Genomic DNA, 71,716 nt, shown 5'->3' with positions numbered 1-71,716 from the left:
ATGTGTTGCATTTATCACTGACTTTTCTGTATTAAGTCTTGTCTCAGTCATAGCTGGGCAAGAGAAACATTGTAGTGCTACAGCCACCTAGGGTAAGGTAAGCGGGAGAGTCACAAAACCACAGCCCAACAAAAGAGTTCTGTTGCATTCCAGAAATTACTAACTCCATTTGATTTAAGCTATTGGTTTAACAAACTGACAGATAATATCCTTTGGCTGTTATTTCCCAGGACTTATCTAATATCTGAAAGACTTCCGTTGTCATAAACTGGTAAAAATCAGCTAACATTTTAATGCCAAAATATGGGATAATTATTTACCCACACAGCTGCTCTTATCTAGTCCATTTTTTAAACTGTGAGGGGACCAGATTTTCTCTTGGCATTTCACAGTCTATATCATATGAGTTAACAGACTTTTTCAGTTGGACATTGGATCTTTTCCTTAATACTGTGTATTTCTTGGCTTGTCAGCACTTCAACTTTTTTTTCCCCTGCTGCAGATTTGGATTTGGTTCAGAATGCCATAGAGCTATGCAAAAACTGGTACTGAGATCTCATATATCTCTGTTCTGATTATTTTCAATACAAAGTGCTAATATAATTTGCTTCTTGGATCAACTTAAGTAATTCAAGAATCCTAATGCCAAAACATCCTGCTGTGGCTTTGGTCTATCTTCCTCCCTCCATGACTTTAATCCAGACCAATTAAGAAATAGTATCTGTATCTAATTATTGTCCAGGAATTTTGTGCAATACCAGTTCTACACCATCACAGAAAAGGAATCCCTTCTTCTGTCATATGCAATATAAAATTCCCAGCCTTATTCAGAAATGGGAATGTATCATTCCAGCATACCTCCCAAAATTACCTCATCTGGAATTTTGACTGTAGCAAGTACTTATATCTTGTTTCTTTGAAGAAATTAAGATACAAATGATGCCTTAAGTTTTAGCTTTCATATTTTTCATATTCTGTGCTGCCTAGATGTGTAGTTTTGAGCTTCATATTAAGTGTCAGTGAGCTCTCTTCACAGAGTAGGTAGACAAAACAATTCCTTTTCCAGCTTGATACCAAGAACAACCATAACAAGTTTCAGGCCCAAAAGCATAAACAATGGTGGACTGAACAGAGAAAACAAGAAGGATGGGACTTCATAACCTGAAGCTGTAATTGGACAATTAACCTTGATATGCAGATGGACCAAAACTTAAAAAAATTTGAGACCTTGTGACAAGTTGTCCATTTTGTGACCATTTTTAGATCTATCTTGGGTGTAGCCCTGGCCAGGCTCTTGTACTACCCAAGGTGTATCCTTTAAGGCCTTTCAATAAATACCTACTTTATTCTTAACTCTGTCTAGCCTCTGTTCTAGGTCAGCCTTCTCAAGGCATCAGTTCTGGGACAGAAGACATCACAGAGAAGATACTATTGATTTCCCTGCTTAGTTTCACAATATACACTCACCTGTATTAACCAAAGCACATAACTACTGTTTTAGAAATTATAGCTTTACAAATGTTCCCATGAACACAGTGTCCTGTCCAAATCTCCTTGCTTGTACTACTGAACTGTGATGTTTGGCATCTAGGAGTTTACAGTCTGCCTTTACATCTCAGACATTTTCAACACAGCTGTGATCAAATCCTTATTTTGATTTACAGATAATTTCTTTCTAGGCAGTGGGTGACAGACTTGTTTATCGATGGATCATATACTGAGGGGGGATCTCCAGTTTAAACCCAATGTCCAAATTTGTAATATGTTCCTCCATGCCTGTGCCAATGGGAAAATAAATCCTGCCTTCTCCTGCATTCTCCCTTCTTATGTCCAGCCAGAGTTGTGCACTTTGGACAAATGATAGAAGACACAACAGGCACAGTGGATGGATACAGACAATATTTTCAGGAAATGTAATAAGAATTTAAAGCCATAGAGGAAACTTTAAGAGCTCAAGAAAATGAATTGATAGCTCTCTGACATTAGAAACTTGTATTTATTCCTGTTAAAAAGATGTGACACCAGAGCCAGAAATAAACCCAAGAAAATGTGTTGAAGTATTTCAGTAGAGGCTAATATCAAGATGAAATGCAAAACACTGTAAAAATAGCTGTAAGAAATATATGTTCCAGAACCAATGCAGGAAACACGACCAATTTTAGTTTGCTAATTTACAATAATATTCAAGCAAATCTAGGCTTGTTATCTTTGACAGACCACACAGGAGCTTCTGCAGCCCCTTAATGCCATCTCTGGGGCACTACAAAAATAATGAGATGTCACCTGAGATATTGTCTTGTAAAAAATGGTTCCTGGAGGGCTGCTGCGGACTTCTGGTCCCAGAGAACTGGCTTGCCCATGCTAGGAATTCAGAAGGACCCTGAAATTCTTTAGAGAATGAAGCCATCCATGAAACAAAGACAATTATGATGTACAGAAAGGCTCTTAGAAGAAAAGGACCATTTTCTATGGACAGAAACTGTCAAAGGCAACCTTTCTTCTCTAGAAATGGTAATCTACTTGGCTGACTGGCAAGTCAAAAGCTGCAGGGTTTTAGTACTTTTGTATGCACACACAAGAAGCTCAGAGGCATATTTCATCAAATCATGTTGTTTTCATGCTATATGTCTAGAAAGACCTTTTTGAATTCTTTTAGTGAGTTTCAAACCAGTAAGTGTTTGTGATGTGTTTGAATCTTACCGTGAGTAGTGAAATTCTCTCTGAACAAATTCTGTTCTGCCAAGTGTTCAAGATCTTCTATAGCAGCTCTGAGTAGATTAGTGCTGGGAGCCTGAGAGAATTACAGCTCCCAGGGGAATTCTCAAGTGAGGCATGCAGCCATCAACCACTAAGATTAGTGGTTCTCAGGGTTCTCATAACTCCTTGGCTAATTAAGGTGCAGCCACACAGCGTTTGAAAGTGTACATGCAAACTAACTGGGACTGCTGCAGCTCGATGAGTGATGAGCTCCCTAACAGCTGACACAAGGACGGCTGAAAGCCCCACCAGCATCTCTGCTTGGCCACAGTACCAGAAACTTGTGTTGTGGCTGCCAGTGTCCCCAGTGTGCCACCAAGCTGGCAGAGCCAGCTCTTTCCCAGTTGTTCAGCTGACTTGCCCAAGTATTTGCATGGGAAATGTCCTTACCTCTGCACCTGCAGAGGTCAACAGCATTTGGTCAGAGTTGCAGTAACAAGTTAGATCTGAAGGTGCCCCCACCACAAGCCCAACAAAGACCAGAAAGGTGAATATGTATTTTCATGACTGGGCTTGTATTCTCAAGGCCTTTCCTGTGAGATGTATAATTGAATCAAACAGAATAGGCAGCAACAGAAGGCAGCTAAAGTTGTGCAGTCTCACTTACCTGAAGCTGCACTGTAGAAAACATGTCCTCAACTAAGCCCATTTTGTGAAAATATAATTCTTTGTCAGCTGCTTCCCGAGATGAGAGTTTTGCCAGGAAATTCAACCTGTCTACAGAATGCCATAGCAAAACAGTAGAACCTGAGCATTTTAGTGTAGCTGACTTGATTAAAGAGTCAAAACAGTGAAATCATAGTAATCCATGGTGCTGAGTCTCTAGAGATAACCCTAAACCATTCACATCTAACCTAGAATGTGAATACCTAACTATCTGGCACTATTAATCTACTAAAAAATGACCTCTTTTCCTTACTAATATCATTACCAGTTTCTGCATACATTTATAATCTAAAGCAGTGTGATCTTCAAATTTGATAGAATTCAACTCCTTTTTGTGCTTCATTACCTTTTCTTTTCTTGCCATACTGTCTTTCTGTATGAATTAGGATGAAAGGAACAAAGGAACAAACTTTGAAATGTTTTGAAACATGATTTTTTTTGCCTTGCTAATGAATGTGTTTTTTCTCCAAATGCAGCATTTTTCAACAACTTCTACAGTTGATAAACACAAACCACCTTAAAAATTTTTCAAATTAACATAATCTCTCTTATTCAAATTGCTCACTAAGTGAGAAAAGAAGGGTATCAACGTAAGGCTTCATGAAGAATCAACCTAAGACTGACATCTTGCCCTTCTTCCACTCACGTACTCCCACTACCTTCCTTTCTGTTGGCAGAAGAGCTTGTGACCAGGAGGCAGACCAGATTAGCCACCTGGGCTGAAAACTAAATAAGCAGAAAAGACAAATAGCAAAAGGAGCAGTAAGACATGATTTCATCTCCTGGTGGCAGACTATATTTACATCTGCTTAAGCCCATAAAAAAATCATATGCTGAAGCCTCTTGAATAGTAGGTCACAAAGGGTCTACAGTAACATAAGATAGATCCAGGACCTGTTTTAGGAAACAACTTATTTTTTGACGTAACTTCTAGTATTTATTAAAACGCCAATGTAAACTTGTAAATGATCTTACACATTTACTTAAAAATATCCTGTGGCTTTGACAAGAGAACTAGCACAGTATCAATGGTTACAGACCCTCTGACTGGTGGAAGAGCTGTAATATGGAGTGATAAGACCAGAAAGACTGATAGCAGCAAGCTTTGGTGCTGAAATGTCAGCCTTGGCAGCGATGGCTGCACTGCAGGCAAGGCATATAGCTAGGAAATGCTACTGAGCACTTGGGTCAATGTCTGTGGTCCCCAAGGACACATACTGCCTGGGCAGTACTTGCATGCTGTGTTTTCCAAGTTTGCTTATATTCCTCTGGGAGTCCTGGATGTCAAGTGGAGTCTATTCAAATACTTAGAACTTTCATTACATATTTTTCTCTTTGTTAGAACAGAAACTAGGACAACAACCCTGCCTTGGAAGTTCAGCTGTCTCTCCTCAAAACAGTCAATAACTTATACCCTACAGCTCACCACAATTTCTGCTGTCCTGTTCTCAGCCTTTACATCTTGCAGCTGCCGCACCCAGAAGACAAGGCTCAATACTGCCCAGCCTAGTACCTGAGTAACCAAAGTGACTCTTTGGAACATAGACAAGAAGCAGTTTTGAAAACAGCAAGAACTTCTTATCCTCCAATGACGCCTCTGTATGTCCGTCTTGATGAGTAACGATGCAGCAGTGGAACAAGAAGCTTACAGGAAAGCACATGCTGCTTCTGAGGTGCACTACAGCTCAGTAGGTACATGAAGGGATAAGTAACATTACACACCTTATGAACCACACATGTGAACCCAAGTCCTGTGAAATAAAACAAGGGAAAACACTGCCAAGATATTTGCTTCCAGTGAGCATAAATAGGTGGGGTAGTTTTTTTAAAAAAATAATATGAAAAAAATGAGTCATTCCCACATTTTGGGAGAAACTGAGTTCTCTGCATCCCACTATTTATGCCAACATCCAACCAGCCCCTAGCTTTCTGCCAGCTCATAGAGAGAGGAGGCCTGTCTGAAAGTGACAGCAAAGAAGGAAATTAAGGAAATTGCTGAAGCAGAGAATATAAAATCATTTTTCCACCCCCTCAAATGAGTTGTGGTACCGACAAATTCTTTTTACTGTGCCTACTCTACAAGAACAGTTCTCATACAAACTATTTCCCAAAACAGAATCTCCTAGAATGCCAGCAGAGAAGACTAGAAATCCTGAGGAATTACTAGCAAGTCTCACTCTATTCTGCAAAATAATTCAGGTTTTGTGAACTTGAACTATGGTACCAGCATTTTAACACTCAAAGGGTTTTTGTGTTTCGCCTCTTAACAATGGGGAAAGGCTCAGTACTGAGTCACCATAACGCTGCTGAGCTGTAGTAGCCAGCAGACAAGAACACAGAAGTGAAGCACCAAGAACCACGACCATCCTTCTGGACTGCCACAAGTCCCTGGGATGCCCAAATGACTTTCACAGGTCAGGAGGCAGCATATTCTCCAGCTGACAGCACATCCAGCACACCAGATGGAAGGGCAGGAGTTTGGCTTATCCCCCCTTTTCAGAAGGGTTAGTTTGGGGTTTTGTGATGCTTTCAAAAATTATTTTGTTTTGCTCAAAGCAGGAGTCCTATAAAATTAGGCAACTAAAATGCAGTATACGCATTTTAAACGTGTTAAGGCATCTGAAAGTCTGGTGATCAATATCAAAAGGTAAAGTCTTTCATAATCTAGTAGCTACTGTTTTCAACACAATTAATCAAAATAAACTGCATCTGTATGAGACTCTTTTATTAAAAATACATATCTTCTGTTTCACATAAAAAGAACCAACACTTAACACAATTTAAAGAAGTTGGACAGGAACTACTTGAAAAAATACAGGTTCTTGTAATCCCAGAGCACCCAACCTTTAGTGCACAAGCTACAAATTAAAATCTTTCTGTTCAAGACCCAAAGTGCTTGTCCTGCACACAGCAGTGCCCGAGAAGGTGCAGCTGGTCATAGGTAGGGCTGCAAAGTGCTCCCCAGAGGCTGCTCCCTGGCAGACATACCTGCAGGATACCTGTGTTCTCTCCCAGTCCAGGGAGCCCTGTCACTCCCCAGCCCTGGTGCTGGGCACAATGGCAACCTTAGCAAAAAAAAATGTTAAGAGTGGCACTTGGCTCAAGTGTCACAGGTTGGCCATCTCTTTCTGTAACAAAGGAAATACAGCACAGCACTTCCAGGTAATTTCACTTAGGATGCAGCAGAAACATATTAACAGCATTGACAAAAGAAAACCAGCCGTGCTTCGGTGATAGAACATGATGCAACAGTCTTTTTGCTAACTAAAATCTATGCTGGAATCCATTATTTTCTGGAGCCCCACTTTTCATAACTCATTCATGTCTGACTTTTGCAAAGAATTTTCAAAGCAATGAGTTATCAGCTTAGGCAGCAGCAAATACTAATTAAAAGTTCTGTGCATAAAAATCAAAATCAGAATACAAAAGAGCTGTCAGAGTCATCTGCTATTAAAGTGCACAGAAAACAACACTGGCTAAACTTATATTCTTGTAGAAAGCAAGAACAGTTTGCCAGGCTGTCATTCTTGTTCTGGAGATGCTGAAAATTCAGCTCCTTTTAAAGTCACTAAGAGACATATTCATCAGCTCTTAAAAATGATCGAAATTCTCTGCAAATTCCGGCTCAAAGAGTGTATCAGACACTGACTGTAACATTTACTGGCCAGCTCATAACTGGAGCAAGGCACAAAGAAGAAAAGACTGAAGTGATGCAGAAGCAAGATGATGTTACATCACAAACCAGTGGCCCCTTTGCTTTGACCTTACAAGGCATTAAAGGATACAGGCAGCTAAACCAGCAAGTGTTGGACAATCAGATTAACAGCAAAACAAAGTTCAGTTTTGAAGAAAAAAAAAACTGGCTTGCATGTCATTACACGTGTTCTAATCCCACACAACTCATGATCTGTTTAAAAAAGATACTTCATACTCTCATACCTTCTAAACCTAAGAGAGTATTAAGCTCATCTTTAGGCCTCTAGAGGCATATCTCCTTATGTATTCTTTATTGTCTACAGTGTTAATTCCTTAAGACTGTTGTTTAATCAAGCACTGTCTTAAAGGCCTGTCACTTTACTGACTATGCTAGGAACTATGATAGAGATCAGCTTCCTCCCTCAGTCCACTGAAGTCTGAGATCTAAAACACAATCTTCGTTTACATACTGTTATTTCACAGATTTTAACAGAACAAGATTTGCTCAGTAGAGTATTTGTTTCTATTTCTAACACCTAGAGCAGAAAACTAAATGGTTTTCAGGACCTTGGATGAATTTTCAGAACTGGAATTAAAGAACTTGATTGGATTTTTTTTAGAAAAACAAATTTATTCTGGGATTAATGAAATGCAAATACCCACTAAGCTCCAGAATGCCACCAATCAAAACAACTTTCCTTACTGGGATGACATTTTAAACATTAAGATCTCAATTTACCAAAACCTGAGAGAATCAAATGCTTCCCTTATTATAGCACTCTTCAACTCACTGTCATCAAATTTTCAAGTAATGTCAAAGCCCATATTGAAGAGCTTTGATCCTGAGGGCTCACCTGCTGTTCTGCATTTTAGAAGGCAAAAAGTGATTTAAAAACATCCCAGGTTGGGAATTTACAATCCCTCCTCATCCTTGTAGAGCTACCAGGTGAAGCTCACAAGTTACTCAAAATCTCATTTTACGGAAAATAGGAACTGGAAACTTTCTGCATTTATGAGGTGGCAGCAGGGAAAATAACTGGATTTTAAAACAGCTGAATTTGAAAGGTGCTAAAGAACAAGGCTGAAAAGGCTGAGTTTTAATCAGTAATGAAATAAGCTGCAGCATGAAAAGTCCATCAACCATAAAGAACAACTCTGAAAAAAACATGAGCTCATTGTTCCTTGTATATTCACTTTTAAAAAATATGTAGATAAAAAAAAATCTCTCCCCAGGGTTATAATTCCCTTTTCAGAAAGAAAGATGCTTGTATACAGTGTTTCAGAAGAATCTTTCATAGTCTTCAGAATTCTTTATGATTTTCCTAAACCTTTTTGCTGTGACATTTCTCTCCAGAACTGAACACTTTATATCCTACTTGAAAATCCATTCTTAAGACGGCTTTCAAATAAAACATTCAAGGTTCTAATTACAACTTTAAAATACTACTGTTTTTTTGTTTTAATCACAAAATAGATCTAGTGAGTTTGCTAACTTAGTAAAAAACAGACTAGAAATAAAATTCACAAAAGATTTCTAGCCTCCAGTAATTCACAAAATGCTATTACAGCACAGAACAACACTCTTAGTTAAATCAGTTTTATTCCTTCTGATAACTACTTTGAAAATAAAGGGTAATTCGGCACTAATTCTGTTACAGATGTTCCCAAGGAGGCATCTGTTTGTGTGTACAGCAAAAACCAAAGAACCGTGCACAGAACTGAATTAGTCTCCCAAACACCCTTTTCAGACATCACATATTACAATATGTAGTCTGGATGAACAAGAAACTCAGTGAATCCCCTACACCCAGTTCCATTGCCTGCATCTGGACAATACACAGGTGCAGGGGCCTTAAAATGAGATCGGAATCTAGGAATAGCTTATCAAATTTCAAAGAGGTTCAAACCTGCTTTGAGATCAGTAAGTAAAAGGATGGATACATACAATTGTTAGTGTACTGTTCCAGCATTAGCAGCAGCTTTGACTGTAGTGAGCTCAGAGTAAAAAAAAAGAAAAAAAAACAAAAGGAAAGGTGGTCAGGAAATAACAGACCAGAACAGCAACAGACTTGCTGAACTCAGGTCTCCATGGCTTTGAGCCTTGGGAAACTTAACCTTGCCAAGGATTATGCTCAGTGCGGGGCAGGCAGCACAGAGAATCAAGCCTGCAACTTTCATGGCTTGAACGAGCACAAGAACTTGGCTTCCAAGGCTTTGTCTCTTTAAGATGAATGTGTCACAACAGGAATGTCAATTTCTACACCAGAGAGGCGAGAACGTGCGGAGTAGGGCTGAGAGGCATAGCTGTGCATGCTGGGGGCGTGGGAATACAGAGGCTGCCAGAAAGGAGAAGGGAGGCTTTTGCATGCACAGTACCACAGGAACAGCAAAATGGAAGTGAAAAACAGACCGCCAGCACTGGCAATGGCAATAAATACAGAGATGTCAAAGCTGAAGATAGGCTCATATTTTCTGTTCAGGTAATTGTTGTAAAAAATTACCCAGATGGACGGAGTGAGACAAATGGCACAGGCAAGCAGGAACAGGAGGCCAGCCACGAGATGGCAGCCCGCACTGTTTACCAGGCACTTGGCCAGTTTGACGTTTGGCACGCTGGACACAAAGGCTGTGTTACACATGCCAATCATGCAGAGGAACAGAGCTGAGACAGCAGTAAACATACTCAGAGGAAGGGCAAACTGAAGAACACGCAAATCCAGCTGATCGACAGCCGTGTACCACTGTGGGTCATAGATCACACAGTCTCTGCTCCCATCAAAGCGCGCACACTTAATCCAGAGTCCAGTGTAAACCGTCACATTCCTCTCATTCTTGTTGTATGTGTACAGTCTCATTTGCCTCCAGTTTGGAAGCAGAACTGCTGCAAGGAGCCCAGCTACTGAGGCTGTTCCACTGAGGAAGGCCAGTACGGTCGCTGCGTGAACATCCCGGCAGCCCATATTTGCCCACAGAGGTTGTTTCCTGCAATTAAAAAGAGAAATATAAAAGAAAACCACGGACACAAGACTGACTTTAGTTGATTTGTGCCAGGTTAGTAAACTCAGATGACAGCTGGTAGGCACAAACTCTGTGGCACCTTCTTTGTCTGACACACTTAAGACAGCGGTAACACCACCATATTCACGCTTTAATGAAACATCAGGTTATTTCACAGACTGTTATGACGTCTCAGCTGACAGACTGCTAAAGTCACTGTGTTCAAGATGAGAAAGAAGCACATTTGAATGTGTTAGTCAACACAGCCATGATTTAAGCATGATTTAAGTTCACCTGCCTTAAATTGGCAGCTCCCTGTCTTTAGTCCAGATACAGTATCAGAATGCATGCTCAGTCCTACCATACTGCTGCATGAGTAAAAGGGAGTTCCTTAAAATCTACATCATTAAGCTGGCAAGGAATGCATATGGAGGCAGTTATATAGGCCAAACTGTTGACAAGAGCTGTGAGATAGCAGTGGAGGCTCTGCTGAGTAATTCACTATGAGATTTTCAACAGCAACTAACAGTTCTTCCATACTACTCTTGCCTTTCAGAATCAACTGTCCGAGCGCACAATTACTGAAAACAGATGGATTTTCAGCTTTCTACTACACCTTCGACTTCAGAGCAAGTGTTAATACTGCTTCCTTTTTAATATAACCACTGTCTGCATACCTACTATAGTCTCTTGCCTGCAGAGATGATGAGAAAGTCTTAATGATGCATCTAAAACAAACAAAAACAAAAAAAACAAAACCAAAACAAAACAAAAAAAGACTCAATTCAAGTTATCCCTTCTCTGCATGGCCAAGTTGTTTTAAAGAAGCCTAATACATAACAGGCACTGAGCATTTACCCCAGAGTATACTTGAAGCTGGACACTAAGAATTACAGTATCTAAAAATGAACAGATACTTTACAAATTCTCACTGCCATTCAGTTATAAACTCCTCCTGAAATTTCTTCCTAATTATACTGCATGTGCATATCTGTCAAATGCCCAAAGTCATAAACCAATTCCTTAAGTACCAGAAGTTCTGCTTAAGGCATATACAAGTAACTGAGTATCTGTATCACAGAAAAGTTATAGACATGGTTGCAAACAAAAAGGCAACTGGATCTGATTCCTCACTCTCCTTTTATACCTCCATACATCCAATAAACAGGGAGCTCCAGTTTTCAGATAAGGAATGCCCATGCATACTGGGAATACACTAAAAGCATTATCAAGCCATATAGCTAGCCAGCATCCTATTGATTTATAGACAAATAAATGAAGTTCAATTTGTTTCCTAAGAAGTCATTAGGCAATTATTTTATGCCATCTAACCCTGAGGACTTGCACTGGAATGTGGGCACTATTTAAGTGCTGATCACAGTTTTGTAAATAAGCACTCTGGAAAGAAATAATGACAACCACATTTATGGTAGAAACTATCTTATTTGTCAAAAAGACAGCATTATATTGTTGCTAAGGACAGCTGAGCGTGGGCAAGCTTCTCTTCCCAAGGCAGTAAACTTTTCAGATGTCAGGTCATTAACAGGATAACCCCTGGGTAGGGGGACCAGAAATATTCCACCATGATTATTTTAATATGATGCTTAACCCTAACTTCAGTAAGGTCAAAACAATCAACTTACAAGAAAATGGAACTATAGCAAATGAAAATGACAGGTAAATCTAATATAGCATCAAATTTTGTTCTCCTCAAGCTTGATGGTTTTGCTCTTCCATAAACAGCTTGCCTTTACCTGGATAAAATTTCCATGCAGACAGGGCAGACTCCAAGATAGAGCTATATGTGAAACAGCTGGAATAAACACGACTGACCATTTTCAGAAACCTGCTGCTTCTGAAAATTCATTTGCAGTAGGAGATTACTGCAAATAGGCAAGTTACCCACCATCCCTTCCACCAGGGGAGACCTATCCCATCTTGCAAATACTGATGGCTTTATGACTGTAATTATAGCTCAGATGAAGACATTAACAAAACAAGTTTTGTCTTAATTAGATGGCTTCAATGTACTTACCAGCAGTGTCCTCAAATCAAGAGAAACCTTAGCAACTTCTACAAGTAGGAAAAAAGGTGTTACTGGAGCTAAGAAACAGAACAAAGAAAGAGTCAACATCACATTTGTTCCATGCAATTTCAGCAACAGCATTTACACTGTAATTCAGGAATTAGGAATATCAACTATGTTTCCATTAGGCCAACTCCATCACCTACAATTTACTCTTATTTAAAAAACAAAACTCAAACTACTCTTTTTTTTTTTTCTTTCTTAATTTTTTTTCTCGAGAGCTTATTCTCGGTCTATTCATCTCAAAAGATTAGGGTACAAAAAACTGCTTTCCTTATGGGCGTTCCAAGACAAAGCGTTTGCATTCAGAATTTTATGTTTTAAGCAAAAAATCTATAAGAAGCCATACAGAATGATTACTGTAGATGTTAGGTTCAAGGCTGCACTTAAACAGCAGTGAGGAAAGGCTGCAATGACTATTTAATGTCAGAAAACAAAGCACAAGTTCTAAATTGTTTATACATCTTGTGGGTCTCTATTCCTTCCTGCCTTCTACACGACGGTTTCAAGGAAATTGGAGAAAAACAGGAAACACTAGTAATGGCTTTCCAATGGCTGTCAAGCTTTTCCAGAGGAAAAGCTCCTCTTGTGGATTTTCTACACCCACATCTAGGTCCCAATATCAAATCTGCAGGTCACAATAGGTAATTCACTTTACTACTGGACAGCATGGACCTCCAAGTATGTCAGTAAGTGACTGTTAAAAGTTACAACCTAAAGGCAAGTTTTTTGGGCTAACATATACAGAGTTTATTCTAAACTACCCATATCAAACACTGAAATATTATAAAATTCATATATGAATTGGCTCCATCACCTACAAAAACATCAAAGACATTCTTCTATCAAACTATCTAGGCAAGAAAGAGACTTTACAACACAGTCATGAACCCTGATTTTTTCACTAAATGAGAAAGAGGGCTTCAGATTTGGAAACTCATTAATATGAATGCTACTGCATACAAGACACAGAAAAGCAGACACACAGCTTGGAGCAGCAGCTTTTGTTCACTAACATTACTGACAAATTTTCAAGCTTTCTGTGCACTTTGCAGCTAAAGCCAAGATAAACACACAGATCTCCCTCTGCAGGTTCACACCCATGAACAACCACAACAACATAATTAAGTAGAAAATTATTACAGGCAAACAAAGCTGTCAGAGGGAGCTGTGCCCAGCCCAGGAGTCTCTCCCATTAAATGATGAAACCTGTGTTGTAATAAACAGATACAGAGGAGCTACGGAATATTCCCCAATACCCAACTCATTTCTGCAGACACAGAGTTTCTTTTGGTTTTCTCTTCCTCTCTTTAGTCTGTCTGATTTTACTGTCTATCCCTGGTGGTGCTGAACAACTAGGGACCTCAGCCTCTTCTCAACTAGTTGCCCAAGGGAAGAAAGCATACTTTGGCCAGATAAAACCCTGCCTTGCCTTAGATTCTTGGCTTCAGCTTCTTCCATCACAAGGATTTCAAAGCTGTACTGTGCAAGGCTCTTATATCTGATCCTCAGAAGTTACCAGTTCTAACAGCACCCCTTAATAGGGACAGATTTTACCCCCTATTCTAAAGATGCATGTTGCTGTAGCAAGAGATGTTGGCTGAAGCTGACAAATCATTAAAGACCCACAAGATAAAATTAAACAAAAAAGACATAAAGGACATTTACTACAGACATAATTCAGAAATGAGTAAAAGCAGCTCTGTTCCCTTGCATGGCCTTGAGAAGACCACGGTGTGGGAAGCATCACTGTTTTGTAAAGATCTCTAGGAGAGAAGTCGCAATTTATAAATAAATGGTTTTCCAAGTATCCACAACAGCATAAGCAGTTTAAAAATTTTTATGAGTTTCGGGAAACTGGCTATCAGAAACTGGAGGCCTAAAGCTCTCCAGTTTTAAGGGACTGGTTCAGAACCAGTACCACCACTCTTTTTTTTTTTTTTTTTTTTTTTTTTTTTTTTTTTAATTCTGAGAATTAATCATGCAGTTCCACGTTCTACAAAACTCCTTTTAAAATTAAATATAGAAGTACCGGGTTAGAATTAACGATCCTAGCTACACAGATTAGGACTTCCAAGGAAAACGTGCAGCACGAGTAATAATTTTACCGACTGAATCGGAAAGAGCAGCTGACGCACGGAGAGAACACACAGAGTCCCCCCGGGGAGCACCGACCCCCGCCCGCGACAGCGCTCCGAGCCTGCCAGGTTCGCGGGGGAGCCGGGCAGCGCCGCGGGGCCCGGGCCGGCCGTGCCCGCTCACCTTGCCGCCGCGCAGAGGAGGCGCCATGGCCGCCGCTCCGGCCGCGGAGCCGCCGCGCTGAGGGGAGGCCGCGGCCGCGCGGGGCCTTGTGGGGCGGCGCCGGCGCAGTGCGGGCCCGGCCCGGCACAGAGCGACTGCCGGTGGCCCCGCCCGCCCGCCCGCGGCTCTCCGCTTACCGCGGAGAACTCCGCTGCCCCCGGCCCAAAACGCCGGTGCTCTAAAACACGTCCCTCCGATAAGCCGGCTATAACCGATAACCGCAGGGCGGAGGAACCTGACTACTACAGGCAGCTACGGCCCACGGCGGACAGCTCCGGTCAAGCCATGCTGGCTCTCCGTCCGAACACCCCCCACTCCCTCCTTTACGAGTTAGGTTAAGACCGGTGTTCACAAAGTCTGGAAAAAACAAAATCCTATTTTCGGCTATGAAATAGCCTGCAGAAAAGGAGGCTCGGGGGTGATTGTATCACTGTACAACCCCCTGAAAGGAGGCTGTAGCCAGGTGGGTCTCCCAGGCAACCAGCGACAGGGTAAGAGGACGTGGCCTCAATCTGTGCCTGGGCAAATTCGTATTGGACATTATGAGGAATTTCTTCACAGAAAGGGTAATGGGCTGCCCAGGATGGTGGGGGGTAGAGGTGTTTAAGGAAAGAGTGGATGTGGCACTGAATGCCACGGTCTAGTTGATAAGGTGGTGTTTGATCTTTGGTTGGACTCAATCTCACAGGTCCTCCCTAACCTAATTGATTCTGCAATTCTGTAAAATGGAGTAGCAAAAATTATGACAGCTTATTCTTAGCCTTAGTGAAAGCATATTAGCCCCAAACACAGTAAAATCAGAGGGAAATCACAGTAAGAACCAGTATCAATGATAAAATAAATGCATTATGAGATACCATACCTTTCTTCCCAGTGACTGCTTTAACAAAATTTAAAGCAGGGTATGATACATAAATTACAAAACAAAACTAGACCAAACTAGAAGTCTTTGATGTACTCAATCTTATTCTGCTTTACAATCAGTTTAATACCTTTAAAGTAAAAAACACACTGACAATAAAGGACTTCTAATTTTTTTTTCAGAGTAAACTCTAAGTGTGCCTTCTTGTAATACAAAATCTAAAATACTAAAAATTTCCAAAAATGTATAGCTCTGTCGAGAAGAAGCCATTTTTTTCACCAAAACGTAACATAAACCCAACAATTCCATAAAAGGAGGGAATCACAAATTGAGCATGGGAATTTGGAGTCAGGATTTATGCAACTAAGATGACTACAGCAGGCACCAGCAGGTGTCAATAAAACCTCCAACATTACAAATCAGTCTTGCTTTTTGTGCTCCTACAAGTCACTTCCTTGCAGTCATTTATATGTGTTTTCCTTTAAATCCTTAAAACAAACAAAACCCCTACAATCCAATGCCTGTCACAATAGGAGAACTGGTTCACCTTCGAAGCCCCAGACCGTGGAAAATTCCTCCATCAGAAACTTCCCTTAGTTCTTCTAATGCCCACAGGACATGAAGAGTTGCTGAACTTGCTCTTTTGTGCAAGTTACATTCCCTCCATTCCTCTCACTTGGCAAAAAATATTCCAGGGATCATCAGTTGTTAAGCAGTGCTCTTGAGTTACACATACTTTGGTTTTTACATTGTTGAGCTTTTTAACCAACATAAATAAAGAAAACTTGCCCCTTTCCCCACTGTGCCCTACCCCAGTGCCCAAACAAATGGAGGGAAGCAGGCAATGATGGAAGAGGGAACAATTAAATGGCAGGTCTGCACAACAAAGGCTTCATGTGCATAGTAAAAATATTAAAATGTGCTGGATCCATTCAGGAATGCCAGCTTCTATTCATTTGTTCTTCTTTGGAAGTTTGTAAAAGCAGGAGTTTCTTTTTCCGATACTCTTCATTCACCTCCTCTGCTTGCTCATCTATGGATTTTCTTAGACATGTTTTAAGTTCCTCAATTCCTTCTCCAGTGTATGTAGATATAGGAATCACCTCTCTGAATTCAAGAGTATTTGCTGGAATCATATCTTCCTCTAGTAAGTGTAAGAAGTCTGAAAAATAGTAGTGAAAGAGTTAGTACAATCCCCAAATTCTTTATCACTACAAAGCCCATAAAATCCCATTAATCCCATAGAAAATAAACTTCAATAAATTACAGTTATAAATATAACTACAATTAATATACATATTATCTGCTCAATTAGTCTTTTAAAATATAGCTAAAAAATCTCAGAAGACAAGTGCTAACCTAGCAGTTATACCATTCTTAATACTGCCATGAGAAGACTCTATACACTTCCAATGAGTACAAAGGAATCCCAAGTTGCAGAATATGGGAGAGTACAGTCTTAAGCCTTTCTGGTTTCTACACACTCCAGGGAAAAGAAAGCAATTCACCCCAATGTAACTGCAAGATTGAAGTAAACCTACAAAGACCTGTCCAGATTTTTCATGTGTTTAGGCCAAAGTCACATGACAAGTGGTTTATATGTCAGCATCTGTATGGGGACTTCTATGCACGTTATTCTTCCTCCAGACACCGAGACTGGAAACTCTCCCATATCATGGCTGGGAAACATCATCTGGATGTCTCTATTTTATTACAATCCTTTCCCAACAGTGAAGCCATTAAAAATGTATATAAACAGAGCTCTAAATGCAGGAAGTGATTTTAAACATGTTCAAATAATAAACAGCTGACTTCAGTTTCAAACACCTCTCTGCCAGTGCAGAGTTATCCATATGAAATCTTACTACTACTTTTGATGAAAGTTACTGTTGGAATTCCATTTACCCTGAGGATTCTCTAGTTGTGTCATAAGTTCATCCAAGTTATCCTTTGCACAAGGCAAATCCATTTTATTAATGGCAAGAAGTGCAGGCTTTGTTACAAGTTCCTCTTTGTACAGCTCCAGTTCCTTGAAAGGAAAGCAAATTTCCTTTAGTAAGTATTTGTCATTTAACAAGCACTACTTCAATTTTACATCTTGTCTTGCTTTTGTTTAATTAGCCTTTCTTGCCCAAGCGGCTGTGAGTTTGACTCAGGTGCTCAAGGCTGATATATTGAAGAACAGAAAAAAAACAATATTCCAGTGATTCAGTAATTTTTTGCTCAAAGACAAATTTCAGGTAAACAAGCCAGCTCATTCTGAAATGCCCTTTACAAAAAGAATGAGAGTTCTGTTTTTTGTTTATTCTGACATCCATGAACACAAAATCAATTTCAGAAAAACTTCAGATCTATAAAACATGTAGGAAAATAATTTGGAGAATGTTATAATTCTTAAACATTTTAATATTAGAAAATCACAACCTGAATAAACTAAACAGCAATACCTGAAATTTAGAAGATTTATCAACTTAAGTCACACAGTTAGAAATAAATTTTAAATTACATAATATGAATTATTTTAATCAGAAACATAGTTAAGAGATGAAAACAGTGAATGTCTGCAAAGCTGGGGCCTGATGTCTTACCTATGTTAGTCTATGTAGTAAGGGCATCAAGGCAGGGCTTTAAGTGTAACCACATATTTCTATTTCTTAAAATGCTACTGGATTGGGGAAGTGAGAATGATGTGTCCTTTTACCTTTACTGTAGGAAATATCCCACATGCTGCAGAGATTAATCAATTCTATTAATAATTATGTGATACCCAACATAAACTAGAGTGGTTTAACCTGGACAAGTAAAAATAAAGACTTCATAATTTTGGAGAATCTCTTTGTTAACAGGCCTTGCATTGTCAATCCAGAAGACACCCTGACATTTGAATGTTTCTCAACCAAAGCTTTCTTGACTCAACATGTAACTACAACTGTCACATAGGAAGATGAGAACTTACCTTTGTTAGAAGCAGTATCGTTTCAAAGGCTGTTCTGAACTGAGTCTTGACAGACAACTGAAACCCAGAAATATCAACCTGAAAAAGTTACACAAAAAGCAGTTTTGTGGTGTAAAATTATGTTACAGTATCAAGGTACTTTCTATCAACTACTTTGCCCTGGAATGCCCATGTGTTCACTCCTGGGCAAACAACACACTGCAACTATGCAGCAAAGAAACATCAGAGGCTGGAGGTACAAACTGGTTATTTCTTATACAGCGTTTCTCAAAGGTCTGGTTTTTAAACTTATTATGGGAATCTTACAGAAAACAAACAAACAAACACATTTTTGTTATGCTTAGAACACATCACTGTTCTAAATTAACTGGAAATTTTCAATGATGAATTCTATTTAAGAATTTATCATTAGTCATTTGAGTGCTCCATTCTGTAAACAGAATTACAGCTATATTTACGATAATCATGCAAATTACAAATTATTTGAGAAATTCCAACAACGTTGCAATTAAGATGTATTTTATTTATTGCACATTGATTTCAATAAACTGTAAATTTTATTTAACTTACAACTAAGAGAAGCTGTTTAGTTCTTTCCACATGTTTGAGAAATCTGTGGCCCATTCCTTTGTTTGCATGCGCACCTTCAATCAGTCCTGGGAGATCAGCTACTGAAATCTAGGAAAACAAAAGTTTCAAACAAAATACTTCTAGTAAGCAAACCCAGGGACTTTAAACTATAAAGTGACTATCATTTCACATAAACAAAAGAACCCAGACAAAATAATATGCATTGGCTGTTTCAATACAATTACAATCTATCATTAGACACATTAAACAAAATTCTGCTATTACACAGAGCTGGTGCTCCTCACATTCCTCCTATTTTTTATAGCTGTCTGCAAAGTATAAAATACAGGATAATAATACCGCAGCCTCAGCAGAGATCTTAGAAAAATTAGCTATTACCAGACAATAAAACAGACTGTGAAAGGTGAGCAGGTTAGGCTACCACATTTGTATAGAATTCAAACTGTCACTAGAAAATAAAATAATGCCTGTTCCTTGTGGCTACAGAGTATTATTATTCCAAATACAAACCCACTTAACACTGCTCCCCTGAGAAAGAGAAGATACAAGAATTTGACTTCAGTTCTTCAGCTCAAATGAGACTTTTACTAATCAATCAGCCAAAGCCCAGCAAAGACTACCACAATGGACAGGGACCTTGTCATTTTCTCTGCTGTTGAGAGGGCTGCTGGACAGCTGAGGCCAACCAAAAAAGAGCAGGATGATAATGAAACCATCAAAATAGCTACTCAGTAAGTCACAGAAAACTAAGACAGAGAAGTAAAGAAGAGCAAAGGTAGGGTCTTCAAATCTATCTAATGCCCATTTAGACAGCAACTGGATTAAACTGAACAGTGCCCAAAGCCAGTATACCATAAAATTTCCAGCGTGCTACTTATTGCAGAAGGGGGCTCAGATACTCTGGTAGAAAATATAAATGCTTCTAGTGCTAGGTTTCATGATCTGGTACTGAGACTTGAAACCCAACTCTGCTCAGATCCTCTACTTTTATATCTTTTTTTTCAAGCAGTAATGACAGACAGCACCAAGAAACTTGCACCTATTTTCTTTTTTATATTGTACTACGATAAAATGAGTAAATTGTTACATATCTCTTCAAAAATGTCAATGTTCTGTAGGAGAAAATGAGTCATTGTCCCTTGAGTGATACAAGAAAGACACCTCAATTATTGCTCTTAATTACATTGCTTATGTTGTTTTGGCTCCAGCAGCTGCAATATGGAGAGTACTTTTGTTGGAGTCTGAAATACAGACTGTGTGCCCTTGCTTTTAGTGTTTAGTTCTGAGATTCAAGAGAACACCTAATTTCATGTTATATGAAATTCATGAGCATGTTTTCATAGTAATACATGAAAACAAATGCTAAAGTTAGATAAGAAAGGTAGGTGTGTAGATTAGAAAGTTTCTTAAATCACTGGGTAAAAAAGTAGTTTAGAGAACAGGAGACAAGATGGAGGATTTAGGGTGTTGTCTCTTGTCCTTCTTCTTTCTTCTTCATGTTCTTCTCCTGAAGGTTTTTGGGTAATAGTTAGTAATTGGATAGAAAATGCCGCAGTGCATCACAGAGGTGATGGGTCATTGGGTCATTAAGAAAAATAATATACGTGTCTATTGTTAATTGGGTGAAAATAGGTATAAAGATAAAAGAACTGCGTAATTCAGGGCCATTTTGTGTATCAGACATGAAGTGTGCCACAAGGCCTTGTTTGTACCATCAGAAGAAAGAAATGAACCAAATTGCAAAGATTAACCTTGTAACCAGCCTGGAGAAACCTGTTAACTTTTGTAAGGATCCTGCAATAAACACGAGAAACAAGATTCTAAGGAGCTCGAGAGTTTACTTCAAATAATGAAGATTGAGATAAGTGGAACTCCCCACCAGGGAGGATCCCAGAAGAATTCAGCCCAGAGAAGGCTGGGGAACTATAGAAAGCTGTATTCACAGAGAATTCAGCCCAGAGAAAGCTGGGAAACTATAGAAAGGCTGTATCTACAGAAAATTCAGCCCAGAGGAGGCTGGGAGACTAAAGAAAAGATATATCCACAGAGAACAGAGCCCAAAGGAAGCAAAGAAAAGAGAGACAGAGGTAACATACTTTTACTCCTAGAAATTCTCCATGATCACAACCCCTCATTCCCTCAACTTTAGAAAACAGGAATTTTGTCCATATAGTTCCTATACAGTACCCAAAACTGGTATAAAAACCATGAACTGTAGAAATTACCAACAATAAGGATCACTGGCTATCACAAAAAGACTTCAGAAAAGAAAGCCAGGAGAACAAGTGGATCTCTTGCTGGAGAAAGATACACCAGTATGAGCAAGAGATCCTCAATCATGGCAGACAGTTTTTTGAAAGGGCTACGCAAAATCCTGTTTATTTTCAGCATAGCCTTCTAGGATAAGCTACCCTAAACTAGAAGATAAAATGAATACAAAAAAAAAAAAATCCCTTAGAAATACTGCATCTCTACAGGGAAACAGACAAACTAAACTTATCTTCTTTCCTACACAGCTTTGTTGAAGTTTGTTAAATGAAGGTTTCAAGCATCAGCTACTGAATCTCCCTAGCATTATCGGTTCTGAAAGCAAAAACAGTAGTTTTTTGTCTTTTCATATCTGAGGGTTATGTTTTTCTGGTTAACTCATCTGAAACCCTTTTATGCACTCGCCTTTTATCTTGAAAGTGATGAGTCCAGTGCTGCATGTATCATACACTTCAAAAACAAAGTAAAAGCACATCAAAGAAGATTCAAGCTTGAAGAATGAAAACATTTGCTGCAACTTTTAAGTGAAGCTGGGGTCCAAAATCTAATAGCCTCTCTAGTCTCATTTAGCACTGGTTTCCTCCTCAGTGGATACTGCAGAAAGGATTCCAGGCACAATTATCTGACAACTTTTATCTGAAGAAGCTGGGTGGAACAGAGTTCACAAAAATTAAGGTGGTAGGGCCGTAACTCCACCAGTCTTTCAGAACTACAGTTTACCACAAAAGGAACTGGACCCAGGTGCCTCACCTATCAGGTAGTGCACTATCCTGGCTGTTCAGGTAATCACTATCACATCATACTATTTCAGTTTTTAATTAAAAAATCCAACCCATCAAACAAAAAAACACTCCTACACCCCAAAAATCAAACCAAACCAACAAAAACCCCACAAACACAAAAAAATGAAAAGAAAAAAAAAAAAAAAAAAAAGAAAAGTTAGAGCAGCCAATCTTGAAAGTCGTAACAAGAAGTTATGGTAACAGGGTTATAATCTCAAAACTCCCTGCCATTCACTAATGTAGACCTTCAGCTATTGGACAAATGTACCACTATTTGCATTCTGAAAATTACTCACTCAGTCCAGAGCTCTCTGTATAGGCAACTTGCATAAAATTTGCTTCTTCTAAATAAAAACAACAGGCTGGTCTCTGAAACAGTGATTTTTCTCAAGTCCTAAACTTGAAAGTGTATACAGCAATCTCAGTTCCATAAACAATTTCATACCTCTAAGATTGTAAACCAGGATTAGAACCACAGAAAGAAGGTAAGGGAAAATGAGAAGCTATTTATTAAAGCGACTTGAAATAAACTCTACAGCATAACACTGTATTTGGCTATGAAACTCTCCTATTATTACTTCATAAAACAGTACTTTTCCCACAACTCCTGTTAAGTCCATGTAATTGTATTTGACATGTACATATTATAGCTACACTTATGAAAATACAAGTTTTCATAAAAATAACTACAGTTTTTCATTCTCTTTCTGAAATTCTGTTAAGCAACAGAAATAGTCAGTCCATATAACTTAAACAATCAGAGTGAAGTTTCATACCAACCTGCTTATAATCCGCATACATGATCTTTCCTAGTTCAGGCTGTATTGTTGTGACTGTGACAAGGGGACAGGAAGAAAATAAAACTGGTTTTAACATTTAAAAAAATGTTAAAGTTACAAAACATTTAAATATTGTAGGACTTTCTCAGTGTATTCAAATTAAACAAATGTGCAGTAGCAAAAAAAAAAAAAAAAAAAAAGAGGACAAGGAACAAAGAGAAATCAAAATAAGAAAGATAAACATTAGATCATAAAAAATCCAGTGCTTCACCAAGTCCTGTCTCTTTCTGCAGTTCTGCTCCAGTCATCCCAAAATAGGAACAGTGAAGGTAGAGAAGTCTCAGACACAAAAACTATTACCTAGACTATGGATTAGCTCCCTAACAGGGATAAAACAATGAAAGGTAAAGTGCAATTGGACTCTTCAAACTAAGAAAAGGCTGTAGAGAATTGGGAATGGTGCAGAAAGGTCAGTAGGAATTATCACTACCTACACTCTTTAATTAAAGTAGATCAGAAACTAATTCTAATTTACTGATAGAAAATGAATAAAAAAATCTGTCAATTTTTCAGTGGAGAGATTAAAACCCCAAAATCTTATCTGTTGCAAGTGGTAGCAAATTCTAAAGCATACAAGATATTTGTGCAAAGGAACTTGACAGTACATATTCAGTAGACTGAGGATATTACACACCACGGAGAGTCTCAGTTGCAATAAAATGGGCTGAGGAAAAAATAAATGCTAAATAGACCCTGAATTAGTAGGTTGAAGCATTGTGGGGGTGTATACATGAAAAACTGAGGTGGGTAAAGAACTGGACACTGGGGCAGCAAGTATCTCCTTGAAGTATCTCTTATCATTAAAATGCCAGGCAACATTGCTATACCCTTTTCTTTATTATAAACCTTTATTATAAACAAGTCAGTGAAAAAGACTTTTTGCTCTTGGGAAATACTACTGCTCTAAAAATAAGAGTATGAACTTACATGCATAATTTGCAATCTCAGGTTTGGCATGAGAAATCTTGCTTAACAAGGATGACTTTCCCGCATTTGGAAACCTAGAAGGAAAGTCAGGATTGATACACTGAATAAACACCTATATGATTCCTGTATATTTATTTCCAAATGTTTTCTTTGATGCTATCAACTCATTTTCACGCTCATCTACTCAGACTATTTTTTTTTTTACAAAACAAACAAGACCCAGGGCATTATGATTTAATTTTTGACATCAAATCTGAATGATTTTTCTAAATCAAACAATGCTTCCTAAGGATGCAGGCAGGAGAGTTATGTAAATACATGTATAATATATTTAAGAGAAACCTTTCAATGTCACTCATACAGAAATACAGCATTACCATCCACACATACTTGGATTCACTCTTTAAGAGCCATAACTGATTTTGTAAATTATGCTTGCATTCTAAAAAGCTGTCATGCAAACCTATCTTCCCAGTTGGATTTACAGTCTCTTAGCATACACATCATGGTTTATCAAAGTCTACACTTGAAGTACCAAGGATACCTATGCTAGAGTTTAGCTACCATAGCAAAGCAAATATAAACTCTGAGTGAGACTGTATACAGACACACAGGTGCACAGTTTATGTGTGGATTTAAGGCAGCGAAGCTGTATGGGGGATCCTGAAATTAATACTAACCTGTTTTGTTACCAAGTAAGCCTGAAAGAACACCGAAGAGCTGGTCTGTGCACACCTGACTGTTGTAACATTTTCCCTTTACAAGGGATAGCTATACCTGCATCCTTACACAAAAGTGTTCCTTAAGGGATACACACCAGCTTTTATAAAAGATTCTTCACAGAACACATCTACCCACTGAAGTGGAAACCTAAGTTAAGACTGAAATTATAACACCCACTTGTTTTAAAGATTAACCCGAGCTGGAAAGAGCACAATAGCTTTGATACATGTAAAACTTGAAGTTAATCCTGACATCCAAGGATAGACTACAGTTCTTATTCTTAGCACTCCATCCAGAAAGTCCACACAAGACTTGTGTTCCAGTCAAATTCACAAATATTCATCATAGCCAGAGCGAAGAAAACTCTTTCTACAGACTGTGTAACTCAACACAGTCACAAGATACAAAGGCAGGTGTCCCACAGAAAACCAAATACTCTTCACTTGAATACATGGAGAACCATGGCCTGTTAACAAGGCTGGCACTATATTACATGCCTTTATAAAGGGGCTGTACATAAATCTTTCTTAAAAAAAAAATAAAACAACCTAATGACTCTTGTTATAACAGGGAAACTACTGAGTGCAGTTTTCATACACTCTGATGTTCAAAGGTGCCTTAAAGACATTCCAGAAGGCTACTCTGGTCATATCCTCAAGAGAGCACTTTGTTTCCACTGAAGCAGAATATGTTCTTTGAAGTTTAAATTGCAACCTAGACTAACACATCACAACCTGTACCCAAAATTGATGGGCCTTTCTCAAGTCTACATATTTGGGGTATTTTTTAACCTGATCTAATAGCAAACCACTCACAAAAAAGGTAAAAATAGCAAACACAAAGAGATCAAAGAACAACCACAAACTATTGCAGGCTGATTCATATTCTCAATAAGAAAATTATATGCTTCTCTAATTGAATGATAATGATTTTTGTATCCATTTTGAAGGCAAACTGTCAGCTAAAATACAAGATTAAAGAACCATCAGCATCATAAAACTCCTGTACTTTCACACTGAACAAAACAAGAAAAAAATTCTATCATGTAATTACTGAAGACCAATTGAAAATTATGTAACTTTAGAGAAATTTTATATTAACAAAATTATTTCTAACAACAACAACAACAAGTTAGAAAACCATGCTGTCTTCAAGCTTCCATTTTTTATCGGTATCTACCAACTAGACTATTTCCACCTCAAACTCATAATTTCATGTTTCCTATGTTTTTCTATTAATAAGGACAACAGGGCTGATTTATGTTAGCAGATGCTAAATAGAACAATAGTTGTACTACACTACAAGTGTAGGTTTTTGAAAGCTTTCTCCAAATATAAATATATTTATCTGCATTGCTATAAAACAGCAACATCAATATGCAAGTCCTACTGCTCTAGTTTGTAATTACTTCCTTCCAACATTACAAGCTGTTTTTTTGGGGAGAGTAGGAAACAGCCTTTGTTATCCACTTCAGAATTGCTACTGAAAGGATCTACTTGTGCCAGTGCCATGAAGTTAAACATGCAATATGCAGTGTTCTTGGCTCTGTTTTGCACCTCCTACCTACTAAATAAATATTGTGATAATAATATTGTGGCCATCACTGCAACTACTAAATACAATTATATTACTAATTATGTATTATCCTGGTTCATGAAGCCCCTCACTCAACAAAACATCACAAATACTTTCAAAATGTTAAAATTCATTTTAATAGCTTTAAACTCAATCTAATTTTTTCAAATTGCAAATAACTTACATGACAATGCAAATGCACAATTAACACTCATCATCCAAACTGTCAAATTTCTTTGAAATCAAATTTTAAATATACTACTTTGTTTTTTAATATTAGTTTTCAAATTACAGTACTTACCCAACTAAGCCAACATCTGCTATAAGTTTCAAATCAAGGTGAACAGTTCTCCTCTGACCTTTGCAAGGCAGAAAGTTTGTTGCCAAAGAGCCTCCAAGACCGCCACGAGCTGCTAAGAATCTCTCTCCTGCTGTATTAAGCTCTCCTGAAAATAAATTTGTTAGTGAAAAAGCACAATCCCCTGCAGTAGCTCAGCTGTTATTTTCCACTTAAGTGTCTCTAGTTATGAGACAATTTTCTGTATGCTTCCTGGCAAGAACTGTGCCCTCAAGGTCATGGTGATTTTCCTTGTTTGGCAACAAATGAAAGCTATCACACCCCAGTATTCTTCTGTCATACAGTCAAGTCACCTCAAGAAAACTGCAGACAGGCAAAGTATGGCCAAGATGGAGGTTCCGAACCTTTCAATATTTGAATTCAATAATGCATTCATAAGATGTGCCTCTTTCAGATGGTGCATATTTTTCCATTAAGATGCAGACTGTGAGATCTCCCTTAGGGTCAGAATAATTAGAACAACAAAAAAAGACCAACATTTGGATATCTTTACCCCTCTGATATGCCTGAATTATAAACAAATCTTGCAATACCTCAATCTAGTTAAACACCCAAACCAGGGCAATTTCAGAATTTAGTTTTAATTCTAAACAGTCTGAAAAAGAAAAACTCTGAGAAACTGCTAATGAACCATTGAGAGCTATTCCAAGAGTAGTATTGGAAGAGATCTTCCTGGTGAGTAAAAAACATATGCATTTTAAGTAATCTAAAATGTTGACATTCAGCAAGGATCTTTGTCTTTTCATAATTCATAAAGACACAGGGACATTTACTTGGGTTTATGGAGACATAATTTATGTGAGGTCATGAATGGTTCTGTGGAGGATCAGTATGGCTTCCAGCAGCAAAGGACTCATATGTAGTGATACAAACCAACTACTGCTAATTTCTGGAAGGGGTCCCTACTTTTCCAATACTTTTTACACTATATTTGTCAACTCTTTGGCCAAACAAAGGAAAACACAGCCATTTTTTGGAAAATGTGTAACCTTAAAACATTATAGTATTAGAAATCCGCTCAATGTTATCAATAAATGTGACAAACATTAGATACCTTAAAACAAAGCAAATGTTCTTACCAATCTGCTTGCCGTCATCATCAAGAACTGAAATTCCCAAAGGCACATGAACTTCACAATCTTTTCCTTTTTCACCTTTCAGAGCTGTAACACTGGGAAATATTAAACCAGGATTAGTAACTTAAGCTGACATTTTGCTTTCTGGTAAAGCTGTAAGTAACAACTCTCATTAAATAGATTCTTACCTGCTGTTGGCTCCTGTTCCAGCTACAAATCGCTTCTGGGGATATTTCTCTCTAATGTTCTTTAAGGTAGTCTTGTCGCGGGCGACGAACCAGACATCACCACCTCTTCCTCCTTCCCCTCCCAGATTAGGGTAACCCATTCCACCAGTTCCTCCTCTCACATAGACCCGCAAATTGTCTATGAAGTTGCTGTACTAATAAAACAACAGGTTCAACATCAGCTAATTACGTTCTGCTTATATTTCGCTTATAGAAATGTGTGAAAAACCTCTTGGACTGATCTTTCCCGGCAATAGATGAAACTTCCGAAAGCAGAGCGTAGTTTTTAATCAATGTTTGGCATGTCTTCCCCGGCAGCGACACCTCACGGCGCACAGGGCGGCGGGCCGGGCTGGGCCGGAGAGCCGCGTGTGCCGCCCCCCGGGACATCGCCGACGGGCCGAGGGGCGCCGGGCACTGCGGCCAGCACGGCTCGGAACGGGACCGGCCTGCGCCACCCGGCACCCGGGAACCCCCGGAGAGACCCCGCAAGCGGGACCGGACCGCGGCTCCCCGCCAGCCCTCCCCGCCAGCCGAGCGCTGCCTGCGGCTCCATCCCCGCCGTTCCCCGGGCCGGCCGCACTGACCTTCCGCAGCACCGCCGCGCCGCACCGCACCATGGCGGGAGCAGCCGCCGCTCGGGCCCGGGCCCAGGCCCGTGGCTGTGCACAGGGCACGGGGCAGGAGGGCGGGCCGGCTCCGGGTGCCGCACGGCGCCAGCAGAGAAGCGGCCGCGCTCCGGGCCTGCAGCCGCGCAGGCGCGGCCCGGCCCGCGGGCTCCCTCAGCACTGAAACCGTAACCTCGAAGGAGGGACCCGGGGCAAAGCACCACCTGGGCTTGTATCGCACAGTCCTGTGGAGCCGGCGGCTCCTGCTATGTCACTGGCTCTCTCTTGTCACCTGCTGGGTCTCTTGTCCCTTGGCTGGCGCCACAGGTCCCCGTACGCTGTGTAATGCAAGGGATTGGTGCCACTCCACGGCCTTTACAATCCGGCAGTGGGAGGTGGCCACCACCAGTACGCCAAATCAAAAGACTGAGCATGTGGACTAATTAGAAAGAAAAGACTAGAAAGAAAATAATAATTTAAGCAGCAGAAGATAGAATACTAATTCATAACTAGATAGCTGATGAACTTTGACTTATTTGCTTACTAAAATATGTCTATAAAGTCTTGAGAATTGGTATGCTCAATTTGTGGAAAACTTCCACCTCGCACCCTGCGCAGAATAAACGATGTCTCCTTTAGAAAGGAGAGATTTATAAACCTGGCTCTGCCGGTGTTTAGAGAGTCCCTAAATTGGTAGCAACAGGAGTGACTGAGGGGAGAGGTTTTGGTTAGCAGAGGGGAGAGGTTTTGGTTAGCAGAGGGGAGAGGTTTTGGTTAGCAGAAGGGAGAGGTTTTGGTTAGCAGCGCTCTCCAGCAGCGTGTTGTCTCCTTGGAACCTGTGTGCTGGCTCACTCCTGTGTGCTGGACCTGTTAAAGGCTGTTGGTCATATTGCTGATGTGCTCTCCTTCAAGAAACGGAGACCTTTAAATTATGCTATTTTTCAGGATAAGTATTCTTATAAACGAAAAGCTAGACTTGCCAATACATCAAGCAATATAGCAAATTTATTAATTAGTTTGATAAAAGGTAAGTAAATTTTACAGCACTAGGTGTGTGGGGGTCTCTGCCCCAAGCAACGCACAAATTCAGGGTTTGAACAGCAGTCTTCTTATACCATTCTAGGCACTTCACTTCCTCAAAATTTCAGTTATTTTCTTCCTGCTTTTCTTCATAATCAGCAGCTGTGGGTTTTGAAGATCTGTTGAGGAAGTGGTCCGAGATGGTCTTCTTATGTCTCTCCAGCCTCCCATTCTTCTTTTAAAATATCGGTTTTTTCCACTAGCATTATTTTTGGTTATGCAGTTTGTCTAAGCAAGCATATATATTCTGTTAGCACACATTTTGCAAGCCTTCTTTTAGTCATTCCACAACCTAAAGCTAGCATGTCTAAAAAATGTCTTCATAGGGCCTCTTCCTCAGTTATTACAAAACTTAAAGTCAGGACGTTTCAAAATGCCTTGGTAAGGCCTCTCAGTTCATGATAGTCCTACTTCCCCTTTTAAAGTGATTACAAATTATTCTGTACTCAAAAAAACCCAGTTTATAGCTTGAACAAAGGATAGTTTGGAACTTATACTACAAGGTAGTATAAAGCTTATATTAATTACCTGTAGGTAATTACAATTTTGTTGTTAATGCAAACTGTTAGCTAAAAGTTTACTGTTATATAGTTACCTTGTTAAACCTTACTTCCATGCCTTACTTTAGCTGATTCTTAAAACTCTTCTTTATCATAATCCCATGGTCTCTGTCTGCATTGCTTGCAGACACACATATATAGGTGGGTGCTATTTGATTGACACAAATCACAACCTGTTTTCTCACAGTATGACAGTTAAAAATACATGGCTTTAATAAGGCTTAAAGTGTTTCACATTTTTTAAATGGTCATGAATCTAAGAAATGATTTTGTAAATCATTTTGTAAATCATGACATCAGTAAGGTCTGAAGAGTAAAACTGGTGAAAAAAACATAGTCATAGAATGATTTATATTGGAAGGGAGCTCCAATTCCATCCAGTTCCAATACCCCTGTCACAAGCAGGGACACATTCCACTAGACCAGGTTGCTCCAAAGCCCTTGCCAGCCTGGCCTTGAACACTTCCAGGGATGAGGTATCCACAGTTTCTCTGGGCAACCTGTGCCAGTGCCTCACGACCCTCACAGTAAAGGACATTTCCTGTGTATCTAACCTAATTCCTAACTTCCTCTTTTAGTCTGAACCTATTGCCACTTGTACTATCACTACAGTTCCAGATAAGTCACTCTCCAGCTTCCCTGTACGGCCACTCCACACACTTGAAGGTTTCTATAAAGTCTCAACAAAATCTTCTCCAGGCCAAACAGCCCAAATTTTTCTGGCCTGTCTTCAGAGGGGAGATGCTCTAGTCCCCTTAGCAACTTCATGGCTTCCTCTGGGCTTGCTTCAATAGTTCAGTGTCCTTCTTAATGTTGGGGGCACCAGAATTCCACACAGTGTTCCAGGTGGAATCTCATGAGAGCAGAGCAGAGGAAAAAAATCACCCCCAAGTTCTTTCATAAGCCTCTATTTTGTAGATAAATATTTCTTTGACAAAATGAGCATGTTTTTATATTTTTGTGGCTTTTTCAAGCACTAATCCTCATCAAAAAAGTAAATATTTTTCTGTTCCTTCTTACAGCTTTTCCATTCTTGATTGCACCTGCTAGCTGCCTGAGAAGAATCATTACCATGTACAGTAATTTAATACTAAAAATAACTTTAACAATGCATGTTACCTGCTACATAATAAAATAATTTGTAAAATATTTAGAAAACAGTGGTATGCCTTATGCATCCTAAATGTCCCAGCAGAACCTTTAAGTTCATGTGATTGGCAGAACAGAAATTACTGCCACAGCAAAAAATTCAGAACTCCCATGTTGTGCTTTCAGATCATGGGGACCACATCTGCACCTGTGTAGCAGGTAATATGTAACATCTAGTGGGAAGTGTTTTGAACTGATCAGTTTAGAATGTCATGACTGGAAAGTAGCAAATGTGGACCTGGCCTTGTCCTTGGGGCCTTTACCTGAGGGCTTGCAGGCTGAGACTCCTATACCCTGATGTCTCCAGAGGTGCAACCACGTCATGAACAGCTCCCTGCGATCTCCATCTCTCTCTCTCTAAGTTAGGCCAGCTGAACTTGAACTGTAATTGCTTATCTTTGAAAAGAAGAAAAGTGACCTGGCCAACCACAGACTTTGAAACCTGATCTCAGTCTCACTGCAAATCTTTGGAAAAACTCACATTTGCTGTATTAATTCCCAAAAACATTTGATATGGTATGCCCTAGGAAGGAATGAGCTTATTTGGGTTAGAAGAAAAACTGAAAATTGAGATAGCCACAAATGAGGTTGAAAAGAAAGATGCCAGGCTTAAAGGGTTTGTTTTAGGATAGTCTTATTTGATATTTTTTGTAGTAGTCCTGATAAAATCAGTAAGAGCATGCTCATGAAATTTGGAAATGAGATATACTTAGGAATCACCGTAAGTACAGAAATGTGCTACTTTTGGCTGGGATAGAGTTAATTTTTTTCACAGTGTCTAGAATGGGGCTGTGGTTTGGATTTGTGCTAAGAAGAGTGTTGATAGTGCAGGGAATTTTTAGGTGTTGCTGAGCAGGGCTTGCATGGAGCTGAGACCTTTTCTGTTCCTCACCCCACTCCGTCAGTGAGTTCATGGGAAACTGGGAAGGGACACAGCCTGGACAGCTGGCCCCAACTGACCAAAGCATATCCCATACTATGTGGCATCATGATCAGCAAAAAAAGACAGGGAAAGAAGAAGGAAGGGAGAACAGTTCAGTCACGGTGTTTGTCTTCCCAAGCCACTGTTACATGTGACAGGGCCCTGCTTTTCTGGAGATGGCTGAACACCAGCCTGCCCATGGGAATTTGTGAATGAATTCCTTGTTTTGCTTTGTTTGCTGCACAGCTTTTGCTTCCCCTATTGAACTGTCTGTCTATAAACCCACAAGTTTTCTCACTTTTACACTTCCAGTTCTTTCCCTACCCTGCTCATGAGGGAGTGAGGGAGCAGCTGCATGGTGCTTTAGTTGCTGGCTGGGATTAAACCACCACAAGGAAGTATCTCAGGAGATGGATTTCATTTAATGTAGGGAGGCAATAATGTCATTGTGTAAGGCCTGGGTAAAATCTCGTTTGGGGTACTGTGAAAACCTAATCCATTATTCTGTAGCTGAGCTAAGGTTGAACTAAGAGAGGGCTAGAGGGAAGTTAGGTTCATCACCAGAGACCTTGAGAGCCTTTCAAAAGAACAGATCTTAGAATGGCTCAGCTTGTTTACTGCAATAAAACAAAATCACAGAGGAGACACAAGTGCTGTCTATAAATATATCAGGAAAGTAAACATGAAGGATGAAAACCATTTAAATGAAGGGGAAAGACACAAGAACAAACAGGTCTGTACTATTCAGTAATAAATCTATCAGGAAACCAGAATAATGTTTCTAGTCATTTCTGCAATTGACTAATGAAAGTGCCTTTTCATGGAATTAGTGGGAACAAAAATATTTCTATTTTTAATATGGCACTTGATAAATGTATGAGGTGACTGTATAATAGTGCTTTTTTGAAGTGGCAGGGAACTAGACCCTGTCATTCAGGAGGATCTTCCTGTTCTGTGTTACCATGCCAATTCATAGTACAAACAGCAGAACATTTTGTCCAGATTTATGATTAATAATATGGGAAGGACCTGTCAGTTTTCTCTGAATAGTAGGCAAGGTTCAGAAGTCCTTACAAATGCAACAGTTAGATTGTGTTACTGTGACTTCAGTAAAGCATATGATGTCAGCATTCTGTAGAAAATCATAGAAAGAAGGAAATAAGCAAAAGAACTTTTAAGTGAGATGAAAAGAGCGCAGGTAAGTTGCAGATAGTTCTTCGAGGATCAAGTCACAGGCCCAGAGCCCTCCTTGGATACCAGTACAGGTATGTATCAAATGACACCCAGGTTTTGTGCCGTGTTCTGCTTTTGTGGTACACAGGGTTTCAATTTAGTCCTTACAACTATTAAGAGCAGCCTGGTCTGAAGCTGGTCCACTTAGCAGAGCCATAAATTCAGTGTGCTGCACTTCCTCAACACACAGCAGGAGATTAACATGTTAATGTGCAGACTGGCTCAGAGATGCCAGCAGAGCTACTAACCAGTGTTAAATCATCTCATGTAATTAATCCGCAACTTGACCTCAAGAAACAGAAATAAAGAAGAGCCGGTCTCCTGTATGTTATGAGTTGAAGATGTTAAATTTATTGATGCAACACTAGATTTGTTTCAGGAGAGAGCAAGTTTCTGCCAACAAGCTTGTGCCAGCAGGGAATTAAGCAACATTTCATTTGAAATGTGGCACTGTGTGTTTTCTGGAACCTTTTATAACATTAAGTGGCTCATCACACATACATGGTGCTAGAATTACTGAAACAGAATCATTAAACACTCTGAAGTTTGAGGATATTTAGATGTTTCATTGTGAATACCTAACTTCAAAAATGTATCTGGTCTCCTGAAGAGACTGTTTGCCAGGGCAGGACTGATTCTATCACCTTTGTCTCCTGTTTGCATTGGGTGTGTCATACTTGATCTTCAGTAACAGGTCTGGGAGCACTTCAGTGTCAAGCCTGATGGCAGAACATCACTCTATCATTTTTTACTTCAGAAGCTGCTAATCAGTGATGCAGAGGGTGACTCAATTCTTTATCCTCAGTGAATCAATTCTGTTTACGTACAATTGTGCCCATGTCACAGAGATATATATAATTCAATCACAAAAGGCTGGTAGCATTTTAAAGGTTTCCAAACTGATTTGTACATAGACAATGCATATTCTGAGTTTCGTGATAAGTAATTCTTCAGTTCCTGCTCTTTCCTTCTTACTGTGTACTTCATGTATTTGTATATGATTGCTTGAAAATCACAAGGGTACAGCTACCTCAAATCATAGTTTTACCCCTCTCTTTTCTCTCATGGTACAAATTACTAAGTAGCATACTGTCATCAATTCTAACAAGAAGAAGGCATAAAATCACTTCCCCCAACAATTTTAAAACTTTCACCAGCAATTTTTTGAAATTTGTTCTATATGTGGTGTTTTTCTCAGTCTAGAAAAGAACTAACTTCTATGGAAATATGTAGAAATTAAGCTGAAATATTTTAGCAATACAGCTTTATTTAAAGTAGAGTCGAAATAATAAAAAAACAGAAGTCAGTTTTTCTTTCCTTGCCTTTCTGAACACACAGCTGGTAAGTTGGCATAATGGTCTTTCTAATTAAGAGAAGTAATTTCTAATTAAGAGAAGTAATTTCACTAACATACCCGAGGTCCAAATATTGTAAAATATTGATGTATTAATTTTACACTTTTATAGAGAAAGATAAAGAGATTTAACCAATACCAAAGATACGCTCTTCAGTACAATAAAATCCCACTAGATGGAAGCACCTCAGCTTCCATAATAGAAGGAGTAAGTGGAAGTACAACAGTTTAGAACACATGCTATGGAAAGGTATAAATGTTGGAAGAATTTTGAGGGAAACATTTTATTTTGCCCAGATTCATCTATCAACTAAAAAATTAAAAATCCCCAAAATAGACACTTTTACTATGAGCCATATGAGCTATCTAATAAAACTCCATGTCAAGCAACTGTGCTGGAGTCCTTGGGTTTATATGTAGTGTATGCTGTAGCTTTGGAATTCTTTTGGAAGTCCTGCAGTATTAAGAACACAACACAGTTTTTCTCTAAATCCCATTTATATTTAGTCATTAGCTTAAAAAAATCTTTCCAAAGTACATGGATAGGTTCTCTGCTTTAAGGACTTTCCCCTTCAGCCCGAGCTTTTACATAGCCTTCAGGTATGTTAGATTTTACAAAGGTGGTCACAGATTGATTTTTCTTGACTTTCCTTTTCTTGTTCTGAAATAGAAATGTTAATGACTAACTTAATAAACATGATCAGTGATTGTCTTCATGATGCTTCCATCCTACAAACTTCATGTAACATTTCACAGGATTATTAGTTGCCAGTAATTTTGATCTCTGCCATCTTGAATTCATGGGTTCATCTTTGTTCCAGGTGGCATTCTCCCACAGGTGATGATCCTTCAGTGCATGACTGACAAAGTGGATAACATCAGAAAGGAAAGTAAAATACAGAAGTCAACCTTCAGAATCTTTTTCACTTAGAGATGTGATATTTTTTTAGATACTATCAATGAATTTTCATGTAGATTCCTAAGAGAATATTGTTGACTAGGTGGCATTTTAAAAAGAGGTATTTTTATTTCAAAAGATTTTCCCAACAAAAATCTATTCCTTAGCATTTTGATTTCTATAGGTGTGTTCTGTGAGTACCTTATGACTAAAAGTGGTGGATTTAACTAGAAAAAGGAAAAGCAAGAGGAGAGTGACAAAAATAAATCTGTAGGATGAAGAAATATTATCAAAGTCTGCCTTCAGTGGCTGTTGGAGTAGAAGGAAAACACTGTGTTCACACCGGTGTCCTGTGCTATTACACCTAGATGTTTTAAGCAGGAATGAAATGAGAAGGGATTGATGCCACAGCCAAGCTCTTTACGTGCCTTTAAATTCCTTTGAAATTTTGGCTGTTTCACTGTGAGATTGACAACACTAATAAATTTGATAGTGCATGAAGCAAACAGAAAGGGAAAATTTTCTGAACTTGAAATTTACTGAATGCTGTTTTTTATTAGTGATACAAAGGAGATCGCTTAAAGGTAGGTTCCTACTGAGGTCTTTCTAATGCTTTTATTTCTTTTTTATGAACACTGCCGTAGAATTTCAAGGAACAATTATATCTAATAGGGCTTTAGCTCCTTTTAATGATACAATGAATTCAGAGATAAGCTAACTAAATATTTCAGTCTTTCAGATAGTTCCTTCTATTTAGTTGTGTAGGTTCAAACTTGGCTTACTTTTTGAAGAAAGATTTTGAAACAGTGTTGACATAGCTTAGCTGGTAAGGCTTCCAGAGGATTGTGAACACTGTCATTTCAGAGCAAATTTGTATTTGTGCTTAAGCACTGTATGTATTGGTTTTTAGACAGAAAATACGACATTTCTACTTGAAAAAACTGTCTGACTGTTCCTGTCACGTTGAACTTCACCAAAGTGTGTTGTGAAATCCTAACAGACCCAATTTTACCACATATTTGTTCTTTTTCATTACATTGAATATTGTCCCTGCATGTGCTGGTGGGCAAACAGGAACATGCGTGGAAACCTAGGTTTGTGAATGGGAGTTGATTAAATGAGAGTGTTCATATTCCTGATTAGGAGAAAGATTTGCTACCATTGTGTTTTCCTCCCCCTGACAGCCCTCTGCCCCTCCTCTTCCCTCTCCCAAGACACCCCCACCCCCGAAGGCAGCCTCTCCAGGTGAGGTCCCAGCCCAGCCTGGGCTGACACTGGGTGCTGCTGCAGAAAGAGGTGGGGCTGCCACAGCTCCCTCCACCCTTCCTCCCACCTGAGTTCAGCTGCTGCTGCTGCTGCTGCTTTGCCAGTGGCAGAGTCGTCCGTGTGCACTGTAACCTTGGCATCCTCGGAGCATCCAGCAGCTGCCAGGCACTTGCAGCCCTCTCATGAATGTCTTTCTTTTTCTCCAAGTGGCTGACTTCTGTTTTTCAAGGCTACTGTTTTCTATCTCCTCGCTTAAATACTGTAAGTACAACTTCTGCTGTGGCTCTTTTGTTACTGCCTTTGTGAAATTCCTCTCTCTTGTACTGAATAGTGAGAGTTACTCATTCAAAGTCTCTGAGGTTTGCTGTGGTCTCTGCTCCTGTTTGTGCTGTTCAAATGAGCCCTTAGTATTTCAGTTTTTAGATGGATTAAAACATGAAATTAGAACAACTCCAAGTGTTGGTGGTTTCCTGGCTGCCATTTTCCTACTTTGTAGGAAATTGCCAACGTGTCCTTCCTCTGAATGCTGGTGCCCAGTGAAGTGGAAATGAGAAGAGAAGCCTTTCCATCCCTACTTGTTTGCTGGAACCAGTTTTCTAAGAACCCAAAGAAGAGAAACTAATGCATGGTGATAAACTCTCAGGATGCTGAGGCAGGTAATCCTGCCACCTGCTGAAATGTAGCTGGCCTGGGGTTTTAGGAAGGAGCTAGGCTGGAAAGTATTGGTCTGGCTCAGTTCCTTGGGTGCTGAAGCTGAAGTAAAGGAATACATGACTAGGGACCTCAGTTGGCTGCAGCAGTGTGATTACACATTCAAACAAAAAAAATCATCCCAAGACCCTGAGGCTACAGCAGAAAGGCCTATTTCTAGCTGTCCTGGTTTCTGACCAAGTTTGGTGTGACTGTGAACTCCAAGGTGTCACCCCAACTCTGTATTCTTACAGACATTCCACATAAATGTTGTATGATCTATGGGTTATTCTCTCTTTAATTGCATCACTAGGAGTTGCAGAAGGGATGTCAGTGTGTTAGCACTTGGAAGATATCACAGACTATCTTTTGATATTGACAGTGCCCAGAGGTATTTTGAGTGGAAGAACACACTTGCAATTCTGGCCAAATTCCCAGTAAAATTTGCACAGCTGCCCAAAATGTTGCGTTGTTTGGTTTTTTTTTTCCTGTACAAAATCTCACATAATTTTCATAATTATATTTTACATTCTGAATTGGAAACTGTGAGAATAAGCATGTCACCAGCTACTTGAAATGGAATTGATTTAGGATACCAAAATAAGGGGCACTGTCTGAAAGTTTTGACTGTCTTTTTTTCCTCAGACTTCTTCCTATGCTTGTCTTTTCTGTTTGATTGGCTTCCTCTTTATGTTTATTCTCATGTTCCACTGCACTTTATAAAGATAGAAAGGGCTGATAAAAAGATGAGGTGTTCTAGTGCTGTTCTGTCTAAACTTGATTCAAGGATATGGAATACACATCATAGGAAGCCTGCATTTTTCCCAGGGGGAATTTCTGTATAGTAAAGAACACATATTCTGTAGCATTTGAAATTCTCATTGTGCCTCCTGAATTATTGTTCTTCCCCTCTCCAATTCTCTGAATAGTTTCAGTTTTGCATATATACTAGAAATAATAATGCCAAATAATGTCAAAATTTTACTTAATTTTCTAATATAAGCCAGAAAGGAATTTTCTGTCTTGCAACAGTTTCTGGATGAGTTCATAACATGCCTACATTCACCCAATACAGTGTACAGTCTGATGTACCATTCCTTCATTACCATCTTTCTGAGTCAGACTTTCCATGAAAGACTGCCTGTTTATAATTGTTGTTTGTTTGCAGTAACTTAAAATAGTGTACCACTAGGACTCTTTAAGCATCTGCTATTAACCTGATTTTACTGACAATCCAAGTACAGGAGGTTAAGGAAAGAAATGCTGGTCTCAAGGAGTAGTTCTGACATTGCCTATGGTTACTTCAAACATTTTGCTTCAGGTTTTCATGTTTGAAATAGCATTAACAATTTCTAGGTGCAAATCTAGCTTTCAGCATTAGGGTTCATTGACTGGTATTTATTCCATGGTTTGGAAAAGTATTTTTCTGAATATATGTATAAATTATCTCCTGGGGTACTTATGTGACAATGAACTATGTAACATCAGAATCACTGTGATTTTATACACTTCTTTTCAGGTATCTTCTCGAAGTATGGGATTTGTATGGAAACGATGGTGGTATCTTCAGCTGGGCTGTATATTGATAATGAATTTGGTTTATGCCAACCTAGAGTATCAAAAAGAAACTCCTCCAAGCCTGCGTGAGATTGACCATCAGTGCTGGGAGGCATCATCCCATGGGCTGGTGGAAATGAAGAAACTCAAGGTAGCAGATACAGTCATTGCTCTCTGGGACTTCATGATGTTCCTAAAGGAATCCCCTAAGCCCAAGCACAATGAACTCTTCAATGATTTAGCCCAGAACTTCTGGGATATGTATGTAGACTGTGTGCTCTCAAGATCCCATGGAATGGGCAGAAGACAATTAACATCTCCCAAATATTCTTCCACATACTCACACAGAACTTTAGAAGGTAACTATAGGATATGGTACTAACATTAAACTGAAACAATCCTCACCCTTCATTGTTTAGACAACTCAGGATACTAATTTCCAATTTTCTGTCTTTGCATGTCAAAAGTGTTTGCATCTTTCAATGGTAGCTACTTTCACAATACACGAGACACTAGTAGTTAGGGTATTACATTTCAATAGTTAACAAAGTGTAAAAAATGCTAGGTGTGCATGTGGAAATGTGTGGAAAAGGATACTGCATTCTCTGTTTATCACTGTGTGCATAAAAATGACAATACATTAATAAAGTAATTACAATACTCAAAGTCTCTTGATATCAGGAGTTCAGTCTCAGCTTTGGGGAATCATCATTCTGCAGAAGAGAAGCTCAAATCCCTGACAGTTTGAGCCCTATTCTTCCTACTAAAACTGCTGACATATAATGTGATGTCATGGTCACTGTGACTCACGAAACAGTGACAGGTTCTGGTCACCATGTTCGGGTTTGACTCTGAACTGATGTAGGTGACTTTACATCTTACTAATCAGTCTTAGGTCTGTTGCCCCTGTTCCTCCTCAGCAACAGGCTTTTTTCTAATGTACCCTGTCAGATGATTCAGGTTCTCAGAATGAACATGAAGATTATTTAATAATATAATTTCTAACATCTCACTTGGACAATAACTACCTGTCTTTCATAATCTTGCAGGGTCTGCTTTCACCAATCCATTTTAGGCCAAAAGGGGAGAAGATGAAGATACTTAAACAAGGCAACATCAAAATGAAGGAGCACAAAATCACAATATATATTGTAGGTGTTTGGACAAATCTTTTGGCATAGTTCAATCTCTTTTTATTTTTCCTTTCTTTTTGTATAAAGTATTAAATTGCTCCTAAACTGAAAAGTACATGAACCCCCAGACTGGCACTTTTGCTTTCCTGTCTTGCAGTCTACCAAGCTTGCCTTTTCCTCACTGCATGTGTGAATGTGTTTGGAGTCAGTACCTCTGCTTTCCCATGTAAACGTTAAAGTCTGGATGTGCCATATTTTTGTAGAGTCTTGTCTTTTCCAATAATTCTCTTTTTAAAAGTTAATCCTGATGGAAACCCAATATATTTTTATACATTATGCAACAGAGGAAATGTAAACAAATGTATTTTGTACATTGTCTTGTACATACCATTAAGAACTGCCAAAAAAGGAAAGAGGTGAGACATTAAGCTAAAGGGGAGGATTATGCTTATTGTAATGTCCTGTGCAATCTAGACTTTGTATTTTATCATTGCTTAGTCTAAGCTATGGATTAATTAAAGTATTTTTCTAAGCAGCAAGGTCTGAATAACAGTATTTTTCTTGTCTATTACCATGTTATTTGATAAGCCATCACTACGTGACATGAAGCACAGTACTTTACAAAAGACTGCAAATAAGATGAAGCAGTCCATGCCTGTCATTGCAGGCAACATTGCAGTTGAGATGGGACCAAGTGGCTCTAAAGAGAGACAGACTGACTGGACTACTGCTCTCAGTATAAACCACTGAGCATGGAGATTAACTGCCTCCTTAATCCAATTCTTCTGAGCATAAAAAACCTGAGAAATGCTGACTGTTCTCTGCTTTACTCCTTGGGCAATGCAGCTTGTTCAGTCCCTGTTGTGTTTTAGCCTTTAATGAGATTACAAGTGGTTTTAATAATTTTAGGAAATAGTACTCATAGTAAACCTTCATATGTAACAAGAAATCTATCCCATATAATGCCTAGCTCATATATAGTTTGTAAAATATCCAACAAGTCTCACAGATTTGTAAATGTTCATTTAGGTAAATACAATATTCTAAACAGTATTCTATGAACTTCTAAAATATGTCTCCTACAGTAATCTGGAGAGGGTACAAAGTAGTGAGAGATTTTTCTGGCCCATGAACATCACTTTAGTTTGCTGATAGAAATAATATTGTTGAGCAAATGGAATTATTACACACCCAAACACAGCAGCTTCAGAAATTGATACATTATGATGAGTAGCAGTTTGAGAGCCATCATCTAACCTGCCCCAGCAATATCCAGTTTATAAAGCCGTGTACTGCATTGCATTTGCAACAAATATTTTAACTGGCATAAATCATATTAAAAATGCCCTTACATTTCACTTACATTGATCACCTACAGAAGTGTCAAAGTCTAATAGCATTTTAAAGGGATTGTTTCCTCTATGAGTGGTCTTTTAATTGAATGCCAGAGCAAGGTATCCTATGCAGTTTTAAATGCTTCATCCTTCTTCAGGCAGTAAGTCTGTTTTAATTAGTTTGTAAGACACAAAAGTGCTTAGCATCCACTGTAATTGTTTCCAGAATGTTTGAACAATCAACTGCTATGGTCACCCTGCGGTGTCTGCCAATGGGGCAGGTGATTATGAGCCCCAGATACACAGCAGCAGAACAAATTCCAGCTGGACATTCTATGGTGTACATCTATAAGAGCTGTGGAAAGCCACAGCTGACTACTCCTGGGATGGCAGCATGAGGGATTAACAGTGAATGGGATGCTATTTTCTTCCACCAGTACCTCTTCTTTTTCCATCCCTGGGTTACAGCAGGGACAGGAAGCCCAGTTTCCTGGGTGTTGTATTTTTCCCCCTGCAACAGCCAAACACATGGCTGTCTGGCAAAATCAAAAGCTGCTTGTGTTAGTATTGATTTATGAAGAATAAATGGAAGTATTTGGGGAAATTCTGTCTCCTTAATTCATCAGTCATTATTAATTAACATTAATGCTAAATTAACAAGTGCATTTGCAGCTGATCATTTGCAGTCAGGGTGTCTGTAGCAGAAACAATACATTTGTGGGAGAATGCAGTGGGCCTCATTTTGTGCCTGACTTAAAGTTTTTGCATAAGTAAAACTGACTTCCAGTTAAAGGTTCTTTAGCCATACCTTTGCTACAGTGTATTGCTGTAGCTTTGGCTCAGAAATTGGAAAGACTTACATAAGTCCTCTACATTTTTTTTTTAGTGGGCCTTTGCCTTGCTGCCAGTAGTAATGAGTCACCTACACATTCACGTATGTGCATGTAAAAACGCATGTGAATACCCCTCCCAATGCCACAGTCTTTGGTCTCCTAGTAAAATATGTATAGTTTGGTTTTAACTGTGAAAAGACAACAGACCATACATTCTCTAAACCAGTAATAAAGCAGCAAGGCTGCTGCAGAGCTGTCAGGGAAATACAAACATAAAAAACTGAGCAAGATGACTTGACACAGAAGACTTTAGTGCGAGAATCTTTATATACCTTGGCTAACCTTTTTTGTAGGCAGGCAAGAAATACACAAACAGGGCTAGTTCAATAAAACAAACTTTATACAGATAGTTTTGGGGAAAAGTCATAATGAAATTAGATTATAATTAAAAATTATCAGTCAGCAAAAGGTCAGCATAAAAATTTAAATTAAATTAGCACAGCTCAATTTAATTTCTTTAAGTATTAGATGACTTTCCTACTGTACAATGTGATAACTTTCTTACTCAACAAAGGTTTAACAGACCTGTCCATAAGAAAAATCCTTCTCATTTTTGGAAAACACACAGGTAGCAATTTTTCTAAACCTCAAATACCATTTATCATATGTATGTTTTATTTTATTATTTTCTTAGGGTTCTTCTTTTCATAGAATTTAGGTAGTCAATTTTGAAACAAAACTATTCGCCTTTATTTTTAATGCCACCAGTGCTATATTTGTCTTGTTATGTGACAAACATTTTTAAGATACAATTATACACATACCTATCTCATCCCTCTTTCATGAAGTAAAAAAAGGGAGTTGGAATATGTTTAGCTCAAATTTACTTCCTTTTTTTCAAGCTGCAGTTAAAAAAGCAGAAGTTTGTGCTTTTCTCAAGATGTTGCTGACAGGCAAAAAAGACAGACTAACTGCCAGTTTGCATGTCACAGGATAAAGTCTTGCAATGTCACAGAACTTTATGCCATAGCACTGGATAACAACTGGTTTTAAAATGAAGAGCCTCAGGGAATCTTGTGCTATTGTAATGTAGCGAATTCTGGCACTGACCAAATTAAAAAAGAAAATAGCTCAGAAATTGAGTCATCTACACAAAAGTTTGCTGCTCAGCAGTTTGTGTAGGTATTCCAAAGGTGCCACAGTGGAAGAAGATGAGTTCTTTTTGGAGACAATAGGAATAATAGCCCAACAATTATTAGATTAGTAAGATCAGTTAAATAGCTGTGAGCAATCCAAATGGAGAAGGATGTTGCAGCAGGTCTCTCCAATGGGCTGGAAGAAACTGTTGGCATAAACAAGCTCCTTGGTGAGTGTCTAGATGAAAACTGGGATGTCAGACATCCTGATACTAAAAGTGGCAATTCGAGAAATAAAACAAGCTTGGACAAAAACTATGTGGGTATGGTATTCAGAAAAATGAAGAATCTAATTTTTTTATGTTAAGATTTGTCACCCTGCTCAATGAATATTTAAACTGCAATGTATGGAATGTGTCAGCAAGAGATGGGAATGAAAACTGGACTTGCTAACAACTGGATATTAGCACATAAAGTTACTAGACTAACATACTTTTGTACCATACTTTACAGGGGACTTTATTAATAAAATATCCCCACATTATATTAATTAAGGGAAAATATAATTTTACTCTTATGATGTTCTAAGCAATTTTTCAAATAATTAAAACCAGATTTTATCTTGTATCTACATATAGGTAATAACATTAATATAGCACTCTTTGGAACAGCATCTATTCTACAGGTACTGATTTTTTCTTTACCGAGTCCAGTGTTTTATCTCTTTTGATCTTTTTTACAGCTCCTTTAGAAACAGAGGACTTTCTATGATCATGGTCTATATCAGCCAGTGGCCCTCCACCGTGCTGACGAGGAGCTCTTTGCACAGTTACAAAGCGACCAGGTCCAATCTGAAATACAAAATAAATACATTGCATGGCTTTCATGCTAGCATTTAAAATGAGAGGAGAGTTAAATCATGAACTGCCTTTTGAAAATATTATTCACTTGGTGGAGATGCCTGCTGAGGTTTCTGACAGCCACTAAAACTATCCTTTATATGAAATTTACAATTTTTTCCCATTAATACAAAAGAAAGAAGTGTTTTTTCAGAGGGTACTTTTATGTGCTCTGCTTTTCTGCCTTCATGTCTGATTTATGAATTGCAAAAAAGAAAATCAAGCCTTTATCCATTAGAAGCGTGCTGTACAATGTTATTTGGATTTGTATAGAATGTCAGCCACAGCTTGTGACCTCAGAATTTCACTATACATTATTAGTTATTACTTCAAATTTAAAAAAAAAAAAAAAAAAGAACATGCCCTCTTTCTCTCAAAATGCAATTACATAGAACTACTGCTCCAGTAAAGCTCCAAGACTGAAAGACACATACCCTTTCCAGATTCATTACTACTCTTCATACGGAATAGGCTGGGGTCTTGGAATAAATATACCTGAGCGACAGCTCTGAGTAACCTCCTAAAAAATTGCAACTCCCTGAGTGCATGTGGCTCACACGTTTGCTTACTTGACCTTGAATGGTTTGCAACAACCATCATACCGTAATCTTCAGTTCTCCCTGGTGAGGGTGTTTGGCAGAGAGGAGGGAAGAAGAGTGTTGCATTAAAAAAATTTCCAGCCATGCCTATCATTTGTAATTCTCCTAAGCAATGTACCTGAGGAATGTTATATGATGTTGATGACACATTGGTTTTCTCAATACACCTATTCTGCAAAATGGACTAACCTTTTCCTTGTTTTTATCTACAGTTATTGAAATATTGGTTGTAGAACCATGAAGGTATTTTCTTGTTAAATCCTCTCCCTCTAAAATATGAACATTCTTGGCTTGAGATTCAAGCCCTTAAAATAAAATATAACAACGTATTTCTCTCCACTAACAATTTCCAGATTACTCATGCTTATATCAAAAATTTTCAGGTACTTTCTGCAAAATATTGCTGTTTAACAGTCTCACTGTTGTTTATGCAAGTACCTAAATAATTGCTCCAGACCACTTCATCTTGCATTTACAGATGTGTCCCTCCATATCTTCCCGAAGTTTAAGATAATGTGGGAAAAATCCTAGTCCATCACCTTGAGACAATCCCCTTGCTTTCTATCAGGCTCCTTAGTTCTCCATCAAATCAAACATGAACTTCCTCTTTTCTTTTTCAAGTTGCAGCCACCTTAGTTGTCATTATTCATTCATTCCAGGGAGCCCAAAATAGAACATCTCGCCTTCATACAAGTTTGAAAAGAGCACCTCATGTTTATTCCTTTTCATTTTTCCTCACATGCAAGAATAACTTATAAGCAACCAAGAAACTATCCCCCTTAAGTCCTCCTTTGTGGGGGCCGGAGATAGCTGTGATGCTTACACAGAAATAATCCAGTTAGCTCAAAACCAGTTATTTGCTAGACTGAGGATTCTCCCATGTTTTGTCAAAACTCAATGTCCAAATATGCTTTTATTAGATCTTAACAAAGGTTTTTTATTTTCTCACACTTCAATTAACTGATAGAAATGAGAACAAAATGTTTTCTGCAGATGCAACAAGTGGCTTATCTGCAGACAGTCTGGGACATGTTCTGATAAAGGACACCTCTAGGGATGTATCAAAGATAGCACAGATGTACTTAACAATGAAAGGAAGAGGTCTTGACCTCAGCAAGGTTTTCATTAATGGCTCTCTCACAACAGGTACATGTCACATAGCATAGTGTCCATCTTGCCCATGCCTTTTCAGAGTAATTTGCAGATCTGAATCTCATTTTGGCCAAGTGCTTGTCTAAGGCTATGTCAGAGTGGGGAGTGGCAATTTGCAGAAGATACAGATTCTTTCTTATGTACTTGGAGCTTGTCAACATAAACATTATTAAAGAAAGTGTAAGCAGCAGCATGTATGGAGCCAGAACAAACCCCATACCACTTAACTATTAATGAAAATAAAACTGTTATTAAGGATTACTTACTGTTATATGGAGGTTTTTAATATCAGTAGAATAGTCTGGTCCATTTTGAATCTTTGCTTTCAATCTGGAAGTCTCTATTAATGTTTCCTGGAGCCTTTTTGCTTTCTAAACATAGTCAAAAAAAAAGGTAGAATTGTTTTAATCTGCATTAATTGTGTCATTTGCTCTCATCTGAAAATATATAAACAACATGACAAAATAAGTAAGTTTATAATTCTATTTGCCTTTAATTGTAGGTACCCTCCCCTGTTTTTTGACTCTTTTGACTCTGTACTGAACACCCAAAACCAGAAGAAACGGACGAGGCCCTGCAAGGGTGGGAAGGGGGATCCCTGCTTGCTGTGACCCGCGGGCTGTGTTCTGTGCAAAGCAGCCCTGGGTGCTGTGAGCCTTCATGGCCACAAGAGCACACTGCTGCCTACGGTCAGCTTTCATCCCACACGGAGCACACAGCTGCCTCTCAGACAGACACAGCTGTACTGAGGCATCTCAACACAATCTCAATACATCCCAAGTGAAAGACCTGATATTTTCTTTTCCTGAACTTCATGAGCTTTTGGTCAGCCCATCCATCCAGCTTCTGAATAGCAACCCTACCTCCCAGCATATGGATTGCTTCCTCCAGCTCAGTGTCATAGAATTGCAGAATCACAGAATGATTTGGGTTGGAAGCGATCTGAAAGGTTATTTAGTTCCAACTCCCATGCTGTGGGCAGGGACACCAGACCAGGTTGCTCAGAGCCCTGTCCAGCCTGGCCTTAAACACTTCCAGGGAACAGGCACTCACACCTTGAACTCGATGAGGATGGATACTGATCCAATATCCAAATCACTAACGAAAATGTTAAATTAACATTATATTATCAACCCTATAATTAACTCAGAGGAATATCACTCAAACCTGACCACTAGTTAAACTTCAATCACTGACCACTGTCCTTTAGAGCCCATCAGTCCAGCCAGTTTTTCCCACAGCTTGTAGTCAACCTGAGTGTAATCTAGTCCATATATCCCCATTTTGACTACAAGAATGCAATGCAGGACCATGCTGAAAACCTTGTTAAAGCCAAGGGAATAAAGCCCTGTTCCTCTTTTTCTAGAACAAATAATTTTATTACAGAAGGCAACTATGTTGGCAAGGCATGATTTGTCCTTGGTAAATTCATGACAGTCTATATCAATCTCCTTTCCCCTCATGTGCCTGAAAATGCTTCCCAGCGACTCAGTTAAAACTAATGAGTCTGTATTTCTTCAGGTTCCTTTTTTGTCCCTTTTTAATTTCTAATTCTAGTGTACATCTTTCCAAAGGCCAGGGAGATACTTGTATAGAAAGAAAATTGTTCTCCTTTGCAAGTCCTTTGGGAAATGAAGAAAAATTAAATTTAGCTGCCAAAGTTTTTCTTTTAAGTCTGATTTCATTCATTTTCCAACTTAGTCTGGTTGCAAAACCAGGACTTCAACATTTTTATGTTCTTTTGGGAAAGTGCAAGTATTGCTAGAAGAAACTCCTTTCATCATAAAATATTTCCCATCTTGAAAGATGTTTGCTGTACTAAAAAAAGAGAATGAAGAAATAGAAAAAATAAAGTAAGAATGAACAAAAGTGTAGTTTCAATGCTTTTAGAAGAAATACATGTATATACACCCACTCCTCAACTGCAAGTGACAATGTTCATCCCCAGTTTGTGATTGTAGTCAGAAGAATCAAAGATTGTATAACTTTTTCAATACATCTTAGGGTTACTTCTTCTATATCTGTGTGAATATGAAATTTTCTATCACTTTTACTTGAATATCCTTATAATTACTTACAAAATGTGTTTGGAACTTCACAGTTATTATAACTACACCATGATTGTGAATTTTTTGCTCCATCAGGTTTCTTACCTTCAACGCCTCATAGTTTGATGTCCGAGTCAAGAAATTTTCCCAAGATTCCTTTATCACTTCTCTCTGTATATGGGCATCTTTGATCTATAATAGAAATGAGATTTACAGCATGCAACACAATCCTATTCTCATATCAGATCTCTTCTGATTTCATAGCTTGTGCCGTTTGAAAAGAATGTTCACCTATGTCCCTTTGGCTACCTTAGCTCATCCCTCTCACCTGAGATTGGATGATAAAGTTGTAGTCAAGTACCTGCCCTTTAAAAACTTCATTTTTGCACTGCCCTTTAAAACAAAGAGAGGCTTACTTTGTGCAAACTAATTTTCCTCTCTTCCAACACATATGTTGGATGAAGCCCAGCTCTTCCAGGAATACTTTCTGTGTATTCTTACCCTCAAATGCCAAATGAAAGAGATAGAATCAGTTCAGGTGACAAAACTGCAGTCATCATAACTCAGGACAATCCCTCAAAACCACTAGCACGAGATTTCAGACAACTGGACCAACTGATCTTACTTCTCAGAAAGCAGGATAGGGTGAGACAATAAATGAGCAAAACCACAAAATATTTGCCTTATAACCAAAGCTGGAAAATGTCTATACCTTCTCATTCTCAGCATGCTGGGAAGCACAAAGTCCCACTTTCTGAAGTAATAAAGGTCTGTGAATATTCAGCAAGGAAGCTTACAATAGAGACTTCTACTTCATCTTAAGAAGCAGCTGTAGGTGTAATAGGTACTTTGTATTGTTATCTGCTACAGATGAACACGGGCACAACTCTATAGTAAAATAATGATCATTTCTCATTACCCCATTGCTGATGCATCACTGATGATACTCCCTAATTTTTTTCATGTTGGTCTCTAAATACTGTGGAAATTACACAAGCTGGGAAGACTGAGGTTAACCTAGTTTAATTTAAAATTTTGCTGCTGAAACAGATTAAAACTTTTCAAGCACTGTACACGTACAGCATTCTCAACATAATATACAGTAAGAAAATCTGCACATAAATGGACAAAAAAGCTTAGGTGAGCTTTCTTTATTTAAATACTCCTTTGCCTTACTTCTTTGTAAATTTTTTTCTCTTCCTGTATTTTGTCGTGGTGTTGTCTTTCAAGTATTTCATTCTGCAGAACAGCAACACTTTCCCCAGTAGTTTCTGACGCCTCTGAAGTAAATTTCAAGATTGTCATGTCAGGCGTAACAGGCCTGAATTCTTCTTTTAGTTCTTTACGTATTTCACTCCAAACCTCTCCAATCTGTGTGTGAAACATGAACCATATGATTCAGTATTTATCTCATTCTTCAGTTCCAATTATTCAAAATAAAATAAAGCAACCATAATCTCTCCTTATTGTTTGATTTCACAGAATTTTATGCAAGGTTAGACTGCACTAATACTATGCCACATTCATTCATGATAAGCCTCCCTAAGCCTTCCCATGTCCAAACTTGATTCAAAGAGGAGTAATAAGAATGCTGACAACTACAGAAATTCAGAGGAAATAGCTTCAAGACACCAAATTACAAGAGCGAAGTGTTAAGTTCTACTGCCTACTTCTTAAAATCTCAAATTGTAGACATTATTAAACTGCAACACGAGGCATCAATGGAAACTGGAATTATCAACCAAAGACTGAGTCTTGCTAATTCCTGAACACTGCAAGCTCTCACAGACTTTGTTCTTAAATATAAATTTATCATAAACTGAAGTGTCCTTTGAGCAAGATGGCTCTCATAAAGCTTGTTACCCTGCTGTAGTTTCCTATAGGCACAGCATTCTTAACTTTACACAGGATGGATGGATGGATGGATGGATGGATGGATGGATGGATGGATGGATGGATGGATGGATGGATGGATACTGCATGTGGGGACAAAGATCGGAAATCACAGAAGAACCTTTATAAGAATGTGTTTTTAATGTAATTTTTAATAGTGTCCCCTTAAACTGACCTTACTGCACAGGGACACAGTCCTACTCTGCAGTCCTTCCCCGATTTCTTACTCCTGGCACATTCCTGTCTTGATCTGGCAAACAGTTAAAACTATTTTTTTTTGAGTTATTTTTAACTAGCATTAGTTTCTAGTTTTATTTGTTCACTAATATTTATAGCACTATGAAGCAAGAACATGGGGATTGATGCAATGTTGGAAGTGGGATTGTTTCCTTTGCTGGTGAATACTGGCTTTCATTATGTGAAATTATAGGTGACTTGTGACATAGGGGACAGCTTTTGAAGGGTTATTTGTTTGTTTTGTCCTGAGATATACTTGCTGGTTTTGGGAATGCGGGTACAATAGTATATTTGCTTGAACTATACTCACTTTAAAGTCAAGATAACGTTGTATAATAGCAAGTGTAACAAAATCCTTAGCAGATAAGCCAGGTAAATTTTCAAAACCTAGAAGAATATTAATTACATCAGTATGATGAATTTCTCTAAAAATATAATATTCTAAAAAAAGACATCTTGATTTGTCATATAAACACATGCAAAATCTTCATCACACATACACCAGTCACTCACTCTTGATCCTGAACAGGCTTTTGCTGATAAAAACCCCCTGTTTCTCCACAATACACTCACTGTACTAAAATCCTTACTTATGAATGGCTCTGTCAGACTTCCAATCACTTGGTAGGCCAGGATGCTACACTTTTGTGGTAAGGGTTTGAGTTTTGTTAAGGCAGACAGTTGAGTCTACAGATCACAGGTTCTAGAGCAGCAGTTCAGCACATAAACAGTTTGATTTAACTGTGAAGTAGCCAACAGGAAAATTATACCAGTGCTTTGTTCCAAAGCTGTCTAATGAAGGTGTCCCTCCATCTTGTAGATTTTTGTCATCAGCAATAATGCCTTGAGCATCGTGACTCCATCTTGAAAAAATATTCCCAATATGTGTAAAACAATATGGTAGGGAAGTATGGTTGCTGAGACTATATTTATTTCTTTTTTTGCACACTGAATGATAATGGCACTTAATTAAAAAAAATCTAAATATAGCCTATCAAATCTCTTTCTAGACTTCATATCACCTGTGTGGTAACTGGGAAAGTAGCATCAGTGTAGAGTATAATTACATCATGTTTTGAACCTAAGAAATACCATAAATAAAGACCATTTACCACCACTGCTTTTCTGGATCGTCATGTTACAGGCTATTATGGAGCTTAATAGTAAGAGGAAGTTGCTGAAAAAAGACTATAGAATATTTCCAAATCTACTTTCATATAATTTCAGTACTTCACAGGAGATAGTACAATGTATATAACTAACATGGAAGGTATCTGTGAATATAGGAAAAAGCTGGAAGAAAATCTTATGCCTTTTTATTTTAGTAAAGAATCCAGCTGTGATCCAACATTTAATATAATTAACACTACTAAAATTAGTAAGAACCTGGGTTACAACAGAGGAGCAAGTTGCTATAGGTTATTAGAGAAACTAAGCATGCTTTCAAACCAGTTCATTCTCTAGGTAAAGCAGAGAACTGGCTTTACCTAGAAGAGAAGCAATCTCAGAGCAATTACTGATTATCTTTGAACCTGCAGAGGATAGACATGAAAACAAAATTAAGCCTAAAACCCCCCACCCCAAAAATAATTAGACAAATAATGTTTATGCAGCTAAATGTTAACTAACTAAAATTAATATCCAACATGAATTACAGAAAACTAAGACCCAACTTTTGTCTACAGACAAAAAAATCTCATGGATGTGGAAGAATTTATCAGTTATCTTGACTTCAGTCTAGGTTTTAACACATGGGTATAATGAGTGTTCATATTCAGTGTGCAAACAATGAAAAATTAAGAGGGACTGCCACACTTTGAATGAAAATATAAAAGTGCAAATTAATCTTGCCACTCTGAAAAATTATCTAAAAACACAGAATTTAATTCAGTAAGGACAAATAGAAAATTCTAACTGTAGGAATGGCCACCTGTACAAATTCAGGATGCTAGATGATTGTACAACATTCTAAGATGAACGAGCAAACAACATCATGCCACTAGGAATGCAGCTATTGTTACACTTATGTCTGAATGTTTATTTACAAGATGTGTAGAGCATCATAACTCTATCTGGCAGTGAGTACTGGACTACTGTGGTCAGCTTTGGGACACTAATAGACCAGGAAGCATTTGAATCAATTGGAAAGACTCCAGAAAAAAAAGAATAATTAGAGATTATGTTAGAAAATGCAATCAATGAGTTGTAACTTTCTCAATCTAGAGAAATAAATGTAGAAGAGATAAAATTTGTGAAAGAGATATTGTGTGTGGGAGAATAAATTGCAGAGAATTTCAAGAGAATTTTAGGTGTAGTCCCAAGAAAATTCTTCCTGGTGATTGGGGCAGAAAAGTAGTAGGGAAACCTTGAAATCCCAATAAAGAAGGACTTTTTAAAAAAACGTAACAACCAAGCATCTATTAATGAGAGAGTACTGATACTGAATCACAATGTTTCCTTAGACCTTGTTTTTTTTTTTTTTTATAGCAAGTTTACTGATCACCAGTGAACAAGTCCAGTTTAATGACAAATATGACACCAACAAGGCAATTCATTTGTCTTACCTAGCTTGCAAAATAATGAATAAATTTTTGCCCGTATGTTCTCTGAAATTTCCATGATGGCAAAACTGGGACAGCTGGCAGGCACTGGTATGACCTTTTGCTGTTTCTGGAAGCTGGTAGCAAGAGGTCTCTTAGTGTCTAATAATATAAAAACACAAAACCTGAGTAGAAGAATGAAGAGGTAGTATGTTACCAAACTTAGAGGAAATCCATCTTACTTTGTGGACACCATGTAAAGAATTTTTATTGTTTGGCCAAGAGTTTGAACATAATTTGGGTCAGGAAATTTTAATTAGCATGACTAAAAATTTGTAAGAACAGCACTCACTTGTTTTTACAACATATGACAAAACACATTGCTTTTTGTAGAAGAAATTAAACAGTTTAACTGTCCAGCATTAGAAAAGCTGGTCATGGTTCTGTTCAATACTTGGTTCATTCCCAGCTGATGTAGAAAATGCCATATAGTGGCCAAAATGCACTGAAAATTATTGAATAAATAAAATTAAATAAAAATAAATCAAATGGAAGATATTTTAGGTTTGGCAAGAATTATAGTATAAAGCCATAAATGCTGTTATTTACTGTTATCAGAATTGAGACTACAAAAGCAAATAATGTAATTATTTTACTGGATTTCTCACGGTTCCACATGCATCATAAAACTCACCAATAATCTTTCCATGCTGATCACGTTTGACTCCCAAATCCAACTCCTCCTGTCTCCATAACTGTATTAGGAGGTTAGCTGCTGTTTGATCTCTCTTCCCTCGCCAGACACGCATGTGCAAAGTGGTTTTAGGGTTGTCAGAAAATTCAACCAAGATTCCAAGAATTATATTGCACAGGTTCTGTTCCTTTGACTTGGTCAAGGAAAGAGTAAAGAAACTCATAAACTGCTCAAAACACAGTGATGTCTACTTTCTGAGAAATTGTGTATTATGTAATCAAGTAACTGCAAGCTTTCCATCACTAGTACTTGCACAAAACCCATTTATAAACTTGCAAATCTTTAAAATTTCTGGAATCCTGCTATGCAAAGATCCATAAATCCTGGAACATGAGGGACATGAGTGTAGGATCATTTAAGGTGCATTCCTGTGTGTAGAATTACAGAGTACATGGCTCCAGGATCACATGCTGGAGAATACACTGCAACCAAGGTTTATTGTTGTAAGAAACAGACTCTGAAGGCAGAGGCTGAGCAGAACCACACAGCACATCTTCTGTTTTGTGGCCAGATCTTTTGGCAGCAGCTGAGAGGAGGCAAGGCCTTCCAACTGAAAGAGGGTCAGTTTAGATTAAATATTGGGAAAAAAATTCCTTATTTTGAGGCCGATGAAGGACTGGAACAGCTTGCTCAGAGAAGCTGTGGATGTCCCAAGCCTGAAGGCTGGACAGGACAGGCTGTGGCTTTGAGCAACATGATCTAGTGGAAGGTAGTCCTGCCCATGGCCAGGGGAGCTGGAACTGGATGATGTTTAAGGCTCTATTCCAACCCAGGCCATTCCATAATTCTGTTATTCTGAGGGTCTGCAGCCTTGCACTGCAAAGAACATCAGGGGCTGACAGAACAACCAGTATGAATAAGGGTATGAATGAACCAAGGAAGATGTGTTTTTACTTCAAAAGAAGTAAAATGTCTGTGCCAGCTCTAGGTCCAAGATCCACAGAAGCAGCTCTACACACAAGATACATCTACAAAGTAACTTCAAACATAAAAAATGTTCAAACCATCAAGTGCTCTTACTAACTTAAACATGAAGAACTCAAATGCTTTTCCAAAGAGAGATGTTGTCCAAACTAAGAGCATAGTTTGGGTTTTCCTTGCTAAAATAGTATAATTTTGTTAAATTAAAAACTCCCTCTGTCAAATATGTATTTAAAAAAGAAAGAAAAAAGATACAGGGAAAACCTATCTGATAATTTCTGAGCAGATATCTGGATCTGTCTCAGGGAATTAAATATACTGGGTTTTTTTTGTTTGTTCGTGTTTTTTTTTTTTTTTTTTTTTATTTTGGTGGGATTTTTTATTTGTTTGGGTTTTTTCTTTTAGTATTATACCAGTCTTAGGAGAAACTGCAACAAAAATTATGCAACTTCCCATGTTGTTTTCCTACTCTTTCATTCTACACAACCAGTAATAAAAATACCTACTGCCAACAAATCCAGAAGGAGGAAAATGCCTTGTTTTTCAATAAAACAGTCCTCTGCAACGGAACATCCAATGACACAGGACCTTAAACAGAAATAATTTCACTTATGTAGAAACACTTTTATGCTTCTGAACATTCTACAATCATCTCATTTATTTTGCTGAATTGCATACCATTTGGTATGTAATATACAATATAAATGTTTCATACCTTTAGGGAGCAGAAAAATCATGTTTCACGTGCCTTTTCATTTACACCTGTAACTAAATATACCCTGCTAGACTGCTCTTTCTTCTCCTGCAGGTGGCATACCATCCTTTAAGCAGCCTAAGACATTTGGCAGGCTCTCAATGAATTGGAGTATGTATTAGAACTGAAAGTAACTCAGTAAATGTGTTTAAAATTTAACTAGATCATGTCCCTAATCTGATTTATTGTAGGGCTGTGTGGATATTTCTGCCAGCAAAATCAAAGGGGTGAGTCAAGCAAGACTTTTTTTGGCAACAGTTTGCTTTTCTCAGATTAAAATCATCATAAAGCCAGCATTCATGTTGCTGTTGCTTCTTTATTTCCTCTCCTATAGTCATTAACAGAGAAACCAAAGAGATCTCCTGTACTGGTATTTCTCCCAGCAAACGTATTCGAGTTTTAATGTATTTATCAACCTCTGGCTTAAAACAAATTAAATTTTTATTTTCCTCTTAGGTATTGTCAATCTTTAAAATATTTCTAGCCCAATATAGCCAGTTTACAAACAATTCTTATGCTTACAGTTTTTTGCTAATATTGCCTATTCTTGCCTGCTGTTTACTTCTCTGAAGTTATTTACACACTCTAACAACATGCCTCTCTTAGAAAGTCTTGAGTAACTCCATGTCAGAAGGTCACTTTGTGTGGGGAGTGAGGTTGTCACATTGAATCCATATTTAGAAAATCTTACATGCAGTATATTCCATTTATTTTGCATTGTTTTTAATTAGTCAAATTTTATGGAAGGTTTTTATATATTATAAACAGAAGAAAGGCCTATGTGTGCAGAGAAAGGTCATGGCATTGCAGACCTAACAAATACAAGACTCGACATTTTTCCAAGTTACTGCTACTAAAGTATTTCACTAACCACAAGCAGTCGAGGGCACTGAGAAGGACACAACTGTAGCCTAATCCAATATATAACGTCCTTGGATCCATCTTAAAGAATGGGATAAGTCTATCAATTCCTTCACAGCTGAAGAGTTCCTGTTGAAATGTTAATAAAAGCAATGTTTCTTAATCAATATTTACTAAATTTAAACATGTAAGAAAATACAATGGGAAATGTAAATGTTTGTATCGTAATAAATTTGGTCCACTTGTTAAGAGCAGGATATACAGATAGGAAAAAAGTTTTTCCAAAGTGCTAATTCATTCCTTAACATACTCTCATATATCAATTTCAAAATAATGTGAATTAATCAAATAGGTTCAACACTTGATAGTGGATTTCTGAGTGTTTTTGTATTTTAGCTGTGTCAAGAAACATTACTTGTTAACAATGAACTACAATTGACACCTGCTTTTCAATTAAAACACAAAAAAGCAGTGTCCCTTAAAAAAAAATAGCATATTTTGACATTTTCCGCACAGTATAAGATGGAAATATACGTACCTTTCTGTGGACATCATTTTCACAGAGAACAGACAAAATAAATAATATGTCAGCTTGGATTTCCAGTAGAACGGTACCTTCTTTTTCTTTAGATTTGTCTGCTGCATACTTTAAGGTGTCTGTAAATGTATATATTTTATATATATGAATGCCCCTATATACAAGTCAAAATTCTATTACAGCTGCTGCTTTTTAAAAAACCTCAAATTTACATGAAAAGATTTTTAAAATAAGTTCAGTTTTATCTCCTGTGTTTTAATAATAGCTTCCAGAAGTGCAGCACTCTGGTGCTGCAGTTTCACAGCCTTTACCCTCGGTGACAGAGTTAATGACAGCAGCTTGCACTGACTTCTCCCTTGTTCAGACTCTGTGCTGCCCCTTATATTGTGCCAGTACAAGGAATTCAGGAAACAGACATGAGTTAAGGAACTCCTAGAAAAAGACAACAAACTGGCTGGTTCATGCTACTCTGCAGCTTCACAAATGTTTCAACTGACAGTGAAAATGTGGGAAAGACATGAAATCCCACCATTGATGAGAAAATCGGCCTTGGAACCATTATGTCAAGAGAGCATTCATACACAAAACTCCCCCAGAGTAAGAAAAATTACTTAATTCTGATATGTAAGGTACACTATTAATTTTGAGTTCACTAAAAGCTGTAGGTTTCCACAGAGTTTTCACTGGAGCTGAACTGAGGCTATAAAATACCCCCGTTTCCAGGCTTTTTATTAGAACATACTCTTTGAATTCCAAAGCATCTGTCCTGTTTTGTTTCCCTCAGAGTACTGAAAACTTTCTGTTATTGCAAGAAAAAAAACTTAATCAGTTTGTTTTGGAACTTAAACCAAAATTTAACAGTAGGTATGTGTTACTGAACAAGAAATGCTCTAAAATTGAAGGAGCAGTGATTAAGCAGGTTTTTTCTGCTTTTTTCTTCACATTGTTCACATAAAGGTACCTTATTATTAGCTTTACTCTGCACTAAAGAGGAGTTGTGGAAAGCAACACCATGATAGACCTAGGTGGAAAAATACTCATGGGCTGAAGTTTCTGGGGACTGCCACACTGAAAACAAGATCTACATAAAGCGAGAAGGGGCAGCTTTCACCCTGAAATTAAACATCTAGACTTTTAAAACTGTCTGTTTTGCTTAACTCATTCAATGTGTATTGAAATGGAAAAAAATTAACATCAAATCAGTTACATCTTGTATTAATTGGTAGAGATTTTTCTTTAGTTTTTCAGCAGTCAAAGGAATGACACAACAAAAGCACAGCACACAGAAACACATGAACATTCTTAGTGTCAACAAAAATGTGCTAATTAAAGAACAGTGATACAACTTGTGCTTTACCCAGTAGCTGGCTAATTGCTCCCTGGTCATACAAATCAGTGCTCACAGCATCATCATAAAGGGCCACAACAGATCTCAGCACTCGGATGCTGTAGTGCATTTGTGCAAGTTTGTTGCCACGACCATCTGTTCCATGGAAACTGTTACCTTGACCATAGAAAGGATCTGTGGAGCAATCACAAGGAATACTCGCTTTGGCAGACAATCTATGTCCAGAATAATGCGCTAGAAAAATAAAGACAAAAACAAAACAAAACAAACAAACAGCCAAACCAAGCAAACAAAAAAATCCCAAACCAAACAAAACCAAACCACAGAAACACACAACCAAAAAAAACCCACAAAAAACCCCACAAACCCTCAAAACACAACAAAAACCCCCAAACCTTGTTGAAGTTAGAAATTACTCTGTTTAAAACCATCCAGTAATAAGCCTTTCTGTGTAGGATTATACGGTTTAGATGCATAAGAAATGTAACATTTTAGTGAACATTTAAAATTATTATACATTTTTTAACCTTACTAGGTTCATGAGCAGTTTTACAAACTCAAAACTTGTTATGTTTAGCATGACATTTAATATCAACTTTTGATCTCAGTTCAACCTAAATTAAAATTTCTTCCTAGGAAGACATACCAATTTTATGATGAAAAATTTTATGACAAAAATTTCTATCCTTAGAAATCTGGTCAACAAAACTGAGTGTGCTTAGTTATCTTTCTGCTTAGCCCACACTCTTATCTGATGCCCAGAAGCCAGCTTTAGTCTGGAACCTGTCTCATTATGTACAACTATGAGTTAATGTGAACTCTCTATTGGCAGGAATTACTGCTTGGTCTTCTTGCCACAAGGGAAGGGCCTGGCTCACTTAAAAAACAGACAATAGATGTGTTTGTCTGAAGGAATATCAATATAGTGGTACACAGGGAAAGGAGCACCAGCTTGTAATTCAGTAGGGAAAAAAAAGGGTCATTAGTTGTTTTTTGGAAACAATTGTTTCCCAGGTGGCCTATGAAAAAGAATTATTCTGAGGTCAGGAGTTTTACATTTTCCTCTCCTGTCAAAGAAAGTAGGTTCAGTTGAACTTTGAGGTTGTTTTGAGGTTACCTGTGTGTGAAAGCCATGAGTACCCACTGACCTTGGCCTAGACACCATTCTAGAAACACAAGGAGAAGAGTATTCGCTCGGCAGGACAAATATTTATCTACTAACACAGGAGCCACCGAAGCTAAAACAGCAATTGCATGAAGCTGTAATTCTTCATATTGGGAAGCAGACCAGTCATGAAATCCAGGCTTTTCATTTTTTTTTACATAATAAAGCAAAGCTGGCATCACATGATTTTCACTGAGGAGCTGCAGAGTCCAGACAAAGAAAAAGAGAGACAGTTTACAGGTTTCACATGCAAATAAGAAAAATCTAGAGGATGAGTCAACTTTATCTGTCCTACACTAACAAAATTATTTTTTAATTGAGAAACTGTGTCATAAACACTACAAGTACAGGCAAACTCTTTTTATATTCTGTAGCTTTCCCACAGATTGTGGTTTGCTAAATTTCATTATGTTCTTCGGGTGCATTTCAATAATGCTCTGCAGTCACTTGTCAGCAATTTTCCTAGCATGGTTTAAGTTTGCAACTTTCTGAAATAGAAATTGTATGCTGCTCTCCAGCAGCAGGACTTGGTCTGAAGCTATGTATGAATTCTTGATTTGGAGAACAGATAATTTCAGTGTACTGGACTATGGCAGATGGACAGATAAGTAATATTCTTGTGAATTTTGTCTTCTTTTTTATCATTATTATTATTATTATTTCTATTCTGTTACAACATACCTGTGCAGCAGATGGGTCTTTAGATAAAATTCCTATGATATTAAATAGTAACTTCTTCATCTCAAAATCCTCATATGAGTAAGTAAGTTTAAAACCTTTTACGAAGGGATTGGGAAGTTTAACTATGAAGGAAATGGTAGATAAATTACAAAAAAATCAAAATTAAAAGCAAAAATTGTGCAATTATGCAGTATGGAGTATCTTACCTTCAGTAAATGTTGCAAGTGCTATTAAGAGCTTTGCAAATCCACTTTCCTAATAGGCATTCAAAAAACATACATTAATTAAATTAAATTGGAGTGAAGTTAACACTTATGATTTAATTTTGGTTTGACGTTTTTCTTCAGAACACAGAATTTAATGTATCCTATGGCAGAATAAACAGAATCTTATCAAAGAAGAGAACAACCATTTGGACATTATACAACAATAACTAACTGCAGTCCTAAGGGTACAATTAGTTAAACCCCTGTTTCATTCAGTACAAGTCTGAACTTCTGTGGGGAAGTCCCAAACACATGTATTCACTATTGTAATCTAACACAAGGAAACCATATTCTCAGTGCTCTTAGAGCAGTGTTTTTTAAAATGCATTTGGTCACATTTTATATCAGGGTCATCAGTACATATAATTTTGTGGCATGAGTTGTGCATACCAGTGCACTTCAAGTTCATTGCATTTACAAGTAACATATGAAAACTGCATGTATGGGCAAAAATTTACCAGTATCACATATGAAAAGCTCAGAAAATAAAATCTTGTAAATCATAGCTCCTAGAGAGCTAACAGAAGGACAAAAATGCCTAATATAACTAGGGATAGGACCAATGCGAGGTGTCTATGCAGCACATTAGAGGCAAAAGAGTTTTGTTTCTGAGGCAAGCAATTAGCAAACCATTTGTTCTAACACAGAGATAATAATTAATATCATTATGAAGTTTATGTATATTTTCCGGTTTGCTTGTGATGAGAAAACTTCCTTTTCGAAGGCTCAGACTCTTGTGCTGATTTGTGAACTATGTAAAATACAAGACAGACTTTTCTGAAGTTGCTTGGATAGTATATTAAGAAGGGGATATTCTGAAGCAAATTGCTCCAGTATGATCTATAAGGCAGGATTGAATGGTAATGTTTTTTTCTACCTGATATTTATACCTTGTAAAATCTCTAGGCAGGCTGAGAGTAAAGAACCTAAATTCAAGAATTTTAATACTTTCTTTGCATAGAAACAATTATTCCTCCTTTTAGTATAAGGAATTAAAAATACATATCTAGTTTACTTATCTTGTAGGAATAAAATGTCCTGTTTCTACAGCCATATAAACAATTTGAATGTTTTAGATGCCCAATATATTCCTGCAATAGTATAACAGACATTTTATGCTAGTTGGTGTTCAATGAAAAGCTTGAATGAAAAGTCTGTAATCTTCATTTAGTAATACAGCCAATTGGAAAACTTCTCCTGAAGAGGAAAATAATACATTCCTGAACAGACAATAGATCTACAGGGATCTGATTTCTTAATTATTCAGCATGTATTTCTTAACTTCATTTGAATTTGTAAATCTCAAGTGTAAAACAAGAGACTAAAGCAATATAAATGTCTATAAAAAGTTAATTTCTCTGCAGGTTTCTCATTAAAATTCTGGAATATTACAAAAGACTGAGTCATCTACATTTCAGGCAAGTCATGGTAGTGCATTATGTGACTTGTCTTTAGAAGAATTTATGTGCCTCTTATTAACTGGATCTAAGTAATTATTTTCTCAGAATCCTACTTCAAGCTCCTGAGCTGATTTTTGGACACCCTTCTTGTTCCAAGTTATGAGGCACACATTGAATTTGGGTCATCTGAATATAGCCTACATCTTGAAACAACAAATGAGATTTAGTGCAAAACTCATTATAGGAGAGTGGCACATTCAAGAATCCATACAAGAATACAAGAATTAATGTTAAATTTTGCACATAAATAATGTTAGTGTGATTTTCTAAGTATTAAGTAAGGTTGATTCTGGGCTAATGACCTAAAGATTTTAAGTCTCTTTGAGGTAAAGACACTTGCAGAAAGAAAAAATGCTTTCTTGCTCAGCAAATCCAAGAAAGAAAAAAGCACTGGAGACACAGTAGGAAAAAACCTAGAACCATCATGGGGAAGAATACCGAGCCTATAAAAGCTAAGGAGAAGTTATTAGTCTCTGGAATACAACTCTAAATACTTACAATCATATGTACTGCAGGGTTTTTAGCTAGTAATGTGGCAATCACCAAGAGGTCATTCCGTAGCTGATAATCACAGTGCCGGAAGCCACGCGTGAGGAGGGCTGCAAATGCTTCTTTCAAAGCACTTAAAGGAAAATGAAATGTGTTTTACCTTTTTCTCTGGTATTTTAATGCTGGACAGCTCTACGTATATGAATCCTCATTCAGCATCATGCTTTTCAAAGCCTTAGGGTTTAACTGCAAGTAACATACTTAAAACTTTATTATGAAGTGGATTCTTTTGGGTACCACTAGACATCCAAGGTATTCATAGATGCAAGATGCATATATTAAAAATTGCATCTTCCACTGTTTGTGTCATAATTAATTAATTAATACAAAGACACAGTATTTACTCAAATGTGGAACTGGATATTGCTAAATGATTACTGAGAAGAAATAGTCTAATCTTAAATAGGTAAAACAGTCTAAGGAAGAACCTGTTATTTACTCCAGCAGAGAATCTAGAAATCTTGTATATCATGGCATAGAAATTCCTTGTAATTTTAGAACATCAGCACTTCAACAGTGAAGGAATACTGGCCTGTTGAGCCTAATGGAGCTTGAAAATTCTGCAATTAACTCTTTTACAATACAAAGGAATAGATAGAGCTATTCCTCCTGCACTGTGCAGCAAGCACCTTGTTCCTGCCCTGTAACAGCAACAACTGTGTTAATACTGAAAACTTAATGAGGATGTAATCAGAGACCCATTTGCATTTCTCTCAGTTAATTTCCAACAAAATGCTACACAATAGAATGCTTTAGATGTCTCCAAAATTACAAAATTAATTCATAAAATGCTCCTTGTACTTACTGCACACATTCCAAGCTCCTGAGCTGATTAGTAACTTCTTCTTTTGAGGTGCTTTCTAGCAGGTTCCATAGGATATCTGAGGAATGGAACACTAGCTGTCCTGAGGGATCAGCACCATTTAGATACAAACAAAGCCTGCTGGCTGCTTGGGTCTTCACCATTTGTTCACAACTTACTCCTGAAATTATGCAAATCAGAGTAATTAATTCTCTTATAGGTCAATAATTGTTTCAGGCATGTTCACAGAACAAATGATCTGAGATCAGTGGTAATGAGATTATTGAAAGAACAGTTTGTACTAACCAGAGGTGGAAAGATGCTGGAGAGCTTTAAGTACCCACAACTTCTCAGTAAGTTGATTTTCAACTAATGGTAGTGACAAAACAAGAGCTTCTACTAATCCTCCTTCAGCCATCTGGATTTTATAGTTTGCATTTGTTGGCTGGTGACCTGCACATACAATAGCTTTAGTTATAATGCAGTAAATACTCAGAATTTTGATTACTTCACAAAATGTTCATCCTTTCTCAATAAAGGACTGAAAATCAAGTATATTTCAAGCAGTTAAGAAAAACAATCCAATACACAAGAGCTGCTTTTCTTATACCTGAATAGTGCCTAAAATATACCAAACAGACTCACCCTCTAGCATATTTCAATGCTACAGAAACAAATTAATTGCTTCTTAGAATTTAGACAATGAAAGCAAAAGCAGGGTTATAGAAGTGAAAAACTTTCCTCAGTCATCAGTAAGTTGCTAGTGCACAACCTGCATATGTTTTACATATATGCTTAGAGATGAAGTATTTGACTTAAAAAAAATCAGACTGAAACACATTCTTCATTTCAAGATAACATATCTTATTTTCTAAATTGGAAGAAGAAGAAGAAAATTGCTCAATAACATTCACTTATCCTGATGTAATTATTTACAGATACAGGACTAAATGCACACATAGCTACTTGCAGATTTTGAGTCTTGTTCGTAAGGTAAAAACAGATTTGGATGCTTTCATATTTCTAGAATTTTGAAAGGGCTGTAGTAGCAGAAGCTTCTTTAGGCCTCCTAAAATAAATGAAAACTTGTAAAAGGGAACAGGACTAGTGCCACACTGAAGGAACACAGCAGAGGAGCACACTGTCATCAAGCATGCTCCTTCACCTGCACTCTTGAGCCACACTGTGGCAATATTCACTTGAGGCTGGCTGCCTATAAATCCAGTGCTGTCTCAGAGCACATGATGCTGTGCCCCTCTAGGAGGGGATCCATGATTGACTTCACCTAACAACAATCTCTGGCACCATCACAAGAGTCAAAGGAATTATATAATAGTGGATTCTGATCATGCCTGAGTTTGTGCATAGCCTCGTTCTGCAGAGACAAGTCATATGATTTATTCAAACCTACACTCAAACGCGTCCACATAATATCAATTCAATCAAATTTAGATGGGTGCAGATCTATCCCTCACAACACAAGTGAAACCAGAGCTGCTTCTCTCCAGACTTCATATAAAAAGCTTCATATTAAAACTACATTTCCCTTCTTATAATTCTCATCCTAACTGCTTTTTTTTCCCCTCCATTACCCACATTTCAGAGATCTTGTATCACTTCACATTTTCTGGATACTATTTAATGCTAATTCCTTAAGTGTAATAATTAATTCCTTGTACACTGATGAACTTATTTCAGATTTAGAATATGCACCTCTATAAAAACATGTTAACTGCACATTTGCCAATGTTATGTATTTAATGTATGAGATACACCAACCATAGTTAGTGTAACTATATAACTATAACCATAGTTATAAAGAAAAATTAATCAATAGCTCATTAAAAGAGGCATTTCAAAGTAGTTGGGATCACGAAAAAATAAAAAATACTGTGCTTTACCTGGAAGTAGTTTTCCTGGTAGCTCCGTATTATAGAAGTTAACAATACTCTTACAGATTTGTATTTTAACTTGAGAGCTTGGCACTCTCATCAAGTAACCTGTCAGAAAGAAATAAATGTAAATAACAGATTATAATTTTTTAGAAAGCATTCTTAACACATTATTCTTCTTTTTACAGCACTTAGTATTACCTTCGGTCATATCCCCTACAAATCTGTCATTTTATGCAGTTTCATTATAAAATATTCAAGGGACAGACTCCCATACTGGACAGAAGAAAGGTGTCTTAGAGGAGTGGCATAACTTTAATCAAAAAGTTACCTTCTCTGCTTTATGGCTACAGACACTTATAAGACTGCTATGTTATAATGTTATGATGTTACTCCTGAAGTTGTGGAATTCTGAGGAAAGCTACTAAGCTACCACACTAAGCTGTTGTCATCACTATCATGTCATTAGAAACACTTCTTCTAAGCAGCTATGATATGAAATAAAGGGAGCATACAATCAGGAAGGATATATGTTCCTTGCATCCCAGCTTTCAGTGTTTACAGTGATACCTCCATTTCTCATATCAAAATTAAATGAAACAGGCTATATACACATTTACTTCTTACTCTGTACTAATAATGTTTTCTCATGTAGTTTTTGACATTTGCAAATAGGTAATTCTGCTAGCTAATCTGCAGGTTAGCTGCAGAGCAAAGTAAAAATTATTTTTAATACTAAAAAGCACAGAGGATTGAATGAATAATTTAAAGAAATTACCTACGTTTACTAAGGAGTAACAATAAATTAAAATCATGCTAATAATACAGTTGATTTTATTGTGGCATAATAATAATTTTATTGTGGCTTATCAGATTACACTCACCCAGTTGTGCAATGGATTGTGCAACTTCAGCGGAATAGTTTACTTCATCAGATGATTTCTTTTTTTGAAATGGTAACCTGCAAAATGAAATTTAAAAATATTACAACTATGTTTTAATCAAGTCACCAGGAAAGTTCAGTAGCTCTTCTCTTCTTCCTTAATAATTTTTTCAGATAAGGACACCTTTTCCTGGATGAACGCATTCTTTGCAATGCTGTTTCTACATTGAGAGCTTCACAATCTGCAATTACATGTTGGCAATTAGTGAGAAATGTTCATAGATAATATTTTCACAATTCAAATATGATGCAACTAGACATGCTGAACAAAGAAATATCATTTAAATGTATAAGGCTAAATCCTAAAACCTAGACACTATCTGGCTATTGCAGAGCTAGGCTACATACAGACATGTGCAGGGGTGGAAAAAAGGCATCATATCTGTGGGCAAGACCTCTTGAAATGGATAAAAGTAAACCAAATAAACTGACTCCAAATAGCACAATAAATTTACTTTTAAATACAGGATACTAATAAATACTCAATAACATATTAAAAATACTCAAGATATGACATAAACATACATTTAGCATGTAAGTGCTAAAAAATGTCTGACAGTAAACATTACAATATTATACTAAGGTGTCTGCAGTACATACTGTAGAAGCAGCTTTCTGGCATGTTTACCGCTGTAAACATTGCTAGAGAAAAATAAAGGAGAGAGCAATCAATGGAAGAAATGTTGCAGGAGGCAGGGGTGGGAGAAACAAAACATACTGAAAAAAAAAAAAAAAGTGGGATGAAGACAGGTAAACAGAAGCAGTTACAAAAGAGTGGAATATTTTACTGGAGAAATTCATGTATCTGAAACTGAATTCTAAAGAAAACAGTCCCTGCCTCTGGTTAAAGCTTCTCTGTCATATGTAGTAGCAAGTGAATTGTGGTGGTATTTCCATAGTACAGAAATTAAAGCAAAACCCACGGGTGCATTTTTCCAAAATATATTCATTACAGAAACCACAATTAGTGCTGAACTGCTCTAAAAGAGGAAAAGTTGCACAGCCACATTTTATCGACTCTATACACTCATTCTCAGTTTTGTCATGCTTCTAGCAAATACCAAAGAAAATCAAACACCATGATGTACCTCCTCATTCCCCACTGTGTGGCAGCAAAGAAAAGCAGTACAACTGAGGGTGCTCAGGGAACTAAAAGATTCTGAGAAGTTTTGTGTTTATTAAACCTAACAGCAGAGAGACAGCTATGTAAAAATGTATCTGAATACCTGTTTTACTATGCCACTAGTTTCCTATCTGGTGGGTTTTTTTTTTTTTTTTTTTTTTTTCTTCCATATTCTCCTCAAATGAAATTAAATACAGGAGTAACTGTAGCTACAAGCATACCATAAACAACTTTACTGAATTATTGAGGAGAAGAAAACTACTGACAAGTGTGGACAACACCTAAATCTATTCTACAGATTACTTAAAATCCAGTATGACAACAAAGATGCCCAAAAGTTCATGCAATACATTTTAAAAGTAAATATAAACCCTAAATCCTGTTGAGGTTCATTCTCTTCTGTAATATGGCTTATCATTATGTAATGCTTACCTTCAAGTATCAGAGTGTCTTTGTGTCACTCTAAGTTTTTAAACTGACTAAAGAGCTTGTCTGAAAGAGCAAAACACACCTCAATACCACTTAGCTGCTGAATCTTTTGAGGCCAGCAATCCCAGATTGGCTTAGGCAATAAGAGACCTTGGGGAACCTTGCTTCCAAGCAAGCTGGGGCCAAGTACAACATGGTTTTGAATTATGTAACATGTAAATACACAGATACGGAACTTTTAAAATAGGTTCCTCATTCATGTCACCAGAAACTGGACACAAGTACAAGACAGTTGATGAGAAGGAAGGATGATACAATGGTTACCTTGCAGATACAGGTGCTTTGTAGATAAATGCTGTATGGATCTGTTAGTTGCCTTAGAAAATTTATAAACTTGTTTATAAGCAGTATTTAAAAGAACGGCCAAGGTACTTACGGTACTTACCCAAACAATTTAATAAGTTCACATAAAGGCTCAGTGAAAGCTTCTTGTTCATTCACTTTTTCTGCACACAGGTTAAGAATTTCGGTAATTTGTGCTACATTCTTAATGGGCTTTTAATGTGAAATTAAGGAAATCAGATCATCTGCACACTATGTATCAGAAGAAAAAGCCGAAAACTGTGTTCATCACACTTCAAAGAAACAAGCAAGAAAAAAATAAGACCAATGTTTACAAAGTTAGGTATTTAAAAGATGTATGCAAGTCAATACTTAGGCTTTTTGAAGCAGCCTTACTTTTACATAAGTACAACTTTTCCAAATCTGATTTAGGTGTCTTCTCAGCTGAACTCATTGGAAACTCAGCACTAAATTTCTAAAAATGGAGGACAAAAAGTTTTTACATCACAGTGTCAGATTTACCTCTCTAAATTCTGAGGAGCCTTGTGATACTTAAATTGTTTCCCAAGTGACTAACTGAAAATCGAAAATCTGGACCCAAATATGTTTTGAGATTATTTAATTTAGGGTAGAGGCACAAAATCAAAACTGGACAGAGAATTAAGACTGAGAAGTTACTACCAATCCACTAACTCACAGAAACTTCCTTTAATTACACAACTCAGTTATAATGTGATTGCCTTAAATCACTGTGCAATTATCTGAACTATATGAAATTAATCACATTTTTCCACATGTCAACGCCTTCCTTTGTACTACTTATTATTGGAATCTTTCATTTCGTACTGTAAATATGAAAAAAGTTTCACATAAATTAGTCTGACTTCATTTTTCTTTAAAATGTCTTCTTACCTTACTGAAATTCATTTTATCTTGCTATTTTATCTGCTGTTTCTTAAGTAGTGACAACTATTATGCTTTTCTATTCTGACTTTAAAGTACACCAGATACATTTTGGATGCTTTCAGCCACTGTAAAGGTTAGAAACCTGTATAGAATTTTGGGACAAATTAATCTAATATCCAAGAATCTTGCCAACCTACCAACCTTGGCTGTGTGCACACAAGGAGGCCAGTGATGAGAATTTATATGACCATTCCTGTTCTCCATGTGGAAGCACCATACAGCATCAAATACTCTGCTGAAAAGTCAGACTATTACCATACATAAAACACCATGACTTCAGAATTCTAGAGTGGCAAAAAGGATACAAGTCCATTTTCAAAATTCTTGACTACCTTCTTCAGAGTTTTCAGCTGCTCTTTTTCCAAATCTTTCTTAAGTAAAAGAATGAAAAGCAGGTTTTAAATTACAGTTTGCCCTAGAACCTTAAATGATTATGTTTATCTCCTTTTAAGTTTAATGAAAGTGGAAAACACATTTAAAAGTTTACAAGACATAATGAAATTCTCAAAGTGCTTTGAAGCAGGATTAACTCCATGATGAAGCCTCCTTTCCAAGTATGAAGCCTGTTCTCTTTCAACTGAAGAGGCTTTCAAAAACTCCTGTTGAAACGTGTGGACTCTTCACTTAAATTCTTTGTGATTGTTTGTAAAGCAACTAAGAAAACCAAACCTATGTCACACACAACATAAATGTGTAAGCATGAAGATGTAAGTGCCTTAGAGTGCTCTGCAGCATCAGGAAACAGCCTTCAAATTCAAAGCTGAAAACAACTGAAGTGAGGATATGTCAGGCTGTGTCAGCGGTGTGCAGTGCTCATTTCAGCTCTCCTGAGTACCTGCAACTCGAGACAGGCCAGGAAGTTGTTTCAAGAGTCTAGAAGCCCAGAATCCTATAGGCATTTTGTCATGCATCTTATGCTCTCTACAGAAGCAGCAAATAATATCATCTGGCACTTTTTTCTCCAGTCAGTAAGTTTATTCTATCAGCTCTGCATTAAAAAAGGGGAAGAGGGGAAAATACAACTTCTTCTCTGTGGGCCATTATTTTAAAATGTGCTAGGTTTAATCAGGTCCTTGTTTAAGAGTATAAATTATCCATATTTTGGATCAAAATTATTTAATGATTTAGTGAATTTAATCTGCCAAATCATCTTGTGGAAACTAAAAATCACCTGTGAAAGCCCATGAGATGATGCTTCTCCTGTGTGTGTAGGTTAGCTGTATTTATTCTTCAACCTTGACCTTTGTATATTTCTCCTTCATTTCAAATCACCTCCTCGGAGAACTGTTAGCAGTTAACTTGGGCAATTACATAAATTCATTACATACTTTCAGTAAGGTTGTATATATATCTATTCCCCAGCTGTAGGTTTCAGTACTCTAAAACTCTCAAATATGCCAGAAATTCTGCATGTCTAGTTTTTGAATGCTCATAATTTTGTCTTTAAGTTCCTGTGTGATCTTCTTTTTCTCTCTCTATGTATATTTTTAATATTAACCCAACCCAAAAGTTGACACAACCTTTTTTCACAACAATGGTCACCTTTAGAAGCATTGAAATACCAGAAGAAATACTCATCTTTGTTCTCTGTAGTTCCAGACACCTGTAATATATATATGTATTACACATATATAATTTATTATATATATAATTTTTATTACATATATATATAATTTATTATTACATATATATATATGTGTAACCAATATATGATACAATAAACCACCTGAGTCTATTCAGAGTGGGTGCTAAAGTAACTGTATAAAAAACATTTGTCAAAGCCCCATTAGTACCTGTGTAACTGAGATAGAGAGGTACAGTGTTACTTACTGAGCCCGAACCTTTGAGTAGTGTGATGACGTGATTCAAATCCTCTGATCTCAGCTGTGTGTCCTGAAAAAGCAACACTTTTAACCCCCCACCTTTTTTTTTCCCTTTAAATTTTGCTTTTAAGGTATTTAAAATGTGAAATAGCTGCGTTAAACCAACATGAATTTACTCAGGGATGGGTAAAGCCAGACCATGCGTGAAGCACACACTGGGGTTTGTTCTCAGCCCGAGGAAGATGGCAGGGCAGGGCAGGGCAGGGAAGGACAGGGCAGAGCAGGGCAAGGCGGGGCAGGGCAGGGAAGGACAGGGCAGAGCAGGGCAAGGCGGGGCAGAGCAGGGCAAGGCGGGGCGGGGCGGGGTGGGGCGGGGTGGAGCGGGGCAGGGCGGGGTGGGGCGGGGCAGGGCGGGGCTGGACAAGGCAGGGCGGGGCTGGGCAAGGCAGGGCAGGGCTGGGCAAGGCAGGGCAAGGCAGGGCAGGGCAGGCAGGGCGGGGCAGGGTGAGGTAGGGCAGGGCGAGGCAGGGCGAGGCAGGGCAGGGCGAGGCAGGGCAGGGCTGGGCAAGGCAGGGCGGGGCAGGGGGAGGCGGGGCGGGGCGAGGCAGGGCAGGACGGGGCAGGGCAGGACGGGGCAGGGCAGGACGGGGCAGGGCAGGGCTGGGCAAGGCAGGGCGGGGCAGGGCAGGGCTGGGCAAGGCAGGGCGGGGCAGGGGGAGGCGGGGCGGGGCGAGGCAGGGCAGGGCTGGGCAAGGCAGGGCAGGGCGGGGCAAGGCAGGGCAAGGCGGGGCAAGGCAGGGCAGGGCTGGGCAAGGCAGGGCAGGGCAGGGCGAGGCGAGGCAGGGCTGGGCAAGGCAGGGCAGGGCAGGGCGGGACGGTGCAAGGCAGGGCGGGGCAGGACACGGCTCGGGCTAGCAGCGGAGCTGGGGGTGCCCCTGCCCGCGGGAGAGCTCACCTGGGCGGCGTCCGGGGCGTTCCTGCGCCTGTCGCCGCCGCTGCGGGAGGGGCCGAGGGCCGCGGAGCGGGAGGCCGGCTGTGGGGCTGGGGGCTCGGCCGCGGCCAGCCCGGCCATGGCGCCTCCGCCGCGGCGGCAGCGCGGCCCGGCCGTTGCCATGGGAGCAGCGCGGCGCCTCCGCCCGGCCCGCCCGCGGCGGCACCGCCCGTGGGGCCCGGCCGGGCCTCCTGCCGCCTTCCGCTGCTTACAGCACTGCCGCGACCCCCGCGACTGGCGCCCTCCTCCCCCTGCCAGAAAAGTCACTTTGTGCGCTGCTGTCTGTGAACGCGACCTCGG

At 38.3% G+C, this 71,716-nt stretch overlaps 4 protein-coding genes across 7 annotated transcripts; 1 reads left to right on the top strand and 3 right to left on the bottom strand.

Annotated features, from left to right (window-relative positions):
* Positions 1-6,131: 6,131 nt before the first annotated feature.
* On the bottom strand, positions 6,132-14,595 carry CLDN12 (claudin 12). Of its 3 annotated transcripts, none has more exons than XM_058832285.1 (3): positions 14,465-14,595; positions 12,152-12,219; positions 6,132-10,101 (listed from the first exon to the last, which is right to left on the bottom strand). In XM_058832285.1, exon 3 carries the CDS (start codon positions 10,077-10,079, stop codon positions 9,342-9,344), a length of 738 nt encoding a protein of 245 aa, XP_058688268.1. In that variant the 5' UTR covers positions 10,080-10,101; positions 12,152-12,219; positions 14,465-14,595; the 3' UTR covers positions 6,132-9,341. The 3 variants fall into 3 exon arrangements, with proteins under 3 accessions (XP_058688268.1, XP_058688269.1, XP_058688270.1); XM_058832286.1 differs by lacking the exon at positions 14,465-14,595 and adding an exon at positions 14,311-14,458; XM_058832287.1 differs by lacking the exon at positions 14,465-14,595 and adding an exon at positions 14,235-14,392.
* Positions 14,596-15,461: 866 nt separating this feature from the next.
* Positions 15,462-28,451, bottom strand: GTPBP10 (GTP binding protein 10). 2 transcript variants are annotated; one of them, XM_058833178.1, is made up of 10 exons: positions 28,275-28,451; positions 27,649-27,837; positions 27,464-27,555; positions 26,328-26,472; positions 23,729-23,802; positions 22,743-22,795; positions 18,892-18,999; positions 18,322-18,399; positions 17,271-17,394; positions 15,462-16,527 (listed from the first exon to the last, which is right to left on the bottom strand). In XM_058833178.1, exons 2-10 carry the CDS (start codon positions 27,786-27,788, stop codon positions 16,298-16,300), a joined length of 1,044 nt encoding a protein of 347 aa, XP_058689161.1. In that variant the 5' UTR covers positions 27,789-27,837; positions 28,275-28,451; the 3' UTR covers positions 15,462-16,297. The 2 variants fall into 2 exon arrangements, with proteins under 2 accessions (XP_058689161.1, XP_058689160.1); XM_058833177.1 differs by having other exon boundaries at positions 27,649-27,842; positions 28,275-28,450.
* Positions 28,452-36,780: 8,329 nt separating this feature from the next.
* On the top strand, positions 36,781-40,385 carry FAM237B (family with sequence similarity 237 member B). Its single transcript, XM_058833767.1, has 3 exons — positions 36,781-37,018; positions 38,967-39,363; positions 40,054-40,385. The coding sequence occupies exons 1-3, from the start codon at positions 36,944-36,946 to the stop codon at positions 40,077-40,079; spliced, it is 498 nt and encodes a 165-aa protein (XP_058689750.1). The 5' UTR covers positions 36,781-36,943; the 3' UTR covers positions 40,080-40,385.
* A 3,729-nt stretch (positions 40,386-44,114) lies between these two features.
* Positions 44,115-71,506, bottom strand: CFAP69 (cilia and flagella associated protein 69). Its single transcript, XM_058831050.1, has 24 exons — positions 71,381-71,506; positions 70,433-70,495; positions 68,908-68,973; positions 67,740-67,849; positions 65,684-65,760; positions 64,809-64,907; positions 63,214-63,360; positions 62,911-63,088; positions 62,055-62,178; positions 60,037-60,085; positions 59,831-59,952; positions 59,133-59,349; positions 57,994-58,158; positions 56,637-56,755; positions 56,109-56,227; positions 54,990-55,071; positions 53,503-53,695; positions 52,833-52,970; positions 52,292-52,297; positions 50,579-50,709; positions 49,315-49,509; positions 48,244-48,330; positions 46,357-46,461; positions 44,115-44,291 (listed from the first exon to the last, which is right to left on the bottom strand). Exons 1-24 carry the CDS (start codon positions 71,495-71,497, stop codon positions 44,115-44,117), a joined length of 2,886 nt encoding a protein of 961 aa, XP_058687033.1. The 5' UTR covers positions 71,498-71,506.
* Positions 71,507-71,716: the final 210 nt, after the last annotated feature.

This window comes from Poecile atricapillus, chromosome 2 (assembly GCF_030490865.1).
Source record: "Poecile atricapillus isolate bPoeAtr1 chromosome 2, bPoeAtr1.hap1, whole genome shotgun sequence".
Lineage (NCBI taxonomy): Eukaryota > Metazoa > Chordata > Aves > Passeriformes > Paridae > Poecile > Poecile atricapillus.
This window is presented reverse-complemented; position numbering and strand designations above follow the sequence as displayed.

Coding starts and splice junctions, on each gene's coding strand:
- CLDN12 (XM_058832285.1), bottom strand. CDS start 10,079: ATGGGCTGCCGGGATGTTCACGCAGCGACCGTACTGGCCTTCCTCAGT.
- GTPBP10 (XM_058833177.1), bottom strand. CDS start 28,307: ATGGTGCGGTGCGGCGCGGCGGTGCTGCGGAAG. Junction 27,556..27,648: donor GGAACAGGAGCCAACAGCAG/GTAAGAATCTAT, acceptor AATATTTCCCAG/TGTTACAGCTCTGAAAGGTG. Junction 22,796..23,728: donor TGAGATTGCAAATTATGCAT/GTAAGTTCATAC, acceptor CCCTTGTCACAG/TCACAACAATACAGCCTGAA.
- FAM237B (XM_058833767.1), top strand. CDS start 36,944: ATGTCTTTCTTTTTCTCCAAGTGGCTGACTTCTGTTTTTCAAGGCTAC. Junction 37,019..38,966: donor TATCTCCTCGCTTAAATACT/GTAAGTACAACT, acceptor ACTTCTTTTCAG/GTATCTTCTCGAAGTATGGG. Junction 39,364..40,053: donor CTCACACAGAACTTTAGAAG/GTAACTATAGGA, acceptor ATAATCTTGCAG/GGTCTGCTTTCACCAATCCA.
- CFAP69 (XM_058831050.1), bottom strand. CDS start 71,497: ATGGCCGGGCTGGCCGCGGCCGAGCCCCCAGCCCCACAGCCGGCCTCC. Junction 70,496..71,380: donor ACGCCCCGGACGCCGCCCAG/GTGAGCTCTCCC, acceptor TTGCTTTTTCAG/GACACACAGCTGAGATCAGA. Junction 58,159..59,132: donor AGAATGGTGTCTAGGCCAAG/GTCAGTGGGTAC, acceptor ATTGCTCCACAG/ATCCTTTCTATGGTCAAGGT.